The 72,089-nt window shown below is 34.6% G+C and overlaps 3 protein-coding genes across 3 annotated transcripts; 1 reads left to right on the top strand and 2 right to left on the bottom strand.

The window, feature by feature from the left end:
- The first annotated feature begins 42,893 nt into the window (after window positions 1–42,893).
- Window positions 42,894–44,392, top strand: LOC133880108 (uncharacterized). The gene has a single exon (XM_062318988.1). The coding sequence runs from the start codon at window positions 43,136–43,138 to the stop codon at window positions 44,084–44,086; it is 951 nt and encodes a 316-aa protein (XP_062174972.1). The 5' UTR covers window positions 42,894–43,135; the 3' UTR covers window positions 44,087–44,392.
- A 6,790-nt stretch (window positions 44,393–51,182) lies between these two features.
- On the bottom strand, window positions 51,183–54,342 carry LOC133880639 (probable purine permease 11). Its single transcript, XM_062319621.1, has 2 exons — window positions 54,165–54,342; window positions 51,183–52,518 (listed from the first exon to the last, which is right to left on the bottom strand). Exons 1-2 carry the CDS (start codon window positions 54,169–54,171, stop codon window positions 51,428–51,430), a joined length of 1,098 nt encoding a protein of 365 aa, XP_062175605.1. The 5' UTR covers window positions 54,172–54,342; the 3' UTR covers window positions 51,183–51,427.
- A 5,620-nt stretch (window positions 54,343–59,962) lies between these two features.
- On the bottom strand, window positions 59,963–65,775 carry LOC133880101 (ras-related protein RABH1b). Its single transcript, XM_062318983.1, has 6 exons — window positions 65,482–65,775; window positions 64,665–64,735; window positions 63,280–63,368; window positions 62,146–62,257; window positions 60,980–61,070; window positions 59,963–60,351 (listed from the first exon to the last, which is right to left on the bottom strand). Exons 1-6 carry the CDS (start codon window positions 65,596–65,598, stop codon window positions 60,205–60,207), a joined length of 627 nt encoding a protein of 208 aa, XP_062174967.1. The 5' UTR covers window positions 65,599–65,775; the 3' UTR covers window positions 59,963–60,204.
- Between the last annotated feature and the right edge of the window lie 6,314 nt (window positions 65,776–72,089).

The following is a 72,089-nucleotide window of genomic DNA, read 5'->3' as shown; positions in this document are numbered from 1 at the left end:
ATTAATACGACTTGATGCTGGAGCTGCTTCCAATGTCATCAACGGGCAACGGCAACGGGCCCAGTGATCAAAACGGTCCAAATTGTCAATTACCGTCAGAAGATGAAATCATCATCCATGATTGAGATGGTCAGGTTGAAAGTTTCCATTTATGGGAAAATAATAAAATTAAAGAAAAGAAAAAGAAAATAAAAGACAGACAGAGATAAATACAATACTCAATTTTGATAAATATAAATTCATATAAATAAATTTTTATACGCCCGAATGGATTGAAACAGTAACTGTAAAACAAGAAAAAAACAGAGACTCGAAGAACCGGAAGTCCGGAACAGCATCACGACGAAAACACATTAAACATTCATACTAATCAGACGATAGGAGAAAGGAAGTGAAGTATCCGCCGCAGACGGTTGCTTTGCCGGTCAGTTGCCTGCCGGCAAGACGGGCGAAAGCTCCACATGGATCTCTACGAGGTCCGCCGGAGGTGGACGTGGCAGTTGAACAATAGCTGGGGCAGCAGGTTCGGCAGCTACTTGTTGGTTACGCATGAAGTAGCTGACCAGCTTCGTAAGGACTACAGTGATGAACACCCCCAAGATCGTAACCAAAGCAGCCTTCGCGAGGTCGTACTCCAGGGAGCTCTGTGAGCTTATAGGGGCCGGAGGAGATGGAGCACTGTACCCTTCCATTCTTGTCGTTGAACTGGCTGGGCGAGGAGGTGATTTCAGGTTTCACAATATTGAGATTATATGTGATCTTACACACAATATTGAGGCAAGGGATTGTATAGGTGGAGTTGAAATGGCACTTCGTTTACAGGGTTTATATAGGCGTTTCTGTATTTTTATAGAACTGGGCACTTCGTTTGTTTTTATTACACACATTTCGTTTGTTTTTATTACTTCCTTGCCACCACTATCTGTCTTTTCGTTGCGTGATTCTGTATTTTTATAGAACTGGGCACTTCGTTTGTTTTTATTACTTCCTTGCCACCACTATCTGTCTTTTCGTTGCGTGATTCTGTATTTTTATAGAACTGGGCACTTTGTTTGTTTTTATTACTTCCTTGCCACCCGTTTCTGTATTTTCCTTACCACCACGCGTTTCTTTATTTTTATAGAACTGAGCACTTTGTTTGTTTTTATTACTTCCTTGCCACCCTTCCTTGATGAAAAACTGAATATTTTCTTTAACTGTTCCTCTTCCTTTGGAGTTGGCCCATTGGCTGAGTTTGGCCCACCAAGGGCTTTAATCCTTTTTTTTTTTTTAATATATAGGACGAAGAGAATAATACTTTTATTTGGGGTAAAAAGAAAACTTAAAAAAATTATTAAATTAGTTCATAGAGTTTGATCTTACAATATCAAACCTAGAGATCAATAATTTTTTTTTTTTTTAATACTAAGAATATGTAAGAGTCCTGAACTCTTTTTAGGAAACTAGAGGATTTTGAGATTAATTAAGAAAGAATTGAGAAGAATTAAGGAAGAATTGAGAGAGAATTCAAGAGAAAATCAGAGAGAAATGAAGAACATTCATATAGAAACTCTTGACAATTCGAGGAGCCAAGGAAAACCTCCAGTATCCAATTTGCAATCCACAAACTGAATGAAATGATCGACCCAAAGCCAACCTATTTAAACCGTTCCTATTCCCGCCCAAGCAACAGAATTACAAGAAGGAAAACGACAACTATACATGCAATTCCTTATTAAAACGACAACGTATTTACAATGGAACGCAACATTTAAACCAACTAGACTAGAAGCGTCCAGGTGTCAACAACTTCCAAGTGTCACCCATTCCTACCTCCAGCTCCCTCCAGCTGTCTTCCAGCTGTCCAGCAAGCCGGGTCATGTGACAATACCCTCCCCATTAAAGGACCTTGCCCACAAGGTGCGGGTAGGTGTCCTACAACGCATAAGCTGCCTCCCATGTTGCATCATCAGTAGATTGACCAGCCCAACGAACAAAGAACTCAATAAAGAGCCTATTGTTCCTGGGAGAAGAACGACGGTCTAAGATTTCAACAAGTTTAGGTTGAATAACACCTGCAGCATCAACTGGATGTAGCATTGTGATAGCAGTCACCTTAGAACCAAGCTTCGATTTCAATTGAGAGACATGGAATACTGGATGAATTCTAGAAGTAGGAGGTAAATCTAGCTCATAAGCTACTGAGCCAATTTTCCTCATAATAGTGAAGGGCCCGTAAAAACATGGAGAAAGCTTCAAGCCTTTCTAGGCACCACCGAATTCTGTCTATAAGGTTGGAGTCTCAAGTAAACCTGCTGTCCAACCTCGAGAGTTCTCTCGCTCCGTTTGAGATCAGCAAACCTCTTCATCCTCTGCTGGGCTTGCTGGAGGTTATGCTGCAAGAGAGTGAGTATTTGATCCCTCGTTTTCAACAACTCATCCACTGCATTAACCTGCGTAGTTCCTGGAACATAAGATAGAAGATGAGGAGGAGCCACACCATATATTGCCTCAAAGGGAGTCGTACGGATTGAGGCATGCCAGGTGGTGTTATACCAATACTCCGCCCAGGGGAGCCAATCAGTCTATTGCTTAGGCTTATCCTGAGTGAAGCAACACAGGTAATTCTCCAAACACTTGTTGACAATCTTTGTCTGGCCGTCTGATTGGTGGTGACAACTAGTACTCATGTTTAATTAAGAACCCTGCAGCTTAAAAAGCTCCTTCCAAAGGCACTGGTGAAGGTGGGATCTCTATCAGAGACAATGGAGGTTGGCATGCCATGCAGCTTGAAGACATTTGCAATGAAAACCTTAGCCACCGAAGTTGCTGAATAAGGGTGTGCAAAAGAGGAGAAATGACTATACTTAGATAGTCTATCTACGACCACCAAGATGACCGAGTGCCCATGTGAGCAAGGCAAACCTTCCACAAAATCCAGACTGATGTCAGTCCATACTTTGTTGGGAATGGGAAGCGGTTGAAGGAGGCCAGCAGGAGAGCAATTCTCATGCTTATTCTGCTGACAAGTAGGGCATTCCCGAATGAAAGTCTTTACATCTTTCTTCATACCCTTCAAACAAAAATCTTGGCGAGCTCGCTGCATTGTCCTTTCATAACCAGAATGCCCGGCTAAAGGATCACTGCGCAGATAATGCAGCACCTCCTGCTTGAGCTGCTCATCCGTGCCCAACAATATTCTGCCTTAATTTGTACAGCAACAACCCACTCTGGAAAGAGTACTTTTGAGGATTAAGGCTATTAGAATGTCACTTTGTCAACAAGTCTTGGAACATACTATCTAGCAAGTACTGCTCCTTCACCCTGTCCACCCAAGTAGCCATGGGTATAGACAGAACAGAGAGACTAACTTCTTTATCCCAACCCTCCCTCCTTGACAAGGCATCAGCCACTTTATTATCTACTCCATTTTTATATTCCACCTTGAAACTATAACCCAATAACTTGGTTATCCATTTTTGTTGAAAGGGTGTCCCCACCTTCTGCTCCAAGAGATACTTTAAACTCTGTTGATCAGTTTTAATCACAAAAGTCTGCCTCAATAGGTAAGGTCTCCACCTTTGAATTGCAGTCACCAAAGCCAATAATTCCTTCTCATATGTAGACATATCCAGAGCTCGTCCTTTCAAAGCTTTACTCAAAAAAGGTATTGGCTTGTGATCTTGCATCAACACAGCTCCAATTCCTAGCCCACTAGCATCACACTCAACCACAAAGGGTTGGTTGAAATTGGGAAGAGCTAGCATCGGGGCATGCGTGGCAGCATCCTTCAACTGCTGGAAGGTAGTTTTAGCATCCTCAGTCCACAAAAAAGGCATTCTTTTTCAGCATAGCCGTGAGAAGAGCTCCAATGGAGCCATATCCGCATATAAATTTTCTATAATATCCTGTGAGTCCGAGAAAGCCTCTCAAGGACTTGATATTCATAGGAAAAGGCCAATCTACCATGGCCTTGATTTTCTCTGGGTCAGCCTTAACTTCAAACTCAAAGACAATATGTCCTAAGTAATCAACTTCACTGCACCCAAATCGGCACTTTGACTTCTTAGCAAAGAGCTGATGCTGCTGAAGGATAGATAAAGTGCTCTCAAGGTGGCTTAGATGTGATTGGAAATCCGGACTATATACTAGGATGTCATAAAAAATAAAAAAATAAAACAAGAATGAATTTCTTGAGGTAAGGCCGAAACACGTGATTCAGAAGAGATTGAAAAGTGGATGGTGCATTAATTAAGCCAAAAGGCATCACCAAGAATTCATAGTGACCTTCATGGGTTCAGAAGGCTGTCTTAGGGATGTCTTTTTCCACAGCTCGAATATGGTGATAACCAGATCTAAGATCCAACTTAGAAAACACCCGAGTACCCCATAACTCATTCAACAATTCATCCACAACCGGGATAGGAAATTTGTCCTTGATGGTGACCTTATTCAAGGATCTATAATCCATACACATTCTCCAAGTAGCATCAGCCTTCCTAACCAACAGAACAAGAGAAGAAAAAGGACTATTACTAGGTCGAATGACCCCAGCCTGCAACAACTCCTTAACTATCTTTTCAATCTCCTCTTTTTGGTAGAAAGGATATCTATAAGGTCATACTGAGACCGGCTAAGTCCCTTCCACTAATGGAATGGAATGATCATGCTGCTGTGGAGGAGGCAACTGCTTTGGTTCTTGGAACACCACTGAAAATTTATGCAAAAGGTCAGCTAAAGGACTAGATTCCTCCACAGTAGCAGAAGCCAAGCCAAAGTCTTCTGAAGCACTTAGCAATTGCAGCAACACCCCCTTACTTTTCTGTGATGATAACTTGAAGGTGGAGGGTCTTCCAAACACCAATTTAAGCCCGGTTGAATTCCTTTCAACAAACATTTCTTACCAATATAGGTAAATTCCATACTAAGGGCTGTAAAATCCCACAAGATTGGCCCAAGAAGTCGCAGCCAATGCATCCCTAGCACAAGATCACAGCCAGCTAAGGGAAGCACAAAGAAATCTATGTGGAATTGAGTGCCTTGCAATTTAAGGGGCACATCTTCACTTCTTCCTGAGCTTACAATTTCCTGTCCATCGGCCACTCTAACTCGGATTACTTCCTCATTCTTAGGCATAACACCTAGTAAGGCAGCAAGTCTGGAATCCAGGAAGTTGTGTGTACTTCCTGAATCAATGAGGATAATCACTTGCTGAGTTTTTAACACACCTATCAACCTCATAGTCTTAGGTGTTAGTGTTCCAGTGATTGCATTCAATGAGATTTCCGGCTCTGCCTCCGTTTGATCTGCATTGCTAACAACCTCTTCAACAACTAGAGAAGCAGGATCTGCATCCTCTACCTCTTCTATCTCTTCAATTAAAAAGAGCTTTGGTCCACCCTCACAGACATGCCCCCTAGACCATTTAGCATCACATGAATAGCAAATGCCCTTTCGACGCCTTTCTTCCATTTGAGCTTGGGATATCTTCTGCACTAGCACCAAGGCTCTACTAGCACTTATGGCAGTGCTACTTTCCCCAAAATTCCTACTACCTCCGGTCTAAGGCAATTTAGGACTAAAAGAACTATTAACAATCAGAGAACTCTGTGATTGAACAGAGGTCCAAGAAGGTTTAATAGGCTTCTTATTGGTCCAAAGTAGTTCCTCTTGGATTTTTGCCAAGGAGTAGGCATCAATCATTCTACTAGGATTGAACATCCTCACAGCAAGACGGATTTCATCCTTTAAACCTCCTAAAAAACAACTCAATTTCAAGTGTTCTGCCAAATCATGAACACGATTGGCTAAAGTCTCAAATTTAGACTTGAACTCCTCAACACTACCGGTCTGTTTCAACTTAACCAATGTTTCCATTGGATCATCATATGATCCGGTACCGAACTTAGCTTGGAGAGCCTTAATGAACTCAGTCCAAGTGGTTAATCCATTTCCACTACGTATCTCCTGAAACCATACCAAAGCCCTACCCTCCATATGAAAACTAGCAATAGTAAACCTTTTCGGATCAAGTATGGAATAATATTCAAAAAATTGAGAAGCTCTATAGCACCAACCTTCAAGATCCTCGCCATCAAAGCGTGGAAAATCCAGCCGCAACGTGCAAGTGTGAAACAGATCTGCATGCTCCCTCGTATGGCTATTGCGGAACTGTTTTGCTTGCTCCTCAACATGTCGAATGGGAAATACATCAGGATAAGTTGTTTTTGGAACTTGACGATCAGCAGCACGGCAACTAGTCTCACCACTTCCATTAGACATCTCTGGCTCCTTGCCTTTGAGCATGGCGAAAACTTGCCGGAACTGTTCTTCCTGATTCTTCTGTATCTTCGCCTGATTCCGCTGGAATTCCATCTGAGACCGTTGCATTTCAACTTGATGTTGTCGCATCCTCTCATCTTGAGTCCACAATCCTCTGAAGTCCGAGCTGGTGTTGTCGGACTTCTCTTTGCACATCAATAATCTCGACGTGGAGCCGATTCAAACCTTCCTGTAGAGCACGCATTCCCTCAGCGTTCGTGGAATCTTCAGCTGTGGATCGAGTCTTCGCCATCACAATCAATCACGAACAGAACAAAATATTCTCGTCGATCTAGGGCTCTGATACCGAATGTAAGAGTCCTGAACTCTTTTTAGGAAACTAGAGGATTTTGAGAAGAATTAAGGAAGAATTGAGAAGAATTAAGGAAGAATTGAGAGAGAATTCAAGAGAAAATTAGAGAGTAATGAAGAACATTCATATAGAAACCCTTAACAATTCGAGGAGCCAAGGAAAACCTCCAGTATCCAATCTGCAATCCACAAAATAAATGAAATGATCGACCTAAAGCCGACCTATTTAAACCGTTCCTACTCCCGCCCAAGCAACATAATTACAAGAAGGAAAACGAAAACTATACATGCAATTCCTTATTAAAACAACAACGTATTTACAATGGAACGCAGCACTTAAACCAACTAGACTAGAAGCGTCCAGGTGTCAGCAACTTCCAGGTGTCACCCATTCCTACCTCCAGCTCCCTCCAGCTCCCTCCAGCTGTCTTCCAGCTGTCCAGCAAGCCCAGTCATGTGACGAAACACCGATGCTTAAAGATTTGTTGTTGGTTTGGGCAGTCCAGGGTTCGTGACTTTTATGACCAATAAAAACAAAAACGTATGATCAAATAATATTTGAATATAAAAAGGAGGAGATCACGTGGGTCCCACCATAGAGGGCATAGGGAGGCCACCACTGGCCGCTGCTGCCGACAAGCTGGAGGAGCCTTGCTACCGACATCACCGTTAGCTGGTGCTTTCTGGTGAATTTATGCAAAGAGAGAGTTAGGGGAGAGAGTTTTTGGAGATGGTGTGAAGCGGTGGCTTCGGTTGATGGTTGATTTGGCTTTGAATTTGGATGTTGAGGTGGGTTTTGTGGTTGTTTCGCATGATTTTACAGTCATGGATGGGGTTGACGATATTTTGTGGGTTTATTTTGTGGATGTATGGAGTTTTTGTGTGGTTCTTCGACTAGAAGGGAGAGTGTCGTCAAAAATAAAAAACCAGAGGAGAGAGTTTTTGCGTTGTTGGAGAGAGAGAGATTAGGAGGTGAGAGAAAGGAAAAGATTAAAAAAAAGAGTAAAGAAATAATATTTTAATGATATAGGAAAATATTAAGGAAAGCTATTATGAAGTATATTTGAATAGGGAAGTAAAGAGTAATTTTGTTCCTTAAATTTAAGAAAAATAGTTAGGTATCGGCTGCTAGTACTCTTATACCTCGTATTTCATCTTTACACAGCCCACTCTCACTATATATGGGCATCTTCTCTACCGTTTATAATGTGCTTTTTTTCTTTTTCTTTTTTTCATTTTTTCAATTTTTTTTTTCTTTTTTTTGAGCAATACATGGACAAGGGAGTAGGGGGGAGTTTATGATATGTGCTTAATAGTACAAAATTCCTGATTATGATCCCATTTTTGTTGTTTTTTTTATTTTTTCTTTAACAGTTGATGTTTGTAAAGAGCATAACCAAAGAAGCTTGCCTCAAGTTAAAAAGAGGCCTTCAGGTTCTTCAGGCCACTCCAAGTCCAGCCCACCATAGAACTTGGGTTCAATTTGGTTGGTTTGGGCCTTGAGCTGGGCCTGTGATTCGGGCACTACTAACAAGCATATATAGATGTTACAAACATCTCAAAAATATACATATTTATCAAAATAAAAACAATCAATTTTTCTAATAGGATTGACTTCAGCAAAATACATTATATATATATATATATATATGGAAAAAGTACACATATCCCCCTCAAACTAGTACTCAATTGTCAATGTACCTTCTAAACTACCAATTGTGTCAATGTTCCCTCTCAAACTACCAAAAAATGTCAATGTCCCTATTAAGACTAACAAAAAGACAAAAATGACCATAATTTTTTTTGAATAAGACAAAAATATCCTTATAAATTCGAAAAAAAAAAATTAATAAAAAACGAAAAAAAAAATTAAAAAAAGAACAATTTTTTTTTTTTTAAAAAAAACAAATGAAAAAAATAACTGAAAATTAAAAAAAAAAGGGAAAAAAAGAAAAACCTGTTTTTTTTTTATCTGTTTTTTTATTAAATTAAAAAAAAATAAGATTTTTTTTTAAAAAAAAAACAAACGAAAAAAATAACTGAAAATTATAATTTTTTTTTTAAAAAAATAAAAAATATAAAAAAGAAAAGAAAAACTAGTTTTAAATTTTTATTTTTACTATTATTTTTGTATAAGTTTTTGTTATTTAATATTTTTTTTAAAACTTTTTTAGTTTAGTTTATTTTAATAATTTTATGAAGAGCATTTTTGTCATTAGGAGGACATTGACATTTTTTGGTAGTTTAGAGGGAATATTGATACGATTAGTAGTTTTTTTTTTTAGGGGGGGACATTGACAATGTAGTGGTAGTTTGAGAGGGTTATGTGTACTTTTCCTTATATATATATAGAGAGAGAGAGATGATTTGCTAGATTATGCCACCACCGACCACCCCCATGTGGCCCAAAGCCACCCCTTACAAATTTTTTTTTTTTTAAAATAAAAAAAACTTAAGAATAAAATAAAATTTTTTTAAAAAAATGTAGTCACGCGTCGCAATTTTAATGGTGCTACGTGTTGTTGACATGGGAATCCGTCGAATGGATAGAGGTACCATCTCCATCTTTTCCTATATCACGTACAGGTACCACCTATGAAAAAAATAAAAAACGAGAGAGAAAAAAAAAAGTTTTTAAACCACATGAGTGTAATAAAGTATTTAACCCTTATTTTTAAAACAATACTTGAGTTTAATTTCAAGTAAAATTTACTAGGTAGTGAGTGCACTTGGGGGAGTTCGATCTTTAAGTCTATAAGAGGAAAAATCTATACAAATAAGATTACTAATTAAGCTCATCTAAAAGAAAAGAAAAAAACAACAACAGCAACAAGGATGGAAATGAAGCAGGCTAGGGGTTAGAAAACAACCCTAGGTGCCAATGCCCTTTGTGGGCTCATTATGTATGATGAAAAAAGATTACTAAAGCTCGGCCAGTTTTACTTGTTGATTGCAGATAGGATATTCTTTCGACTTTTTTTTTTTCCATTGAGACTCTAGTTTAATCTATTCTCTTTGTTATTTGGGTGAGATTTTGAATTAGTGTGAAATTTATCTTTTTACTTCATTTTCTGTTGTTCTCTTATCTCGGGCGTCAGTGACAGTGAGAGCCTACAAACTCAGCCACCCATCTCCCACTCTCCGGCCACTTAGAATTTTGTGTTTCTTCACTGCTCAGTATTCACCACCGAAGTATTTGGAGCCCATGTCTATTTACCCGGCCAGAGGGTTCTACATTTGATAGATCTTTTCTTCCAGGATTCGCAGAGAGTATTATACAGAGCTAGGCTATCTAAATATTCGCGTGTGAAAATTGGTTTCTCCATACGACTTCTTGAACAATAATCAAAGACAATAAAATAAACCATATATTGAATCCAATGGTTTATTTGCGGAGGGGAAAAAAAAAATTGTTACACTGAGGCGGGCATATATGTATAAAAAATGCTTTCTTTCCAAGAATAGATAACTGAAAGTCTAAAACATGCATGGTTGTAGACAAACGAATATGTGCTCGATTATGGTGGTGTCACGTAAAGATCGTTGAGTTGAGTTGAAATTTTTTTTTTTTTTTTATAGTAGTAAGAAGTGATTAATGTGATATAAAATAAAAAAAAATTATATTATAGTAAATTTTTTTATTTAAATAATAAAAAAAAATATATTGATATAATATAAAAAGTAAAAAAAAATTATACTGTTTTGAAGTTGATTGATTTTAAAAAAACTGAAAATAAATGAGGGTGATGGGATGTTTGGTACCCAATCCTACATGCTACATAACCCGCATTAAGTTTCTCTCTTTCTTTAGAAAACTAAAACAGGGTATTAGATAAAAGAATACGTAGTCGATCAATCAATCGTTTATATTCTACATCACCCAAGTTACCGTCTTTTTTTCTCTAGATACACACCAAGTCGGATTAGGATCACTATCACTTTTAAAAAAAATTGTAAATTTTTAAATTACGTAATTTAATCCATTTTGAAGTGTTGAAACGCTTGAAAAATATCGCCTACTAAAAAAGTGGCATCTTACGAATTGATCAAGTATATTTTGAATGAAACATATATAGGCCAAAACGAGATGCATGCAAGGCAGTCACATGTATCAATTTATAATGACTTTTTTTTTTCTTTTTTTTTTCAAACATGAGCTTAATCCGCTTAATCTTTCCCTTCAATATACTTGGCCTAAGGAAAAGCGAAGTGAATAATCCAACTTAGAAGCCGCTATAGCCTGGACTATTCAATTCACTGGCCGCCGGAGTGGTCGAAGTGAAAGTTGAAAGCGCCTCCTCATCGATATCCACGGTGTCAGCAGTTGGGAAAGCAGGTTGGTCGGCAGCTGAGGCAGTGAAGACTTGTTTCAACTTGGAAAAGACGTAAATGGCCACTTTCTTGACGATGGCAGTAATGGCCATGGTGAAGATGGTAAGAACCGTGACCATGGCGAGGGTGCGACCGAGGGAGCTAAGAGATGAGTACTTATGTGGGCTTATGGCGGCGGGAGGAGTCGCCGGCGTGGGTGCAGTTTGGAGTCCCATATATATCTTTTGTCGTTGACGTGGAGAAGGTGATGGCTGGGGGTTTGGTGGTCGCCTGGCAGATTACACGATGATATGACTAGTATATATAAAATACATGAAGCAGATGACTGATAGTTTGATAGGCCGTAGGAACCTTCCCCTGGTGTTTCGTACAATGATTAAGAGTTTGCTGACCATTGTAGAAATCTATAATTTATATAAATTAAATGAATAGTTAGAAAGAAAAAATACTAAAAGTCAAACAAGATGCTTTAAAAAAATGGGTAAATAAAATAATAAAAATCAAATGAAAGTAAGATCATCTTACTAAGAGCACTAGCAGCAGACACCCAACAATTTTTTGTAATTTAAGAAAAATTTAGAGAACTAAACCACTTTTTGATTGCCTATAAAAAAAATATCTCTCAATAGATTCTCTTAATTTTTTTTATATCAATTAAATATTCTTTTTTATTCTTTTTTTCTCTTTCTTACTTTTATTTTTTTATTCATCTCTTTTCTTCTCTCTCATGTTCTCTCATCTTCTCCATCGCACCTAAATTTTGACCACCAAAATTTCCTTCCTTTCAATGAAAATCACTCGGAAGAAATGCTTCTTTTGGGTCTAATTTCCAAGCCATCCATAGCAGCATCACGAACCCAAGAATCCACATCACCTATGTTATCAATGGAATAGTCATCAACACCACAACGTTTCTCAAGCTTCACGTGCGCTTTCATCTAGGTTTGCCAAATGAAAATACAATTTCACGAAGGAGCAATAGATGACGACGATGAGCTAGGCATGTTCTCAAAGTCGGGGCATGGGCGTGTTCTTATATATAGTCGCAATTTCAGCAGATGCCCACATCACCTCTATTATCAACGAGGCATGGGCGTGTTCTCATAGTCGATGGGTCTCCAAGTTTTAGTGATTATCGGACGAATTTTCGGCGTAGTCGGGTTCCTCTAGCCCCACAACAATTCTCATCTGTGTGTGAGAGAGAGAATCAGAAAAAGGAAGACAAGGAAGAAGAACGAAAAAGAAAGAGAAATGACGCGTGAAGGAGAGAGAGATCAGAGAGACTTTTTTTTTTATTATTAAAATATTAGATTGGGAAGCTACAGTGTTACCCAAGCATGGAGCCCTAAAATAGAGCAACTGCTGTGGCTTATTTTTTTGAACTTTTTTGAACTTTTCCTTATTTTTGGGAATAAAATTACTTATAGGGCATCTGCTACAAGTGTTCTAAGAGTATTCACAGCAGCTTCCCTATAAGGATCATGTTCTCTAAATTTTTGAAAAAATTTCAAGAAAGTTATAAAAACTATCTCACTACAGCTTCTCTATAATGTTCTATTCCCTAGAAAGTACTATTCACTTTCCATCTTATTTTATATTCTTAAAAAAAAAAAAAAAAAAAAAAAAAGCACTCTCTCTCCTCTCACGACTCTCACATTGCACACAACCCCTTTATCTTTTCCAAAACTCATTGGACGAGTTTTCCACCGTAGCCGTGAGCATGAAGGACAGGGAGGTGACCGAGGTGGCCATGCTCCGAAGCCTCAAAACGAGGTGCACTAAGTCAGCCTTTCGGGGCATCGTTGAGCCCTTCGTTTCAAAGGGCCTCATCGTGCACAGACAACCCACGAGTGGCCCACTCATCGTGCTGCTCTCCGCCTCAACAACTTTTGCCTCCTTTGATGCCTTCTGATCACGAAGATCCCAAACCCACTGGCCTGCCTTGGCCGATGTAGGTGGTGCACAGCCGACTGATTTGGGACCGTGACGAGCACGAGCCCATCATTTGGGTCCGTGACGAGCACCATCCTCACTGCCGAAGACCCCATGCCGAGATAAAGGAGACCCTAGACGGGTAGTTGCTTAATTGCCGAAGCCCTTGACAGAAAGCCTGCCGATAATAGTGGTTTTGCTGTGAAGTTTTTTTTTATTGGAAAGCAAAAAGTGTTTTTGTTCCCTATACTTATGGTAGGAATGATGATATCTTGAAGTGTAGCCAAGGGCGGACCCGCATGCATGGGTGGGAGGATGAAGGACTTCAAAAGTTTTGAAATTTATCTTAAAATATGTAGACTTATAAATTTGTCATTCTAAAATAATTTTTTTTGTCCCTACTACAAATTTATCTTTACATTTTGACCCCTCTTTCATCTTAAAAACCAAAAATACCCCTTATTTCTACCATTGAAGTGACTGCACGTTTGCAAGGACAGCTAGATATGGCTATATCATGTCATGATGTCTATTGTGCAAACAATCTTTTCTATCATTCTTTTTTTCCCCTACTTTCTCAATTTTCAACTTTGGTTCGTGCCTTTCCTTCCGTATTGGACATTGACTTAATTTCCTTCTAGATGGAGTTCAAATAATAATAATAAAAAAAAAAAAAAAAAAAAATCCTTATAGATGGCAATCTTATCAGACGCTTACTTTAAAAGCCACCATTTCTAAAGTTACCACTAAACTTGAAAGTACCAAAATACGGACAAAGATCCTCTATATTTCAAATGGAAAGAATTCTCTCTATTTATTTAAGTAGTGAATGTATAGTTGACTTTTTATATTTTTACAGAATGTGAAAAAAGACAACTATATTCTCATTTTCGCACTAAATAGAGAGGATTCCTTCGTTTGGATCCAAATTCCCAAATTACACAAAGGAAGCCCAACCAAGACACAGGAATTAAAAAAAGAGTAAAAAAAGACAATTCAAAGGAGAGCTGAGAAAGGACCAAGGAAGCAATCAATTACACAAAGAATATTGATTTCAGCATAATAAATACCCATTCAAATTTAAAAAAAAAAAAAAAAAAAAAAAAAAAAAAAAAAAAAAACCTAGTCAGAGCAGCTGAAACACAGCTCTCAGAAAGAGCGAACACAGCTAAAAGTGGCAGGAGAGAGATACCCATTTCAGATTATGTGCTACTTTTAGTAGTCCCGCTCTCCACCATTCGAGCTTTAATTTCACTCCCAACTTCTATCGAATTTGCGCTTTTTGTTCAACTCTCCATCTTTTGAGCTCAGAACCTGAAATGAAGGAGTGAAAGAGTACGTAGAAGAACGGTAGAGTACGTAGGAGATGAAGGGAGTGGAAGAGTACGTAGAAGAATGGAAAAGGCCCTGCATTTATACCACGCTTGCATAAAAAAGAGAGGTCTTGATGATTAACCACCGCCACTGCCAGTGAAAAATATGGGAAATGGTAGAAAAACTCCCCATGCACAACATGCTGTCTTGTGGGAGTGCCCATGTTGTGCATGGGAAGTGCAGGAACCACTCCCCGTAAAATATTAGACAGACCTCCCCAAGCTATCTTCCGCACTTTGATTGTTTATCATTCTCGAGAAATTTTTGGACCATCTTTCATTTCTTTATTTAACTTCCTTATCTTTTATCTTTTCTTTTTCAGTGTTTTATTAATCTTTATTTAGTTATGTATTTATATAAGTTCATCTCCCTTATCAAAAATTTTGGTTCCAACCCTGAGTGGGTAAATAAAATAATAAAAACCAAATGAAGGTAAGATCTCTTGGAGTGCAGCTGTATATCATCTATGGTGGGAAATAAATCTTATTCGGCATGGTGATCTCCTCCTAAGGCTGAAGAGAAGATGCTGCAAGATGTTAATTAAACAGAGCCCTGAAAAAGTTGCTCTCTGTCGAAACTGGGATTTAATTAGCCTTGATATGTTGGTTTAACAGTGTGATTTCTTTGTTGTGCTTAAGGAAATATTCATTTATTAAAAAAGAAAGAAAAAAAAAAACACTTTTTGGAACCTACCATTATTCGAGGGACTAGGATCGTCTACAATTATTTGTCCGAATTTGAAAAAATTTGAGTAAGTGATTGTGAGAGACTACTTATGAGACCCACCTGACTAGATAAGTAGTTGGACAACCCAAATTTTATTTGAAATATTAAGCACATATAAGGGTATGTTTGAAATTGTATTAAAAAGCTTAAAAAATACTTTTAAGTAGAGAGAAAGTTGTGCAAAGTAAAAATGGGTATATTTAGTTAAAAAAAAAAACTTTTTTTTTTTTAAACTTTTTTGCTCGAAAAAATGTCAAAACGCTTTTTTGAAAAAACTTTGAAAGTGAAAAACCCATTTTAACTATAAAAGCTCTATTTTTTTTTCAACACAATTCCAAATATGCTTTAAGGGTCCGTTTGGGTTTACGATTCAAAATGTGCGATTTTAAAATGTGCAATTTGAAAAAATAATTTTTTAAAATGCAGTTAAGCATTTGGCAAAATTATAGGTTAGCCTTTAAAATTATGCGTTTTCAAAAAAGCATCCCCTTACCTGCAGTTTTCTGCGTTTTCAAATAGCAATTTTTTAAAAACGCAATTCCTAAACGGTTTATTTTCTACGATTTAGTTTTAAATCGTACTTTTTGCCTACGAAATCACAATCTCAAAAGCACCCTAAGTCGAGCCGTTGCTTTTTATACTTTAGTTGTTGTTGTGTAGGGATGTAAACAAAGCAAAGCTACCTATGAGCTCTCTCGGGCTCAGCTCAATAAAGTTTGGCTCGTGCGCGACTCGGTTATTAAATGAGCTATTTGTTGACACGAAAATATATTCGATTATTAAACGATACAAAGCCGTATAAAACTCGGCTACATCGTTTATATAATACTAAATCTTAGAATTTAGATGATATATATACTGATAGGGCATAGTGTATCTTTATTATATAATGTAAATTATAAAATCAACATATGATTCATCATTTATATCAATAAGACAACAACACTTATTTTGTATGACTAGTAACAAAGTATAATCTAATCATGTAAATTATATAATATAATTTAACAATTCATATGAATATGATATAAAGATTCATATGTGATATATATATAATGTTATAACTATAAATTATAGTAATATAATGTCACATAATTCTTAAATTCTAACTCATAAGTATACAATTCATAGTAATGTAAACTATAAAGATTAGGAACTAGTGGTACCTGGATCACTTTACCACAAAAGATCAGTATTTCTTTTTTTTGAGTCGAGTTGATCTTAATTTTAAATTTTTAAATTTTAAAACTCGCTCGTCATATGAGCTCCAACTCTTGAGATCATGATAAATGAGCTCGAGAGCGGCTCAAGCTTGTGATAAAAAAGCTCGAGCTTGTGATTAAAAATTCGAGCTCGGTTCAAACTCGTGATAAATTTAAATGAGCCAAATTTAGACATGTACTACTCACTCGAGCTCGGCTCGTTTAAATGTTGGGCGTTGCGTTTTCAACAAGCCAACCAAAACGGTAAAGCTAAAAAAAGAATGCTACATATCATCTATTTGTCCCCCCAAAATTGATGTGACTCTTAAAATCACCATTGGATCAAAATCCAATAATGATCTATCATAAATTCAATGGTGATTTTAAGAATCACATCAATTTTGAAAGGATAAAAGGAGGACAAGAAAATGATATGTAGCATTACTCAAGCTAAAAATGACGACCGACATAAAAACCAAAGTTTCAATATAAAGCAAATCTCCGCTGATTTAGGTACTTTTGTCATCTTTGTACAGCCCACTCTCACAATATATGGGCCTCCTCTCTACTGTTTATAATATGTGCTTTTTTTTTTCTTCTTTTTACTTTTTCCTGAGCGCGGGGGGGGGGGGGGGGGGGGGGGGGGGGGGGGGGAGTTTATGTTATGTGCTTAATGGAACAAAATTCCCGATTATGATCCCATTTTTGTCTTCTTCTTCTTCTTCTTCTTCTTCTTCTTCTTCTTTTTTTTTTTTTTTTTTTCTATTTTTTCTTTAATAGTTAATGTTTGAACGAGTATAACCAAAGAAGCTTGCCTCAAGTATAAAAAAGGCCTTAAGGTTCTTTAGGCCACTCCACGTCCAGCCCACCACAGAACTTGGGTTCGATTTGGTTGGTAAGGGCCTTGACTGGGCCTATGGTTCGGGCACTATTAACAAGTATATATATATCTCAAAAATATACATATTATCAAATAGAAACAATCAATTTTTTTTTATTTAAAAAAATAAAGAAAAATTGGAGTATTTTATTAATTAAATATCACGAGCATAAGCTATTACATCACAAAGCAAGTTTTGCAAAATCATAGCCACGTGCTAAGACGTTATATAGTATACAAACAAAATTCTTACAATAAAGTGTTATCTATGCTTTCATCTTCCGCTAACCCATGTACAAAATAGTTAAAGAGCAGATCTGCTCCTAGTAGACTATATCTAAGATAAGGGTAGTCAAATATCTTAAAAATTTATTTAAACCGGCCGTGAGAGATAATCTCTCACACCGAACTTTCCAGACCGTCAGAGATAACCATTTACACTTGACTAACATTCATATTATAGATCGCTCATAAGGGCAGAGTTAAAAAGAAGAAAACTCTTATTCAAAGCAAAAACACAACCAGCAAACAACAGTAGCGGCCACGGAGGAGATGAACGACACATCATAGAGATAGGTGAATTGATACATAGCTGAGAGATCAAAATTGCTGATCTGGTCAGAGAACACCGACAAAAAAAAAAAAAAAAAAAAAAAAATGGTGGGAAGGGTATGAGCGGGAAGTAAAAAAGGGAACCATACACTCATTTCTCACAACAGTCCCACAACAAGCTGACGTGGCTGGTAATATTTTATTATTTTTTTACAAAAAGAAATGAAAACAAAACAAAAAAATAATAAAATATTATCAGCCACGTCAGCTTGTTGTGGGGCTGTTGTGAGAAATGAGTGTAGGGATCATTTCTCTATAGATATATATGTGCACGCCGCACGCATGTAAAGTCTCCCTTTTTAGTGTGTAGATTATTTGCTAGAATATTATTCCGCCATCTGATTTAATTATAGATTAAATATCATCATCAATGATGATTAAGTACTCTATTTCGGACAAATAAGACAACAACAAGTGACAAATTAGCTCCTAATACCGATGGAAATCTCTTCTTTATAAATATAATGATTAAAAATGCTTACAATTATGTAAGCTTTTCACTTCCGACTTTCAAGGATTCAATTTAGAAAGATAATGTTAAAAATGTGTTTAAGCTTTTCCATCTCTTACCTTTCAAGGATTTTCTAGCTGCGGGACCATCGCTGCAGCAGAAATCAGCCGCTCTCAAACATTGAGAACTCATAGTTCAATCTTGAAAGAAATCAAAAATTTTAGGGCACTTCACTTAATTCTCTTAAACTTTTATTGTTTTTGTAATCTCATTTTAAAGTTTAAAACCTTTCAATTTAATTTTTTACAATATCACCCGTTCGTTAGGATTTTCTGTTAAATTATAACGGAAGTGTGAGAAATTCACAAAATATCTTTGTATTTTTTTATTTATTTTTTTTGTATACAAAAATTGTAATTACGGGTAATTTTTATTTTTATAAAGTTTACAATGGTATAATGGTCATTTTACCATTTGACGGTTTAATTCAACTCGTTGAGATTATAAATGTTTTAAAGTTCGATACGCTAAATTGAGAGTTTTGAACTTTCGAAGTGAGATGGCGAAAGCGATGAAAGTTATGGAAGGTTAAGTGAAGTTTCCCTAAAAGTTTAATAAATGAGAAACTTAAAAAAATAATAGTTGATTTCTTTTTAATCGTTTGAATTAATATTTTATTACTTTCTATCACACACAATCCAAATTATTCTTAATGAATCCTAAAGGGGCGGAGGTAATTACAGCACTTAATGCGTTGATATTCAACGAGGAGGTAGGTTTTATATATATATATATATATATATATATATAATTTTAGAAGGTGATATTCTTCAGATTGTTAAAGAGGTCAATTCGTTTAGTTCTTCTATGCACAGTTCAGGCCATTTGATAGAAGGTATTAAAAAAGAGTTTGGTACTTTTAGATCCTCTTCGGTTGTCCACATATGAAAAGAAGCAAATTGTGTGGCTCACACTCTGGCAATTAAGGGAAGCAGTCACTAATGGATACGATCTTAGTTGGTTGGAAGAAATTCCCATTTGTATTGGTGGTATTGTAATTAGGGAACAAGTTGTCCCTAGATCTTGATTATTCGGATTATCTCTATTCCTTTGATCATTTATACGATTGATTGAAATGTTTCAAAAAAAAAAAAAAAATCTAAATTATTCTTTAATAGGTAAAGCTCTACAAGTAAAATATTTAATTGAAATAAAGAGTAAATTGTGGAGTCAAAATTTAAATTCATTACTTGCTTTTTTTTAATACAATGTTAAATTATTATTTATCGTAAAAAATTTATACTATTAAAAAAATTAAACTCAATCATTTGAATTAATTATAGAATGATAACTTAAGGTTTTTTTTTTTTTTTTTTTTTTTTTGAGGTAATATAGGAAATCATTTGACTTAACGTGATTTGCGTTTAACACAACATTTGTTTTGGTAATTTATTGGTAAAACCATACATTTTCTGGGTACGTTTCTTGAATCATCAACAGTTTATGCAACATAGATGATCAGCTTTGGGTTGAATTATCAACATTTAATTAAGTCATATGTCCTAATCAAAATACCATATCTAATTATTTTGTTATTATCTTATTTATTTATTTATACACAAATTAATGCTACTTGATGCTGGAGAAGCTTCCAATGTTATGTCACCAACGGCAGCATAACGGGCCCAGTGATCAAAACGGTCCAAATTGTCAATTACCATCAGAAGATGAAATCATCATCCGTGATTGAGATGGTCAGATAGAACCATTTATGGGAAAATAATAAAAAGAAAACAACAAGAAAATAAAGAGATTAGCTAGAGAGATAAATACAATACTCAATTTTGGTATAAATAAATTTATATAAATATTTATTTATTTTTATTTGTGTTAATTTAACTTTGTAACAATAATATTTTAAATAACAAGAAAGATAAAGAGGAAATTCTCTTTTCAAATGTAATAAATATAAGTTAAATTATTGTAATAAGTTTTGATATAAATGTATGTGTGTGTGGATATAATGTAAATACATACTACAAAACATACGTATAGACTTCATAATAGATTGTTTAATATTCAAGCTAATTTATCTAATTAACTAAAATTATAAATTTTAAGAATAATTAATTAACTAATAATTAGTATGAATTTACAAAAATAAAAAATAAATATTACAGTATTTATTTTATATAAAGAATGAATAAGTTAATTAATCATTTAATCAGCTTGTGAACAAGCTTACGTTACTCAGCTTGATTCAACACTATTACAAGTTTACAACCCTTAATTAAGTATACACTAAATTTTGAACCATGGGTTGGTGTTATAAAAGGACTGTGGGAGAATAGAAAATCATTTTTTTAACTTCGTGATTTGCACTTAACCCAACATTTGTTTTAGTATTTTATGGCTAAAACCTAATTGGTCTCTTAGACAAGAACACCGTATCTAATCTTTTGTTATTGTTTTTTTTATATATGTATATAAAGATTTCAAAATCAGAAACGGACCCAGTGATCAAAACGGTCCAAATTATCGATTATCATCCAGAAGATAGAATCTACGTCCCATGATTGAGATGGTCAGGTTGAAGGTACCATTTATGGTAAAATAATAAAAAGAAAACAACAAGAAAAGAGAGAGAGAGAGAGAGAGAGAACTCAATTTTGGTAAACTGGGCCATATAAAGATTTTATTTATTTATTTATTTGTTTTTCAGATTTGATGGCGCGCATGATTTGTACGGAGTCTCACAAATTTTAGTAATCCAGCGAGGTAACCCCTAAGAAAGTATGGACAACCACAACCTCTTCTGTTGTAAACATTTTTGTCCATTAGTTTTTACGAGATATAAACCCCTTCCGTACTGACAGAAAGTTGGCTAATTTTTATAGGGATATGATCTTTTTGTCATTTTAAGGCATAATTTTTGACTATCTATTCGATGTGGAAAGGTGGTTCCCTAGCTAGCTTCAGTTATTTATTTATTTTATTTTTTTCTAAAAAAATATAAAAAAGTAAAAATTATTACGTTGATAAAGGTGGTGAGAAGTTGTGTCTTGAGATGGCGATGTATCATATCTCATTTCCAAATATCACTTCATGCTTTTATATAGTAAGGTCATCTCAAGAAACCTCCAAAATATTTGGTAAATGTGTATAAAAGGGTCGCGACGAGGAAAAATCCTTGAAATATTGTAAACCAAAAATGCTGAGTAAGACTAGAAGTCTTCGTTTTATATATATATATATGAATAACTTTTCATTATTAACAATGAATCTAATTACAAAGAAACCTTAGCAGAGTTAAAAGCAAAAGACAACTAAAAAACAACTAGAGAAGTATATAAAAAAAAACACGTAACAAAATCAAACTAAAATTTCATCTAAACCCTAAATCCCGTAAAGAATAACATTTCATAAAGAAAATGTTGACAAAATCCTTAATCCTAACTCTTATCATCTAGTTTAAAAATGTTAAGCAACTCTCCAAAGGAAAGCAATAACATTTCATAAAAAACCCTAGTTGTTTTCTCCTATATAATAATCTGTTAAATAAACGTCTCTTGCTTTCTTTGTCGGAGAGATCGATGTCTAGTGACCGAGTACTATTATTGACAATCAGAGAAAAACTTAAAATCCAAAGATATTGAGTTTTGAAAAGGGCTCGAGACGATGCGACAGGTCCGTTTGAAATTGAGGATTTGGTGCACGCTAATCAACATTTTGTTCTGATTTTTGGTCATTGAATTTAGTGTAATCGGGCATTTTTAGCTTAAAGTATTTTGTTGTTTCAATCTGTTGTGACAAGCTGTTATTGAAAAATACAAAGAAACATATCCATGTAGAAGTTAAGATAAAGATATATCTTTAAGCTTAAATCAAACAATAATGATATAATAATATATTATATAATTAATAATCAATTACAATGGTCCTACATTAACTCAGTCCACAATGTAATGCGTGGCCCCCGCACCCACATTGTGTGGGAGCAGCAATGACTACGATTGACGCCGCCACCACGTGGTGTACTGTGCTTAAGCACGCGTGCCAATAATAATAGGTTGTTCCACTTGGGTGTTTTTATCAATGAAAAAGGGTTGAAATTCACAAATAATTTGCCGAATTCATTCAAGAACCGTCTTGAAAAAGATATTTTATTTGGATATGATGCAGTGGGCTTGAATAATTATGAATTAATGTGTTTCCCTTGTGGGGAATTTATGCATAGAATCCTTGTAGGCTACGAGTTTAGTTCATAATTCTCTTTGGATTAATTACGCAATTATATCATTATATGTAGAGCACTTGTTATAAATTGGAATTTACTCAAGTGGTGAGAAATAAAAAATAATAATATTTAAACCAAACATATAATTATACCCAAGGGTGGAGCCAGTATTTGAGATTTTGGAAGGCAAAACTAAAAATAAAATAAAAAATTTAAGGATAAAATTTTAATTCTCTTTTTTTTGGAAAACCATAAGTCCTAAGGGTGCGTTTGGGATTGCGATTTCGTAAATAATAAGTGCGATTTTAAACCAAATCGCAGAACATAAATCGTTTGGGAACTGCATTTTTAAAAATTGCGATTTGAAAATGCAGAAAATATGCTTTTTCAAATCGCAAGTAAGATTGTGCTTTTTTGAAAACGCAGAATTTTAAAGGCTAATTTGCGATTTTAAATGCTAAACTGCGATTTTGCCAAACGCTTAACTATGTTTTTAAAAATCACTTTTTTCAAATCGCACATTTTAAAATCGTGATTTTAATTTACACTTTTTGAAATCGCAAACCCAAACGGACCCTAAGTTAGCTCCGCCCCTAATTATACTTCACATATTTTCAATTTAAAAAACAAGAAATTTGTCTTCCATTCTTGTTCCAAAAATCTTTTTTTTTTTTTTTTTTTTTTTGGGTCAAGTAAGGCTTTCTATCCATTTGAAAATCTCCAAATAAGAAAGTGTACTTTATAGAAGACATTTTCTTAAATATAAAATCCTAAAAAAATAATTCTCAAAATTGTTTTTTCTTTATAAAAACACATTTTTAAATGAAAAAAAAAAAAAAAAAAATCTTAATCTTAGTTGTGATCTCTATAATTCTTTGCTATTTCCAAAATTGCATGCTTAATCTACGAACTTCATGTTTTAAGAACATTATATTACTATGTAGAGCAAGTTATTTCCAAGGAGTTATCTATTGTTCATTCTATGTATGTAGAGATTTAAGATAATACAATAGGTATTACTCAATCTGACTTATTAACTTAATTAATTAATGATTGATTTGTCAATTATACACTCTTAATTATTTTATCAATTATGAACTGTCGCATTCGTTTGCATGAGAATTATAATCAAAACTGTAGCACGCCAAACATTTTTCCGACCATTAAACAAGTTAGCTACGAGTCAATTAATTTTTTTCAATCCAAACCGAAATTTAACTAATTAACCCAAACCTGAGCATTTGGCAAAGTTGGTACTAATTCTATGTTGTCATTAAGATGTTGAAGGAAGCAAAACAATCTTAATTCCTTGTCTTCCTTTGTCGAGGAGGCTATACTAGCTAGGTGGCCCTCTCATCCTGAATTGGACCTCATCCATACTAATGGAGAGAGATACTATATTTTTTTTTTTCCTTTAAAAAAAAATACTTCACAATAGCTTCTCTTTATTTTTATTTTTTTATATTATTAAAATATTATTATTTTATTATTTTTACTTTAATAAAAAGTAGAAAAAAAGAAAATAAAGTAGGAGTGAGATACTATATTTTTTACCTTTACTTTAATTAAAAGTAGGAAAAAGAAATAAAGTAGGAGATAGATAATATATTTTATAAATAAACAATTGAATGGGAAGCACTATTCACTTTCCAGGAAACGAAAATTTTAGCGAAGCTGCTGTGGAGGAGTTTTTGTAACTTTTTTGAAATTTTTCCTAAAACTTAGGGAACAGACCCCCTTTAAGGAAGTTGCTGTGAATGCTCTAATTTTTTTTTCCTTTTTTTTTTTTTACATTTTCCAATAACAATCAACATCAAAACATTTTCACTTTTTTTATTTTTTATATCACTTCAATTTTTTTTATTACTATTCAAATAAAAAAAAATTTACTACAATACAAAACTTTTTCACTTTTCTATACAAATTCTTTTTACTTTATCTCACATCATCACTTTTTACTAATTCCAAAATCAATAATCCACTACTCTGTTATGTACCAAAATTTGCTTAATATAGCCCAAAACCCAGCAGAATTCCGAAAATATTTTTGAGGGGTCTATATAGAAATAGCACTAAATTCCCCTTTGAAATAATAACTAACAAAAGGTCATATAAAAAATAATAATGACTGATTTTGCTTTTGTTGTGGATTGCTTTGTTTAGTTGGTTAGCTTGTTGTTGTTCTTTTTGGGGGGCTTGTCCCTGATTAGAATCTTGAATCCAGTTTTTTAGTGGAGTATAGATTAGGATCACATCAGTAAATTATGTTGGCAAAGCAAATTTTACAATTAAGAATTTTACAAATTGTGTTTGTTGTGGATTGATTTGTTTAGTTGATTAGCTTGTTGTTGTTCTTTTCCCGGGGAGGGGGGATTAGTTGATTGACTTTTAAAGGGTTTAATTCATCTAAAAAAAAATATAACTTTTACGGATTAGGCCAATAAAAGCGCCGCACAAGTCGTTCTTTAACAAAATATATATATATATATATTTTTTAAAAAAAAGATGGAAGTGATTGCAGGCCACCCTTTTGATGGTGGTGGTGCCTCAACGGCCATCCCCAGATCTGGCTTGGGGTGGCTATTTGGGTCACGCCCAGCCCATGGGGCCACCCCCATATCTGGGGTGGTGCGCAAGCATCCCAGAGGTGGCCGTGGCCACCCTCCTTTTTTTTGTGAATTTTTTCTTCTTTTTTTTAGTTTTATATATTTCTTTATTTTTAATTAAAAAGTGAGACGTTCTCATTTTTATTAGGCCTGACGTGGTAACCAAACAGATTCTATTAAGTTAGTAGACGTAAATTGACTTTGGGGAATAAGTTATTATTTTTGCCTACCACATAGAATTCTGAATTAATTTTTATATCAAAATAAGTGATTTATAAATTAAGTCAACCACATTGACTGATTCTATATTTTTATTTTTTTTAAGTCGAGCCGTTGCATTCCGTTTTATAATTTAGCTGCCGTTGCGAGCTGACCAAACGGCAAAACGATTTAAACTTTATACCAAAACGGCAAAGCTCAAAACGACCGACATAAAAATTATTACATAATTTGAGAGAATATAATTCATGTTTCTTTTATTGTGATATGCACTTGCTCGAGATGATATATGTTACAATACAATCACCAACTACCCAATACCAGGCCCAGGCCCAAAGATGATATATATATATATATATGCGCGCTTTTTTTTTCTTTTTTTTTTTCTTTTTTTTTTTTCTGACCATTACATGGACAAGGGAGGGGGAGCTTATGATTTGTGCTTAATAGTACACAATTCCCGATTATGATATCCCATTTTGTCTTTTTCTGTAATAGTAAATGTTTATAAGAACATCTCCAGCAGTTTTGGTTTAAATAACTATTGAAAAAGTACCAGTATCTATTTTAGCTACTCACTTTCTTAAAAACCCTCCAACAATACTCTTTATCTTACTCTTCATTTTATTTAAATATTATTTTTCAATCTTTTTTTATTGTTTTATTTTCTTTGTCTCTCTCTTCTGTTCCCTTCTGCATCCCCCGGACCACCAGCAATGCTGCTACACCACTAGAGGTTGGGAGAGCAACTCCGACCTGCAACCACCAAGGCCCAGGCTGCCCAACACCGAGGATCGATGGCCTCCACGTCTGCACTTACCGGGCCTTCCTTAAATCCCTCAACTTCTACCTCCACTTGCCCACCCACACCCAATACCCAGAACTGGTGCGATCGATGGTGGCTTCTCGAGCAGCAGGCGTTGCCTCTTCTGAGTGACGAGAATGGCCCAACGTACGTGGAGGTCGGTGGGCAGGGGCACGTAGACGGCGTCGACATTTGGATCGTCAAGGATGGCCTCGTTCGGCGCCGGAGCTTTGGGAGGATCGGTCGGATCTCGGCATCGGCGCAGAGAGAGGAGACCGGTGCCTATTCAGAGGATCAGCGCCGAACCTCGTCTTCTCCGGTGGGCGAGAGAGAGGAGTGAGAGAAAGAGGAAAGAGAAAAAAAAAAAAAAACAAAAACAAAAACAAAAAAACAATAGTAGATATGTGAACAGTGAATAGTCACTAGTGGATATTCACTGTTCATGAAGTTAGGAAAAAAATTAAAATAGCTACTCTATTGGGGGAAGAAAAAAAGACAAAAATAGCCAAATTTAACTTCTTGGTTAAAGTAGCACTCCTGCCGAAGATGCTCTAAAGAGTATAATCCAAGAATTTGGCTTGCTAATCACTGAAGATTTCCTGTGAAAAAATAAATAAATGGTGCAGATTGTAAGACCGAGGGAAAATTCCAATTATTTTTCACTAAAAACAATCTACACCATTTATTTCTGCACAAAAAAATCTCGAGTAATTTTTTCACCGAAGGTAAGCCACACTCATAATCAAATAGAAGTCCAGCCCACTACAGAACCTGGGTTCGATTTGGTTAGTCCGAGCCATGCGCTGGGCCAATGGTTCGGGCACAAGTCACAATTATTTGGTTGCGTTAAGTATATATATAGCTGTTACTGTAACATCTCGTAAATATTAGCCTAGAAAATATACATATTATCAAAATAGAAACAATTTTTTTTTTTTTTTCTAATATAATTGACTTTGGCAAAGACATTATATATTAATATATGTGGAGTCTCCCTTTTTAGTATGCAGATGATTTGCTAGATGATTCCGCCATCTGGTTTAATTATAGATTAATTATCATCACCAATGATGATTAAATACTCTATTTCCGACAAATAAGACAACAAGAAGTGACAAATTAGCTCCTACTACCGATGGAAATCTCTTGTTTATAAATATAATGATTAAAAATGCTTACAATTATTTAAAACATTTTAGGGCATTTCACTTAGATTCTCGTGAACTTTTGTCGTTTTCGTAACTTCATTTTAAAGTTTAAATACTCTCAATTTAGTGTATTAAATTTCTGATTTTTTACAATTTCATTCCCTCGTTACGATTTTCTCTTAATTCTAATGGAAGTGTGAGAAATTCCTAAAATATAATTGTATTTTTTCCAATTTTTTTATATATAAAAAAAAAATTGTAATTTAAGGGTAATTTTTATTTTTATAAAGTTTACAAGGGTATAATGGTAATTTACCATTAATATTTTAATACTTTCCATCACACATATAAATCCAAATTATTCTTTAATAAGTAAAGCCAAACAAGCAATTGAAATAAAGAGTAAACTTAAGGGTTTTTTTTTTTTTTTTTCTCTTTTATTATAGTTTAAGTTGGAGACTTTCTGGGAGTACAGAATTTATATAGAAAATCATTTGACTTAACGTGATTTGCGCCCTAACACAACATTTGTTTTGGTAAATTATTGGTAAAACCATACATTTTATGGGCACGTTTCTTGAATCATCAACAGTTTATGCAGCATATAGATGATTAGCTTTGGGTTGAATTATAAACATTTAATTAAGTTATATGTCCTAATCAAAAAACAAAAATAAGTTATCCTGTCTATTTATTATACACAAAACGGTCCTCCTCATTGGTCTCTTATGCTTCGTTTGTTTCGACGTAAAATGGTTTCCGTCGTAAAATATTTTCGACGAAATCAATTTCAAAAGAAATTATTTTCTCGAAAATATTTTTCGGCGTTTGGTTCGCACGAAAAAATTACGAAAATTGAAAATGCAAATGTCGCCGGAATCCGGCGACGACCGGTCGCCTTCGCCGGAATCCTGCGAGCATGTTTGGCCGGATTCCGGCAGGACACCTCCGGACCCAGTTAGATCCGGCCGGATCAGTGGCCGGATCCGGTCAGATCAGGCCGGATTCCAGCCATATTGGCCAGATCCGGGCGGATGAGTGTCCGGATCCGGTCAAATCAGGCCGGATTCCGGCCGGTTTCTGTCCATGACCAGATTCCGCCGGCATTCGGCGCAGTTGCCGGATGTCGCCGAATTCCGACAATCGGCAGTATTCCGGTGGTCGGATTCCAACGCCGACATTATTCCAGTGACTTGATAATGCCGGATTTCGGTGCTGCCTATTTTCAAACGACCAACTATTGCCGAATTCGACCAGTTAGATATCAAACGTACGTGTAAAGACGAAGAATATAATTTTGGAAAACGATTTACAGTTTTTAAAACCGTAAATCGTTTTCCAAAAATTAAAGAAGGTTTTACGGTCAAACCGAAAATGGTTTTCGTTGACCGTTATTTTCGCCCTTACCAAACACCGTAAAATACCGAAATCATTTTTCGAAAATCATTTTACGCCGAAACAAACGGAGCATTAGACAAAATTAAAATACCATATCTAATTATTTTGTTATTATCTTAATTATTTATTTATACACAAATTAATACTACTTGATGGTGGAGAAGCTTCCAATGTTATGTCACCAACGGCAACTTAACGGGCCCCAGTGATCAAAACGGTCCAAATTGTCAATTACCATCAGAAGATGAAATCATCATCCGTGATTGAGATGGTCAGGTTGAAAGTCGTTCCATTTATGGGAAAATAATAAAAAGAAAACAACAAGAAAATAAAGAGATAGAGATAGAGCTAGAGAGATAAATACAATACTCAATTTTGGTATAAATAAATTTATATAAATTTTTATTTGTGTTAATTTAACTTTGTAACAATAATATTTTAAATAACTAGAAAGATAAAAAGGAAATTCCCTTTTCAAATGTAATAAATATAAGTTAAATTATTGTAATAAGTTTTTATATAAATATATGTGTGTGGATATAATGTAAATACATACTACAAAACATACATACAGACGTCATAATAGATTGTTTAATATTCAAGCTAATTTATCTAATTAAATGAAATGATAAATTTTAACAATAATTAATTAACTAATAATTAGTATGAATTTATGAAAAAAAAATATCACGGTATTTATTTTATATAAAAAATAAATAAGTTAATTAATCAGCTTGTAAGCAAGCTTAAGTTTGTTTGAAAAATAAATAAACTAAGTTTGACCAGATTATTTAGCAGAGTAAACTCGACTCGTACTCGACACCATTACAAGTTTACAACCCTTAATTGAGTTATTATGATAATAAAGTGCAAGAGATTAGCATGCCATAGTATATACTTTTGTTGTGAAGTTAGTGTTGCACTAGAAGTACTAAGTTAGTATCTATTCTTATATTTTATTATAAGTTAGTGTTGCAGTTGGATTATACATGGTAGTCATGTAGTTGATTACATATTGTAGTCTTATAGTTTGCTTTATCTTTATTATTAGTGTCAATATAGTATTAGAATTAAATGTTAAGAGTCAGTTGGGTTGTAGCATTAGAATTAAAGATATATATTGTGTAAAATTCTGGGTTTGTAAGTAATTTATGATGTAACCCAGAGTGTGATTTCTTAGAACATGCAGGAAAAGCAGAGGGGAAAATAACATATCTCTATTGATCAATAATTTTATATAATTTCTTAAAATAAAATCAAGTGAAACGAAAAAAAAAAAAAAAAAAAAAACCTGAAAGATTGTGTTCACCTTTTGCATGGTTGTATATCTGAACACAAGCAAAAGACGCTTCAGAACACAAGCAAGTGGGGGTGACCAGAATTGCAGTGTAAAATTGAGACATTTCAGTACTTTGTTTGGCAATTTTTGTTTGGTTTCCCGCGGTAGCTGAATGAAAGAAAGTGAGAGAAAAAGAAAAAAAAAACCCAAAGGCTGCGTTTGTGATTGCGATTTCAAAAAGAAAAAATATGATTTTAAATCAAATCGCAGAAAATGAACCGTTTGGAAACTACGTTTTTAAAAAATTGCGATTTGAAAACGTAAAAAAATATTTATTCAAATCGCAGACAATGGGGTGCTTTTTTGAAAACGCAGTATTTTAAAAGGCTAGTCTGCGATTTTAAAGGCCAAACTGTAATTTTGCCAAACGCTTAACTTCGTTTTTAAAAATCATTTTTTAAAATCGCACATTTTTAAATCGCACTTTTTAAAATCGCAATCCCAAACAAACCCTAAAAGAAGCTGGCTAATGGAGGTGAGGTCACAGAGTTAAAGCAAAAGACAAAAAAAACCTCAAAGTGGCTGTAAGTTTCCCACAAAAATACAGGCAATGTGTGGCATGTAAACCTATACGTTTCTTGTCTGGCAATTTTTTTGAAAGGCTGTATCCCAGCCGTTCTCAAAACTACCACAGATTGTACAGTACTTTTTAGTATCATACAGTAGTCGGATTCATCTTCAAGTAGGTGTCATTAAGGAGCTTTACTCCAAATTTAAGTCTTGTATTCCTTCTATTTAAATAATGTCATTGAATGAATAAAGAAGTAGAAAATTAATGTCGCTTGGTGTTTGAAAACGTCTAGATTCCCTAAGAATTCAAAATTTAAATTCCTTCAAAACTTAACAATTTATCTCGTTATATGTTTTGAGAAATCATTCACTTAAGATAAATATATACTAAATTTTGAACCATGGGTTGGTGATATAAAATGACTCTGGGAGAATAGAAAATCATTTTTTTAACTTCGTGATTTGCACTTAACCCTACATTTGTTTTAGTATTTTATCGCTAAAACCTAATTGGTCTCTTAGACAAGAACACCGTATCTAATCTTTTGTTATTGTTTTTTATATATATATATATATATTTAAGTTTATATATGTATATATAATTTAAAAATCAGAAACGGACCCAGTGATCAAAACGGTCCAAATTGTCAATTATCATCCAGAAGATAGAATTAACGTCCCATGATTGAGATGGTCAGGATGAAAGTACCATTTATGGTAAAATAATAAAAAGAAAACAAGAAAAGAGAGAGAGAGAACTCAATTTTGGTAAACTGGGCCATATAAAGATTTTATTTATTTATTTATTTGTTTTTCAGATTTGATGGCCCGCATGATTTGTACGGAGTCTCACAAATTTAGTTGTCCATAGTACGAATCCAGCGAGGATACCCCTGGGAAAGTATGGACAACCACAACCTACCTCTTCTGTTTTAAATACTTTAAGACATAACACTTGATTCAACCAATATCTAGGTTTAGAGTTTTTTTTTTTTTTTTTTACTCTCTCTAAAAAACAAAAAAAAAGTAAAAGTAAAAATTGATGTGTAGACAAAGATTGTGAGAAATTATTATGTCTTGGGGTGACAATATATCACTTCTCATTTTCAAATATCATTTCATGCTTCTATCTAATAAGGTCATCTCAAGAAACCTCCAAAATATTTGGTAAATGTGCATAAAAGGGTCGCGACAAGGAAGAATCCTTGAGATATTGTAAACCAAAAATGCTGAGTAAGGCTAGAAGTCTTCGTTTTATATATATATATATATATATATATATATATATATATATATATATATATATATGAATAACTTTTTATTATTAACAATGAATATAATTACAAAGAAACCTTAGTAGAGTTAAAGCAAAAAAAACTAAAAAATCAACCAGAGAAGTACATATGAAAAAACACGTAATTAAAAAAAACTAAAATTTCATCTAAACCCTAAATCCTGTAAAGATTATTAACAATGAATATAATTACAAAGAAACCTTAGTAGAGTTAAAGCAAAAAAAACTAAAAAATCAACCAGAGAAGTACATATGAAAAAACACGTAATTAAAAAAAACTAAAATTTCATCTAAACCCTAAATCCTGTAAAGAAAAACATTTCATAAAGAATATGTTGACAAAATCCTTAATTCTAACTCTCATAATCTAGTTTAAAAATGTTAAGCAACTGTCCAAAGGAAAGGGATTTGAATAAATTATCTAAAAAACCTTAGTTATTTTCTCCTATATAATAGTATGTTAAATAAGCGTATTCACTTGCTCTCTTTGTCGGAGAGATCGACATCTAGCGACCGAGTATTATTGTTGGCAATCGGAGGAAAAACCTAAAACCCAACGATATTAAGTCTTGAAAAGGGTCCGAGACAATGCGACAGCTCCGGTTAGAATTGAGGATTTAGTGCACGTTAATCAACATTTCGTTCTGATTTTTGGTCATTGAATTTAGTATAATCGGGTATTTTTAACATAAAATATTTTGATGTTTCAATTTGTTGTGACAAGCTGTTATCGAAGAACACAAAGAAACATATCCATGTAGAAATTAACATAAAGATATGTCTTTAAGCTTAAATTAAACAATAATGATATAATAATATAATAATCAATTACAATGGTCCTTCATTAACTCAGTCCACATGTAATGCGTGGGCCCCCGCACCCACATTGTGTGGCAGAAGCAATGGCTACGATTGACGCCGCCACCACGTGGTGTACTGTGCTTAAGCACGCGTGCCAATAATAATAGGTTGTTCCACTTGGGTGTTTTTATCAATGAAAAAGGGTTGAAATTCACAAATAATTTGCCAAATTCATTCAAGAACCGTCTTGAAAAATATATTTTATTTGGACGTGATTTAGTGGGCTTGAATAATTATGAATGTGTTTCCCTTGTGGGGAATTTATGCATAGAATCCTTGTAGGCTACGAGTTTAGTTCACAATTCTCTTTGGATTACGCAATTATATGTAGAGTACTTGTTATAAATTGGAAATTACTCAAGTGGTGGGAAATAAAAAATAATAATATTCAAACCAAACATATAATTATACTCGGGGCCGAAGCCAACATTTGAGATTTGATGAGGGCAAAACTAAAATAAATAAAAAATTTTAAGGGTTAAATTTTAATTTTTTTAGAAGATTTTAAGACCAAAACTAGCTCCGCCCCTAATTATACCTCACATATTTTCAACTTAAAAAACAAGAAACTTGTCTTCTATTCTTGTTCCAAATTTTTATTTATTTATTTTTTTTGGGGGTCAAATAGGGCTTTCTATCCGTTTGAGGATCTCCAAAAAAGCAATTGTATTCTCTAGAAGACATTGTCTTAAATATAAAATCCTCAAAAAAATACCTCTCAAAATTGTTTTTTCCTTATAAAAACACATTTTCAAACGAAAAAAAAAAACCAACCTTAATCTTAGTTGTGATCTTTATAATTCTTTGCTATTACCAAACTTGCATGTTTAATCTACAAACTTCATGTTTTAAGAACATTATATTAGTATTTAGAGTAAGTTATTTCCAAGGAGTTATCTATTGTTCATTCTATGTATGCAGAAATTTAAGATAATATAATCAGACTTGTCAACTTAATTAATTAATGATTGCTTTGTCAACTTAATTATTTTATCAATTATGAACTGTCGCATTCGTTTGCATGAAAATTATAATAAAAACTGTAGTACACCAAACATTTTCCGACCATTAAACAAGTTAGCTACGGTCAATTTTTTTTCAATCCAAACCCAAATTTAACTAATTAACCCAAACATGACCATTTGGCAAAGTTGGTACTAATTCTATGTTATCATTAAGATTTTGAAGGAAGCAAAACAATCTTAATTCCTTGTCTTCCTTTGTCGAGGAGGCTATTCTAGCTAGGTGGCTCTCTCATCCTCTATTTGACCTAATCCATACTAATGGAGAGGGACATGTCCCTCAGTACACGTGATGCTTGCTACAAAGTTTGACATTTTTGTTAGCAGGAGACCTTTTCACTTTTGTTAGTTTTCTTTGAAGGTGGTAACTGGTAAGATACAATCCAAGAGAAAGCAACCTCCTTAACACCTTTCATTAATTTGCAATCTAGATACTACATTGGATGCCAGTCATTCCTGAATATAGTCAATGCGCACTCCCGAAGGACGTGTGAAATCTTAACAAATAAAATATTTTATTGAAATAAGGTAAATTGTAGTGTCAGAATTCGAACTTATAACACTTTCTTTAATATCATGTTAAACCCGTCACTTATCCAAAAAAAAAATAAGTTTATTAAAAGAGTAATGTTGTTTAATAGATAGTTATATAGTTGGGATGATGTGGCAGTGAAAATTAATCTTTTTCTTTATTAGGATTCTCTACAATTTTAAAGAAATTTCAGATTCTCAAATTATGTGAATTCATGCCATTTTTTACATCCAACAACGTGAAAAATTGTTACATGTTAAAGATATGGCATGTTACTTAGGCAAAAAAAAAAAAAAAATCATTCCGAAAAGCTTTTTTTCCACTTTTTAAAACATGCTTCTTCTATACTAAACCAAACGACAGTTTTTTTGCTCAAAGCTTTTATACAATATAAAGTGTAAGAACCTGATAAAAATATACTAAATTCTCATTGTTAACATGTCACATTTTTAATAGGTAGTATTTTTCATGCCGTTCGATGTATGAAACGACCTAAATACTAAATTAACTTAATTTGAGAATCTACAATTTAAAAAAAATTATAAGAGATCCTTATCTGTTTACTAAATAACATTTCTCTTATAAAAAAAGATAAATTTAATCATTAAATTGATATTTTAACAGAAGCTAGCAAGATACCATTATGATCGATATGATTTTTGCGTGTGAATCTCCTGCCATTTACTTAACACTTGATCATGACATGTTAATGGCTTTGCTGGTTACCACAACAATGGGGCCAAGTCCTAATTCCAAACATATGCACTAAGGGAACAGAACAACATGGGGTTGAAAATGTGTAATTATAGGAAACAAAAGACTTATGACCACTAAGGATAGGTGGTCCTTAATGGTTGGGCTTGGCCCTTCTTGCCATTATATTTGACTTAACTAACTTCTATTAATGATTATTTCAAAAAGCTTTTCCCCAATGAATTTGGCTTAAGTGGCATACGTGTCGTAATTTTTTCAACGATTCGGATTTAATTTTAATTTTTGTTACAAGAAAGAGAGTCATGCATGAGTAAAATTAAATTTGAACTATTTACAGAATCTAAGCCAAAATCATTTCCCCATTAGCCAATTAGGAAGGAGAACGTGCTAGAAAGATGCCGAGTTTTTTCCGTGTCCTCTTATCTTTTTATGTATTAGTGGCGCATTTGGAATATATATTTGACCGTTAGATGTAATAAAACAAAATTTTTGACCCCAAAATGAATTTGCTTAATCTTTTTTTTTTTTTTTTTACAAAGAAATGGAGAGAATCATATTTCCTTGAGTATATGCAGCATCCAAAAACTCAAATTCAATATTTTCTATATATGGTGCTAATATTGTTATTATTGAGATAACCGCCTTTAAAAATGTGTATTTGGTTTAGCTAATGATGCCGTTAAAGATATAATAGATCAGGTTTTGATGAAAAAAATTTCAAATTTCAGATTGTATTCATAATAATGTTTTGTTGAAACAATCTGCTCTATTTTATTGATTCAGTAATAAAAGTGTTACAACTTTATTAAAAAAAAAAAAAAAAAAAAAGAGAGAAAGAATTGAGTGTATTTGGACATTTACAAGTATCCATGTCAATTGGTCTAACAATCTGTTTTATGTAGCTATAATACTATAATATTTTATATAAAAATAGGTATTTAAATTGTAAATAGGATAATTATCTTCTCTTTGACCATAAAGATGGGTTCCCAAAGGATCTATTTTGACTTTTTTCATTTTATTAATCGTTCAAATAATAAAAAATGTATTTTTTATTTTTTATTTTTTTTTAGCATTAGAAGGGAGATTTCAAAGGTATGCATATCAAAATGTCTGTATTCAAAGTACCCCAACCAAATTCACTTTAATGATTGACTCAAAAGCATCGACGTCGTTTTGTGAGGGTACAATATTTAGTAGTATGAGAAGATATGGGTCAAATTTGGTGGTTTGTGGGATATAGATAGCACATTTCAACCGTTCAAGATTTTATAATAAGGATGGTTAGAACCGGATTTGGCTTAGGTGCTATAAAAAGAATTCACCAATATCTAAGTTTTTTTAAATCATATTTTTTTTAATTTATGAAAAAGAGAGATATTAAATTGAGAAAATTCAAAAAAAAAAAAACAAAAAAAAACATTTAAGCCAAATCCGAGTAATATCACTCTTCATACCCATTTAATACTGGCTGACAGCCCACTACGGCGTGTTTTAAGCGACTTTTTTTTTTTTATTTTTTGTTTTAAGTGGCTAACGTGAGAAACTATTTAAAACACGACACGTTAACTAAGGTAAAATGAGTGTGATTATTGGGTGTGAATAGTAGCATTGGTCTTGCAAGATAGCCAATTTGATAAAGGATCATACCATACTTAGAATGACAAGAAAATTTAAATTTCTTAATCAATTGTAGACTCTTTTTTTTTTTTTTTTTCGATTGTAATTATGGAGAAAAATTAATACAAAGACACAGAACAACTCTGTAAAGAGCATTTTCATCCAATTCTTTTACCTTAACCAAATTAATTAGACAGGAAGAATACCAGAAATCTTAAGAAATTAACTAAAGTCCATTGTTTAATAGTAATTATGATGAGCTTCCCAAGTCAACGAAGACAACCAAAGTATTTGGCACTTAAGGGGCTTGACAAGACTAAATTAGTTGTTTGCTTTAAATATTTCATCCTCTTGTTTTGTCTTTATTATCATACTTAATAAGCCCTACCTCCAACCTTAAAGGGAGACTAATTCTTTCCTTTGCCTGCAACCGATTGGCTGTAGGTGTTTTTTCATATGATCAAGATATTTAGACAGCATTTACTTTTTAAAAAAAAAGATATTTAGACAGCATTCTATTTATGGCAATGTTCTTCTACTGTTTTAAATTTAATTCTTCATTTAAAAAAGAAAAAAGAGAAATGCTATTTTTTCAACTCCAATCTCATTTCAATAACTTCTTTTAAGATCAATCGTTAGATATACAGGACCACATGTAGAAAAATAAATCAAATGATTGGTTTGGAAAAAAAAAAAAATGTATGAGAGTTGGACAAGAGTTACAGAAGTAATAAGTTTCTAAAAAAAAATGACAAGAAATATGACACAAGAAAATTCCTAACCCCGGATATAGAGGATTGGCCGAGGCTAAAATAGGTCAAATATTTTTTCGGATACAGATTTCTAGTACTATGGGGTCCACTTACTCACCTGTTTGGGCATGTGGGCTTCATTAGAACTCTTTCACATTAGTAATCCGGATAGCAAATTACCAAAACCCGGATCCATATTTTTCTTGTATTGGCCCATTGTCGGCTATACCATATAAAAATTTAGTCGGTCACTTAAGGTTCCCAATTTAACAAGGGCCCCAATTAAGAACATAAATTTCTTTCAAATTGGTTTGTAAGAAATTTCATATAACTCACATATAAATTTGACATGTGTCCCTTGACATGTAAGAAGCACATGTTATTTTAATAGCATGTGTTTCTCACATGCTTTTTTAATAGCATTAATAAAAAAACATGTGCTTCTTACATGTTTAAAGGACACATGTCACTATTTTATGTGAGTTATATGAAATTTCATACAGACCGGTTTGTAAAAAATTTCTGTCCTCCAATTAATGAATATTAATAAGAATTTTTCTTTTTTTAGGAAAAAATATTTAAAGGCTTAATTATAGTTAAAGTTCTTTAATTAAAGCCCCTAAATATAGTAATAAACAACTAAAAAGGAATTAATATAATCCAATTCTTGAACATTTCCTTCTAGAAAAAAGTCTTAAAAATTGATAGTACTAAATAAGATAATCAAATAATATTAAGACATTCTTAAATAAAATTCATTTTCCAACTTTAAATGTTCTAGTCTTGTAAATAATATAAATTTTTTGGAAAATGCTAGTTTTACAACACCCACACAACATGAGCACAACACCCTCTCACATCAGGGTGAGCCCTAGTGTGTGGGTCCCACCCTCATGTGAGGGGCTGTTGTGCCCATGTTGTGTGAGTGTTGTGCAGCAATCAAACCCCAAATTTTTTTGGGCCTTATGATGAGCATTGAGTTGCCAAAATTCCAATCAGAATTTAAATTAACAACAATTTTGCATTTCAAAAAGCAAGAAAAATAATTTTTAAATAAATTTATAATATTAATAGTAAAGTTATTATTATTTAATTATTATGTGGAGCATTATCTATAGTTTTTTTCAATCTTTTTTTTTTTAATTTATGAAAAAGAGTAATATTACTCTTCATACCCATTTAACACTGGTTGACAATCTAACACAGCGTGTTTTAAGTGACTTTCCTTTTCTTTCTTTTTTTAATTTTTTATTTTAAGTGACTAACGTGAGAAACTATTTAAAACATGACACGTTAACCAGGGTAAAATGAGTGTGATTATTGGGTGTGAAGAGTAGCATTAGTCTTACAAGTATTTGATAACCGGTTTGATAAAGGATCATACCATAGTTAGAATGTCAAGGAAATTTAAATTTCTTAATCAATTGTAGACATTTTTTTTTCGATTGTAATTATGGAGAAAAATTAATACAAAGGCACCGAACAACTCTGTAAAGAGCATTTTCATCCAATTCTTTTGCCTTAACCCAATTAATTAGACTGCAAGAATACCATAAATCTTAAGAAGTAAATTAAAATCCATTGACTAAGAGTAATTATGATGGAAGAATGCTAAAGCTTCTTCTAGTGTTCTTCTCCATCTAGAAGGATATAAATGTAATAATAAAATTAAAAATTTGCATCCACATCATCCAAAAAGATATAAATATAATTTTTTTTATTAAATTTATGTCAATTCCAGATGGATACCAAACAAGTGAAACAACATTAAAAGGGGATTTGATTCTTACACTACACCATCACAACAACTGCACAACAACCCCTTATATGAGGGTGAGCCCTAGTGTGTGGGACCCACCTTCATGTGAGGGGTTGTTGTGCAGTTGTTATATTGGTGTTGTAAATCTAACATTTTCCCATTAAAAGGGACCGTAACCTTCCTCTCAATTATGAAGAGCTTCCCAAGTCAATGAAGACAACCAAAGTATTTGGCACTTAAGGGGCTTGACAAAAGACTAAATTAGTTGTTTGCCTTAAATATTTCATTGTCTTGTTTTGTCTTTATTATCACACTTAATAAGCCCTACCTACAACCTTGAACCTTAAACAGAGACTAATTCTTTTCATATAATAAAGATAGTTAGACAGCATTCTATTTACGACAATGTTCTTCTACTGTTTTAAATATAATTCTTCATTTAAAAAAGAAAAAAGAGAAATGCTATTTTTCCAACTCCTATCCGACTTCAACAACTTTTTTTAAGATTAACCATTGGATATGTAGAACCCATATGTAACAAAACAAATCTAATGATTGGTTTGAAAAAAATGTTGTATGAGAGTTGGACAAGAGTTGGAGAAGAAATAGGTTTCTAAAAAAAAATGGATAAGAAATATGACACAAGAAAATTCCTAAACCCGGATACAGAGGATTAGCTGAGGCTATAATAGGTCAAATATTTTTTCGGATACAAATTTCTAGTAATATGGGGTCCACTTGCTCACTTGTTTGGGCAAGTGGGCTCTATTAGAACTCTTTCATATTAGTAATCCGAATAGTAAATTATTAGGATCCAGATCCATATTTTTTTGGTATTGTCCGAGTGTCGGCTCTACCATATAAAAATTTAGGCTGTCGCTTAAGGTTCCCAATTTAACAAGGGCCCCAATTAATGAATGTTAATAAGATCTTTTGTTTTATTTTTTAGAAAAAAAAAATATTTGAAGGCTTAATTATAGGAGTAATGCTACATATCATCCCCTTATCCTCCTTTTGTCCTCCCAAATTTGATGTGGCTCTTAAAATCACCATTAAATTTATGATAAATCATTATTGAATTTTGATCCAATGGTGATTTTAAGAGCCACATCAATTTTGAGAGGATAAAAGGTGGACAAAAGGATGATGTGTAGCATTACTCTAATTATAGTCAAAATTCTTTAATTAAAGCCCCTAAATATAGTAATAAGCAATTAACAAGGCATTAATATAATCTAATTCTCGAACATTTCATTATAGAAATAAGATAATCAGATAATATTAAGACATTCTTAAATAAAACTCATTTTTCAACTTTAAATGTTATAGTCTTGTAAATAAAGAGATTTTTTGGGCTTTGTAATGAGCATTGAGCAACCAAAATTCCATTCATAATTTAAATGGATAAAAATTTTGCATCTTAAAAAGCGAGAAAAATATTTCTTAAATAAATTTATAATATTAATATTTAAGTAATTATTATTATTATTATTTTCTTTTTTTTAAAAAAAAAAAAAAAACTTAAACTTGTCACCTTTAACCTTAAAATATAACGAGTGAGCCCTATCTTTTTTTGATGAATTAGTCGGCCCTATCTTGCTCTAAAGCATTAATTGGAACATGTATTGAAACAATGAAACATGTCATGTAACGTGTAAGAAAAACACAAAAGATCGAAGAGGAAATTTCCTAGATTTGACGAGGCATGCAAATGAGATTGTTATATTTATTGTGTTGGTTGCTCAAAGGATATATATTAGGTGGTGGAAATTACTTTACGTAAGACATAAAAGGAGGGGGGGCCAATTCCCTCGCCGACCATTTCAAACGAACCTACCCTAGTACCCTCCGACGGTGGGCTTGAGGGACAATAAACACCAAGTTGAACCTTTGAACAGGTTATTCGCATAGTTTGGTTGCCAAAAATACCCTAATTCCCAAGTCCCCAAGGACCCCAAGTCCCCAAGTCCTTCCCATTTTGTGGGGGCAAAATCAATGCTGTGCCCACTCAAATAGTGAAAAATTGACTATGGTGCCAACTTGTTATATATGGACAGGGAATTTCCTACAATTGAAAATCACCTTCAGTATCTTTATTTTCTCCTATTCGTACAAGGTACATGAGATGAGGTTCTTTATTTTATCTGTGAAAACCGCAGACGCTCTTTTAAATCTGACTGAGCCATAATTTAATCTAGCCCCATCAGGGCATTAGTACGAGTCAATGCGGCTAATACTAATAGGATTAAAGATTTTCATTTTGGGAGTCGAACTCTTACCTAATTACGTGCCCAATTACTTTGGGAATTTACTTGAGACCACTGAACCACTACCACTGATGATTTATCCAATTTTCTTTAAGCAATGAATTGTAGAAAATCTGAATCCGATACGATGTCACACATGATTTATTTACTTTTGGAACCATAAAAGAATTTTAACCCTCATAAACCAAGGAAAAGTCATTGCTGTAGGATGAAAAGCAAGGCCTACCATATCTTATTTGAAGTCAAGGAGTGATGGCTTTGCCCTAATATCACGTTAGTCCATGTTAAAGAAGGGAAAACGAAGAGCTTGACAATTATCTGCTTGAGGTTGACAACTATAAATTTGTAAATGAATCTCTGGAAGAATTATCGTTTGTAACTAGTCAAATTTAAGCATTTCAAATCCTTTTTTCATATCTAATGTTGCATTAGGTATCTATTGGTATTTTTTAAGCCTAAATAAGTTAGAAACATCATTGCCGGTTGATAGAGAGATTTAAAAAGGCATCATTTTTATCATCATCCTCTCTTTCTGCCGATGTATGCAAAGTGCATACGACTACCGGGACATTGACCATAATCTTGTTCAATGGGCATTTTTTTTTTTTGTTAGAATATTAATTAAATAATTAATTTCAATTTTTTTTTTTATTAATTTAAACTTTTGAGATATATGCTAATTTTAACATGGTATTAATGTCGTAGTTATGTCCAATCCTATCCTCCTACGGCTTCATTTATTGAAGAAGAATTTGAACCTACATGTGAGTAAGTATTAGAATATTAATTAAATGAGAAATGATCCCTAAACTCATTTTTCACAACAGCCCCACAACAAGTTGACGTGGCTGGTAATATTTTATTATTTTTTTTGTTTTTTTTTTTTTTTTTGTAAAAAAGTAATAAAATATTACCAGTCACGTCAGCTTGTTGTGGGGCTGTTGTAAGAAATGAGTGTAGGAATCATTTTTCTAATTAAATTTATCATTTACTATAAGTTTAAACTTTTGAAATATGTTTTTACTTTAACAATTTTTGTCTTTATTCCAATTTACGCTCTTCTAGATGACCAAAAAAAAAAAAATTATAAACATGAGTAGATGTTTTAGATTGGGTTTAGATATTATAATCTTGTTTTCGAGTTTTAAAACCAAGTCGTGTCTTCATCTAGATTTGATGATTAAGGATAGGAAAAATAAAAAAGATCACTCATTTGTATCATCAATTATTATAACCTAATTCTCAATTAAAAAAAAAAAAAAAGGGGGGGGGGGGGGGGGGTGGGGGGGAAGAACAAGTCATGCCCCCTAAAACATGTTGGTCATAATAAAGTCCCTATCCGTAGAAAAGTTCAAGTTACGTCTCCGCTCTCCAGGTTAACTGGACAGTTAAAAGTAAAAGTAAATCAAGAGAAGATAAAGAGGTAATTAATTAAAACAAAAGGACTTCTTAATGATACTCTAATATTTTCGCATAAGCTAATCATTACAAATCCTTTGTATAATTATGATATTATCCAACCGAAGTCAATTAACTCAGTTACTAAAAAATAGGTGCCTTTTTATGGTGATATTAACCCAACACCAGTTGTATTTTACGGACTGCCTTTTCTTCCTAAAGTACCCCTAGACACCGTGTCGTTCAATTTAATATTCACTGGCCCCTCCAACCCCCGCACAAGTACTCTCACTTTCTCACATAAAAACTCTCACCCCCTCCCCTTTTCCTTTTCTCTCTCTCAGGAACTACGAAGAAGACAAACCTCCCCCTTTGATTTCCTCTTCAAAAGTCTTTGCTTTCAAGAGCGGTTAACACCCTCCACAACCACCACCACCACTACCACCACCATATGATCAGCTACTGAAAACACTCACACATATTTATATATATATAAATATACGTAAATTTTGTAGGCATAGTGATAGTGTTAAATGAGGTGTAAGAAACATACCGCCGATTTCAGCAGCACCGTCGGCGTCTGCGCCTCCTGTCTCCGGGAGCGCCTCTTTGTACTAATCGCCGCGCAGGCTGAGGCCCATCAGAAGGAGGCTCAGCTCCCGCGAGCGGAATCGCGCGCCGCTTTGTCGGAGGATCCCAGGAAGTCCGACCCGACTCTGCCACCGCCTCCGCTGGTCTTCCCTCGGTCCGTGTCCCCCTACGTCGCTCGCCGCAAATCGGACGAGTCGACGTGGCAACACAACACCTCCCAAGACCGCCGGTTCTACAGCACTCCGCAGGTGGGCCCTACCTACGCGGGGGCTAACACCTTTGCTACCGTGGAAGCTTGTAGGAAGAAGAGCGGAAGGTTCTCGCTGTTGACGAAACTATTCAGGACCAGATCCGAGAAAATCGAGTCGGATCCTAGGGTTTCGTCTCGGGAATCGTGCGCGCCCTCGTCGTCGGCAACGATCTCTTCTTCTTCTTCTTCTTCCCCCTGGTTCACCGCGATCTTCTCCGGCAGCCGGAGAAAGAATTCGCGGCTCTTCGTCCTCGAAGAACCCTCTGCCCCCGAGAACAGAAAGCCTCGCCCGACAGCCGATCGAGGAATGTCTCCTGTAAGGACTGCGGATTCGGACAACGAATGCGATCGATCTCCGTCAGCCAGCGGGTACTCTTCGGAGTCGTGGAGGTCTCCGGCCTTCCCTGTTCGCCGGGGTCGGCAGGGACACACCCGGAACGTGTCCGGAATGGCGTTCTGCCTGAGCCCGCTGGTGAGAGCGAGCCCTAGCCGGCACTGGAACCAGAAGGGCTTGCAGCCGGATATGGCGGTCTCCGGAGAGGCCAGGGATCCAAGGAAGCTGCACCTCTCCACGGCGGGGTCGTTTTGCAAGAACCGTTCCAGGAAGCTCGCGGATTTCGGGAGAGTCCACCACAACCGTTGATTCCATTGACCGTTGACATTTCCCTCGCCGTTGAGAGCGTTGTCACGTAAAATTACTCTTTTGCTTTATATTCCTTTACGTTTTGGTTTTCTTTTTTTTCTTAAATTTTTGTATGGTTTATAATTTCACGTTACAAATTGATAGAGAGAGCGAGAGCGAGAGACAGCGAGAGCGAGAGAGAGAGATTGCGTGTTCCCTTCATACGAATGTTCATTATCACAGACAAATTATTATTATTATTATTTTTTTTTTCAATGTAAATATGGGATTCTTTTCGAAATTACCTATTGCCCTTCTCTTTTCACATTTTTGTACCTTATTGAGAAAGTATTCGGTACGTCTTAGGAAGCATAGTGGCTGATGCAGCGATGCTCCTCTTCGCCTACTTTGAAAATAGGCCAACTCAGAACATTAAGCAAAATGGGGGGAGGTGGGCCCCGTGGTTGAAATTTGATCGAGTGGACGTTGTGGTGGCATCCTGTCCGTCAAATGTGTTTGAAAAATTTTCTGGCGTACGGTGGTGGGGGCGTCCACGTATTTAAGCGTGTCCCTGCACTAAAGGGCATAAGGCCTTTTCCTTTTCACATTTTCTTCTGTGTTCGATCATTAAATGGGGGTTGAGAGGCTGCTGACTGATGGGCAGCGATGCAGTGTTACACAGAATTTAATGCTCCCACTGTGTCCGACTCCGATAGATCAGATCAGATCAGATCCGATGCGATGCTGTTGTTGGTGTTGTGAGCGTGTGGTGCGTGCGTGAATTTGGCCTAAGATGGACCACTGGGCAAACTGCTGGGACCCGATCTAATGGACCTGACAGGATCTTCTTTATCTAACGGTCAGGAAAAGTGGTGTCAAATTGTCTGGGAAAAAAATGTGTTCTGGTTGGGTTTTAGGTCTTCAAATTAAAGGGGTTTTGGTTTACTAGGGAATGGGAATTGGTACGGCCATTGTCCTTTAAAAGTTAAAACCGTTAAATTCTATGACTCTTTTTATTTTTAATTTTTTTCAATTTAAAGGGTGGGTTTTTGAATTTTTGGTCATTAATTTTCTGGGTTTTTTCTCTTGTGGGGCATGGCCAAAGTTCTCGAATGTATGATGGTCTTTCTTCTTTTTCTTTGCAAGAGATGGGAATTTATGGTCCGCCTTGGACTTTGAAATTTCGAACACAAGTGAACTTAAATTTGGCAGCTTCATCTTGTGACCTTTCCATGTGCCATTCAATGCTCTTTTACTACATTACTCCGTGGCCAACTTTCCTGCCAATTTGGTGTCACTTTTATTCCTTTTCCTGTACATTGGATTAATCTTTTCAATATCCCATTTTTATTTTGTAATTATCTTGCATTAATTTTTTAATCGATAATTATTAGAACTGCCATGTTAAAAGTGTGAGATAAAAATGTGATTTATAACAGTATTTATACCGGCTGAAGTCACGTATTTTAAGTAGTTTTCGTTTTATTTTTTTAAATAACTAATGTAAAAAGCCACACTTAAAACACGTCATATCAACTGATGTGAAAAACATGTAAAGAGCAGCATTACTCTCTCTTATCAGGTTGATTTGGAAGACCGAATATGATTAAAAAAATGCTTAGAGGACAACTTTTACTTCAATTCCTTTACAAACTCTCGTGACAGTATTTGTTGATTGACATGGTAAGTATACTGTGTTAATTTATAAAAAATTTATAATAAAAGTTGTACCCGTGGACACACTGGTTAATAATTTTTTCAGGTTATTGTCTGAATTCTTACCACAATTAATGGCTAGGCTAATCAGCAGCTGGCAAGATGTGTGGTGCTAGGCATGCCAGGTCTTATAATTGATAAATAAGTTGGTCAAAATTGAATTATGCTGCATTTAACACACTTTTAATGCTTAAAATCAAAGCTCATTACACTCTGTATCAACCAAATACCAACCCTCGTGAATAATATTTTCCGACAAAGTTCTGCAAGCCGCCACAACCTATGTATATTTTGTATGGGTGCAACTGTTGAAGGTTGGAAATGGCAATAGCATGCCATAGCTATGGGGCATTTGTCTTTCTTCAATTGGTGGCAAAATCTTTTGTCAAACGTTTAGGTGAATGGTTAGTTAGGATTATGTTTGTCATTCTTGGATGTGGGTTAAAATAATTTAACGCACTCAACAATTTTTCTTTTAATCTTTTTTTTTTTTTTTTTCTAAATTTCTAAATTTTGTTCTTTTTTATCATTTAAATTTTCAGGCCATGGTTTTGTCTCTCGATTTGAAGCTTGAAAAATTTAAGAAGGGTCCTTGTCATCGGCGTAATGTTAGAGACAATGTTTAAATTCAATTACTTTTTACTTCTTTTTTTTTTTGAGATTTAATTTATAGGGATAAATAGTGTTTTAACATGGTATAAGAGCAAAAAACATGTGTTCAAACCTTTGTCTTTGTCATTTATCCTACAATTCGATTATTATAGTGCACGTGTGATTTGGTCTCACATGTTCGAGAAATTGTTAAAATATTAATCAAATGATTAAATCAACTATTTCAGTTTAATTTAAGCATTTGTGATAAGTGGTGACATAACACAACCACTAAACATTAAATTTGAATGTGGCTAATGTGGTAAATGTCACGTTGATGGTTACGCTAATTTGTAAATTTGCGTGACGTTTACCACGAGTAATGTTAGGAATCATTTTTTTGTCATCTTTTCACCTTCCCAAAGTTGACGTGGAAATCCCAATTGGCTTTGGAATTGATCATTATTAAATTTTTATCCAATGATGATTTTAAAAGTCACATCAACTTTGGGAGAATGAAAATATGACAAAAAAAATCGTTTTAGCATTACTCCACTTACCACATAAGGTACTAAACAAATAAATTTGATCGTGATCGATATAATAAATGCGACGTGAACTCTGTCACATGAATTTCTAAATAACTTTAAGTAAAAACTGTAATACCCTAAGACTTTATAGGTAGAATTGTTAAATTTGCAAAGTCAAAGGTCAGATCTAGCTGGGTTTAAAAAGAAAATATAACCCCATATATAATAAGCTCCTTGCATGTATAGATTCAAGGAACTTTTGCCATTCATATAGTTATTTATTTTCCCTCATTCCTTTATTCTTTCATGTTGTGTCTTTCCTAGGAAAATGTTCTAAAACTTTCTTTTGACACAATCACAGATTAACCAGATTGAATATAAATGAGAAATGCTAAAGATGAGTCTTTCATCCTACCTTCATCACCCTCTTTTCCTTAAAAAAATTGATTTTAAAGAAAAAGTTGTCTCTGATGTCACATCAGAGACAACTTTTTAATAAAAATTGATTTTTTTATTAGCAAATGAGGATGAAGGGAGGATGAGAGACTCATGTGTAGAATGACTCAATATAAATTAAGTCTATGTGGGCTAGCTAGCCTTGTTAAACAATCTAGTTAAAGTAGGTGTTGGGTGGTATCGGGTTGGATTTTTAAAATTATAATTGAATGTGTAATAGATTATTATTAGATTTTAATTCAATATTAATTTTAAAATTCACATAAATTTTAGAAAAACTCAAAGAAAATATGGGTCTTTATTTTAACTACTCTAAACTGTGTAATTGAATTAATACATTGCTGTTAACTGTTAAGGTAACAGGATATTTGCCATTTCTTTAATTATATAGTAATTAATGTCTAGAATAAACATTAATTTAACACTTTGATTTATTAATCATATGTTTATCCCAATCTCAAAATTTACGTAATGAGCACTTTGAATTGTATTATCTTTTCAGATCAGATGCATGCAGAAATTATGTAAATCCTTGAAAGATGGAGACATAATAACTATAGAAAACTTTCTCAAAAAAAAAAACCTTTAGAAAACAATGGAAAAGTCAACCCAACTAAAAATAAATTAATTAATTAATTAAATTTAAGGAGAAGTCGTAACGGCTTAAATTTTTAAGTGTTTTTGAATTAATGGTGTTAAAGAATTATATGGCTTTTGTCACCCACGAGGCCCACGACTAATCAATGTTATAAAAAGATATATGAAATTTATTCTAAAAAAATTATATAAATAAATAAATAACAAAAGAAAGAAAAAAAGGGTTTGGACGGGCAGTGAGATGGCCGACTACCCTAATGTTTATGGAAATGGTTCGACCACCCTCATAAATTGAATAAAGAGAGCGGCCGAACCACCCATAGTGGAATGAATATCGATGTGAGTTTCTCTATCATCGGCCTCCTCACGACTATTGCCAACCTGTCTCTTTTCATGCTCCGGCTACCTCAACGCTAGTCCAACCTTTTTTTTTTTTCGTTCTAATTTGTTTTTTATATAATTTTTTGTGGGTAAATTAATAATTTTATAATGATTCTGCTGGGAAAAGAAATGACCGGAATTTGTACGGAGGGAGTTACTTATTACACTGGAATAGCACAAGGAATTATTTGTCTCTTTTGAAACCACATGGACCAATTTAATACATTTTTCCAAAAAATAAAGAGTTGTTAATTAGATTAAATTAGTTTAATTTACAATATATGTCATTCTTTTTGGGAACTTATTAACATTAATTGTTGGCAAATGATGATACATTTCACCTAATAATAATTTTTATTTTTATTTTTTTAAAAAAAAACCAAGAGAAATTAAGGCCGCAACCGTATAAAACAAATAAATTTATTTTCATTGACTTATTTTGTTTTTCCTCTTTTCCTATTTCCTCCCCTTCTTCTTTGCATGGGCTTTTGCATTTCCTTATGATAATGATATTGAGAATCCTTCCTTGAATGGAAATTTCTGGGCTTTTTTTCCCCCCACCATTTAAGAATGAATTAATTGCAATCAGAAAAAAACGTAAGCAGAAATTGTCTGCGTCAAGCATATGGAAGTTTGTATTCATACGCTTTCACATTTAGTACTCTTCGTACGCACACCAATTTAGAATAAAAGTTGTCTGAAATATCTACTCTTCGTTTGTTTCAACGTAATTTGGTTCGACAAAAATTAATGATCAAATCGAAGAATATTTTTTAATATCATAAATTATTTTTTAAGTTTATCTTTTTTCTCTTGCACACATTTTCTCTCGCTGTTTATTCTTTGTCGTCTCTATTTTCCGTATGAATCAAATGCCAAAATATATTTTCAGATAAAATAATTTTTCTGAAAAATGATTTCGTCTGAAAAATACGACAAACGGAATCTTAGTTAAATTATTATTTTGCATTTCAGGTAATATAATATAATTTAAATGAAAATATTTTTGTGACCATGATAGATTTAGATTTTTAAAAGTTGCAATCAATCATCTTTAAATATCTATTATAACCTTTGCATCAGATAAATTTTTCTTTTTAAAAAAAAAAAAAAATGTTGGACGAAAACATTACAAATTGGATGGAAGTTTAATAGAACAAAATATAATTTTCCCCAAAAAGGATTATTTTTTTTTTTTTTTTTATTGTTACCCCATGCACTTGGATATAATAATTAATTGAAATGTCTATTGACTAATTAGTAGGCTTGATAATTTTGACACGACCCACGAATTTGACACGAACACGACACGAATATATAGGGTTTGAATTTAGGCTATAACTCGTTTATGACCCGTCAACCCGTTTATGACCTACCAACATGTTTATGACCCACCAACATGTTTATAACATATTTATGACGTGATAATTATACATTTTTTTATCAAATTAATTAAATGGGTTGACACGTTAACCTGATGGGTTAACACCCCAACCAATTGGGTTGATACGGCAACTCGAGTTGTCAAGCCTAAATTAGAGTTGTAAAATGAATCCATAGTAGAGGACAAAACGTACAATATATTTTTTTTTCGAAATTGGCGTTGAAGTTGTATAGAACAACTTCTTTCCTATATTTTACTTCTCTTTGCTCGAATATTGGATGTCCCAAGGAAAGAAAAGTAAATTATATTGCTTTAGAAAATCAGATTCATTTCTCAAGCATCTTAACAATTCCTTATTCCTTTACTTTGTTCTTTTCAAGATTCAAAACACACAACTTTTTTCAGTTTTCATTTCAAAACTCTCTTTCAAATTCTACAATTTCCCTCTCCCCTCCCCCCCACCCCCCCCCCCCCCCAAAAAAAAATATATAGATATATTAGAAACCAGATTAAAGTAGTATATTATGCTCTAATGCTCTATGGGGCTTGGTCAACTAATCGGACGGTCTAAATTATTTGCAGTTTCATAGGCTGCCCTCCTTGAATCTTCTACGGCAGACCAATCATCAAATGATAGATATCTCAAAGTTGATTTTTGAGGACTCTGATGTTACTTATCATCTTCTTAAATATAATTTATAAACTCTTGTTTTTGTCGGTTGGTGAAAGAGACATGATAGAATACTAGAAAAATTCATCTTTGTTTTAGATGTATACAAATATTGTCTTTAAAACACAAGATTTAGTGGTATGAGGTTGGTCCAACTTGTTTGCGAGGCCGATGTACTAGCTAACCAGGAAATGAGAGAGGGGAGTACGGTTTAAGTAATCCGAGCAAGTAGACCCCACACCTTCGGCTGCTCGAGGCACTTGGATCCCTAAGCCCTCTCTCATTTCCTGGAATTCGAGCAGGAAATTCAAAGGTGGGAGTACGGTTCAAGTAATCCGAGCAAGTAGACCCCACACCTTAGGCTGCTCGAGGCACTTGGATCCCTAAGCCCTCTCTCGTTTCTTGGAATTCGAGCAGGAAATTCAAAGGTATCCCAGATCGGTATAAATTTGGATTCTTTGGAATTCAAGCAAAGAATTCGAGAAAATACTTATTTGATTAACCAATCGCACAAAATATTTGTACCCTCCCTACCCGAGACACTAATTTTCTCATTAATCTTCTTATTCCTCACATTGGCCAATTCATTTTTATTTTTACTTTTTATTGGTAGGCTACACATGCACTAATGGGACATGAACCCGCGACCTCACCCTCCACATTGGCCAATTCCTTAATGACCACTGAGACATCCTCATCCTTGCACACATCTCTACATTTTTAAAACCCAACCCTCTGTAGAAACAATTGACTTCTGCAGCTGAAGAATATGATAGTGGTACGAATTATGAATTAAAACTTAATATCCAATAACTTAATTCATTCCATGGGGTCTTCAAAACAGCAATTTATAGATTATGACATCTATTCAGAAAAAGATAAATAGCAGTTAACTGGATAATTTCCCTAATCCAGCTACAAAGCCATAAACCTGTGAACAATATGCTTCAATGTGAGGCTGGCATCAGTTACACCAGGGGAAAATTAATCAAAGAAAAGCCAAGATATTCAGTTTCTGGGCAGCCTTTCCAAATTCATCAACATGAAGAATTATGCTGAGATTCACTAGCATCATTCTGTGCTCTCCTTGCCTTAGAGTCATCAATATAATTCTGGTAAATATAAGATACAAAACCCCAGATGGCCAAAAGCATAGCAATTACCTTGTCGCCATTCATCTTGTCATGGAAAATTATCACAGAAGCAATAGGAGTAACAGCCAAAGAGAGAGTACTGATAACATTAGAGAAGAGAGATGACACCACAAAAATCAAGCCCACAACACCGACTGAACAAATCTGCCAAGCCACAGCTGTCCAAACCAAAGTCATTACATAAGAAACTCTTCCTGTACCAAAACCTTCCATTTCCCCATGCAAACTCTTCCATTGTCCACTTGCAAAAAGACCCACAATAGAAACACAAGTGGCAACAAGTGATGTAGAGATTTGCATTTCCAAAACCACAGAAAATGTTTCCCTTTTTAGAACCTTTTGGAAGGAAACCTGCATCAGGGAAAGCAAAAGAGAGTAAAGTGCGGAAGCTGCAAGAGTAACAACGAAGCCAACCATATATTTAGACTTGGAAACTCCTGATGGTCCTTCAGAGTCATCATTGACAGCAATCAGAGCAGCAGATAATGAGAGGACAAGCACAGAGTTAAGAATTAACATAGTGAACTTCTGGGAATTGATGAAGTAAGAGAAAACCGCATTAAAAGCTAATTGGCTTGCACATGTGAGGGAGTAGGTAGAGGCAGAGAGGTAAAAGAGTCCAACAGAATACAGCATGTTATCACCAGCTATGAGCACTCCAAGAGAAAAGTAGATCATGGCAAGAACTTTGATAGAGGTTGGGGTCGAAGAAGTTGAAGGCTCCTGAGAGGAAGGAATAAGAAAGAGCGGGACGAAAAGGATTGGGAAGGCAGCAGTTTGGACAAGAGTAGCCATCCAATTACTATTTCCACCCTGGTCATAATAAAATCTCCCAAGAAGAACAGCAGCAGATTGGCCCACAATGAGGAAGAAAATGTTTATTGCAACCAAAAACCACCAGTGCCACCACTTGAGTTTTCTCAATGGCAACTGGTTAGTCAAGTGTCCATCTTTGAGCATCGGCTCCTGATTATCTGTAGTTGGATATTAAACACAATATATACAAGTTTAATACCTTTGTAAAAAGATGGGTTTCATCAATCCACTACAAAAATTTTAAACTGGGAGAAACTACTCAAACTTAAAGGGATCAATCATAGAATATATTGAATCAAGTATAGAAAAATTTAGACTCTTTCTCGACAAACTTGAGGTTTCTAATACACCAGGTACATAGCTAAAACCACCATATATAAACTATTGGTTACTTATCAAAATGGTTTGACATGAAGAAGACCTGCATCAAGATCTAGTAAGAATATTACGTGGCAATATGAGATCAAACACATGGTTCTCCAGTGGAGAAAGGATCTCTCATACATAAGATGCTCCTTTACTTAAAATTGTGGAGAGTATTTTCTTCCAATAATCTTTAGAAAACATTGCATAAACATTTCTAATGGTAAACATTGTCAGATTTTATTTTTATTTTATATATAAATATACAAGATGTCTTCTTAACAAAACGATACTAAAAGATGGCCTAGAGTGACATGATGATTTATCCTCCAGAGTAAGCACTACAAAAGGAAAGCAGAGAACCTTTCTTTAATCTTTATAATCCCAGGAAACTAGATGGGAGTACTTGCTTCGTACACACACATTTAAGTCTCCAAAAGGCATGGATAAAAGGTGAAAAGTAAACAGTGGTATCATTCTAAATAACCTAGTAAAAACTGGCACTTTCAACTCTTAGCCGTTTTTGTGCTCATCCTTGTATCATTGACAACTTGCAAAGTCAGGGTCGTTCAAGGAATAACCAAAGAGCATGCAAAGAACCTCATATGCCTTAATTTGCTAGGATAGACATCACATACGCACACATGCTCTCTATTAGTTCAAAAAACACAAAAACTATTGGTATATGACAATAATTTAGAATTAACTACCCTATCATGTTTGACAAATTCATTTTGCATCCTTCAATTTAAAACAGGTAAGACTATACAAGCATGTATCAATTTTATTTCTATTTCTAAAAAAAAAAAAAATCCTAGGAGTTTAAGCTTAGTTAAAAGCGTGCAAAACAACCCTTAAAATCAATCAATTCAAGAGAGGAGTAACAAAAGAGAATATCAAATCTTACAAATACATAAGGTTGTTATCATTGTCATGAAACTAAAGATTTATAACTTGCAAATCATAAAAGTTAAGCCTTCTCTCCGCTTAAAGATGAGAACAAGGTAGAAAAATGAGCACCAGACACAGGACATTCTGATTTTCTGCGGTGCCAAGGAAATAAAATTTCATTTTCTTCGCTTCTCACATTCTCTCAGCAACCAAACAGAGCATTGAATATGATTCGATGACAACCCAGAAACAGATAGAATTGAAAAAAAAAAAAAAAAACGAAACCCATCTCTACTTTCTGTTCCAAACATTGAAATCTGACTACAGACTACTTACTTCAAATTAATTGATGCTACAACAACAAATAAAACGAGAGATAATTGGCTTGGTGCTTGGTGCTTGGAGCATCACATATTGATTTGGTGACGACCCAGAAACATATAGATTTAAACAAACGAAACCCATCTCTAAATTCTCTTTCAATCACTGAAATTTCATAAATTAGTTAAAAATAATAGATACAACAAAAAATAAAACAAGAGAAACAGACCTGTCATGGTGTTTTGAGTCACTGGGATTGAAGGAATACTTTAGCCCTCCAAAGATAACAATTAAGATCAAATTAGATAATAACAGAGTTTTTAAGAGGGTTTATGCGATTCCCACTTCTTTTCTTCGTTTGGGTTTCTGGAGAATAACAGAGTTGTGGGCCTTGTGGCAGCTCATGGTCTCCCCCAGTGATCAAGCTGAGAAATTGGGAGCCACCCACCTCCGCCAATTAGAGTGTGCCACGTTTAGTGACGTTCGAAGCCGGAAGTGGGGAAAGAGAAACTGAAAAGATTTGATGGTAAAGTACCCAAAAAGTGCATCAAGGACAAACATAAAGTGCATCAATGGCAAACAGAATTTAACATTATATTTGTGAGATTTATATTGGGTTTACAAATCAATTGATAACTACTTTGGTTTTGACTTTTGACAGAAAATATTTTCGTATTTTTTTGGTATTTGGTACAGTAAAAAATAATAATTAACCTAAAAAAGTTTTTTTAATTTTAAAAAATAATTTTTATTTTTAAATTTCGTAAATCATTTTATCAGTTTGAGTTTGAGTTTCTCCTTCTCAAACCGTCGAACCACCACCAAGTCATCACTGGGTCACCGCTGGACTACCATCAAGCCACTGTCACACTATCGAACTACCGACGAGCCTTCTCCAGATTATTGCCGAAACTCAAATTATTTTTTTAATTTTTTATGTTGTGAATAAATATTAATTTTTATAGGTTAATATGATTGAATGAAAATATAAAAAGTATTTGTAGTTTTCCGTACGCTTCTAACACCAAAAATTGTTTTCAGCAAAAAATATTTTTTTGAAGAATAATTTCATTGAAAATATTTTGACACAAAATATTTTACACCGATACAAACAAATCCTAAAATTTGAATGTATAGAATATGAGCTCATTTTTAAATTCATAGTTAGATTTGTGAAATTTACATTGAATCTAATAAATCAAATTATAAATTTAAAACTTAAATGTATGAAAATTGATAAGAAATTATTAGGGAATTGATAAAGGTGGTACCGTGGTAGTAGTGGGGTAGTAGACACCAAAATGATAGGAGAGTAAATTTTGGCTGCTAAAGAAGCAGTTGCTTTTTCTTTTTCTTTTTTTTTCTTTTTTTTTTTCAATATTTCTAAACCTAGCATTAGGGGGCATAATGATTCATGAATCAATGATTAGACTGAGTCGTGACTCATGAGTCAGCGTCCGTTCAAGCAAGGGTCCAGGGAAATGATTTTTATATTGGTGACGTGGAAATAATTTGATTATTGGTCAATTATTGTTAGAAAAGACGATAACAAAAAATTAGGGTAAATCGCCTCATTTTAATTTACTTGATGTGTTTCTAAATACTACTTTTAACTCTTTAAGGGCATGTTTGGGTAGCATATTTTTTTTTAATTATATTTTATTATTTTGAAAATTCATATTTGTATTGTTTTGTTAAATTTGAATTCCACTTGAGTTTTATTTATTATTTTTCAATTTTATCTTAGATTTTTTAAATCATTGAAACATAATTTCAAAAGATAAATTTCATCAATATTCGTAATTTTGTATATTATAAAGAATAGTAAAATATAATAAATAAATAAATTGCACACCCAATGTGCTTTTAAGTTTTTAGAATTTTTTTTTTATCACTCACATAGTCCAAAATTGTCTAAAATTGTTGATGTGACATCTTCCATTAGTGTCGTGTCAATATTTTTGGTATTTTAGTTCAAAAAGATATTTTATTATTAAAAATTAAATTCTAAAAAGACAACTAAAAAAGGGAACGGTGGTCAAAATCTAAAAAAACTAAACTAAAAAATTGAAAGGATGGTGGACCCGCCACCCCTCCATTAAGGGTGGCCCGTGTTGACAACCCCAAACAAAGGGTGATTCGTGCAACACCCCCCTTCCCCTTTAGGGGGTGCACGGGTGGTTTAGATGATTTGAAACAAAATGAATAAAATAAAATAAAATATTTTAAAAAGAGTTAAAAGTCGGATTTAGTAACCTAGAGAGTTGATTGAAATAATACAATTACTAAAAAAACTATAACTTCATAAATATTTATATGCATATTGTTGGATGCAGATAATTTTTTTGGGTTTTGACCATTTCTTGACCATAATATCTCACACTATCAACATGCAAAATGATTCTGGCTAACTTTTGATTCATTACATATTTAAATTAAAACAAGTCCCAACTTCGTTTTCTTTATAACAATTACAAAAAATTTCAATTGTTATAATTTTTTTTTTTTCATAATTAAAAAGGCAAAACGGGACGATTAGAATGACTATTCTACTTGAGCGTGACCATAGTAATACCTGTCCGTTGAAAACCACGCAAGAAGGGCCTAGACGGTATAAACTCCACGCGTTCCCTCAAGTCCGGAACGTAGGGGCGCCCTCAGCTGTTATAATTGAAGTCATATGGCTCTCTGTATATTCCAATCAGTATCACGCCAAAGATCATACCTATTATCCTAAATCCATGGCAAAATCACTTACAGGAAGCGTGTATGGAGCTTAGGTTTGATAATTAACTTTTGACTAGCAAATGAATAACAAGAAGTTCCTTTTTCTTTGACCAAATGATAGAGAAAATCAAATCAAGTAATGTAATACATCACCCCATCATCTTTTTTTTTTTTTTTTTTTTTTTTGAACAGGGATATTCATTCAATAAAAGCCTGAAGGCAAATACAAGAGCCCGAAGGCAAATAACCCAGTCCCAACATCTACAGTACAAACCCAAAGGTTGAAGGTAAGGAATAGAGATAAAGAATCTCTAAACCCCAAGTTAGGATCAAACTTAACTTAAAGCAGTTACCAAAGCAACAAGCTAAAATTACACGAACAAAAATATAGCCCTCTCTAAACAATAAAGCACCACCCATCTAAAAATGAGAAAGCCTGGTCTAGCTTTCAAGCCACCTAAATGCTCAAGTAATTTTCAGCCCATTACAATAGTAAACTGTGAAAGAAAGTAAGAATATACAAAACAGACAGACAACAAAACGCTAAGCCGACAGTGAAGAGCAACCCCGACACCGGCGCGTGTAAAACACGCACCGCACACCGGGCCACCCCTGCTGCAGCCAATCAGCATTCCTTCCCGAAAACACCATCCCGCCAGCCAGAGAGGTGATCGTGGCCCTCACGCGCAAACCAAACCCTCAACGCGTGCAGACCACGCTCCGAGCGTAGAAGTTCAACGTCGCCGGAGAATGAGGTAGTAGGAACAGAGGCTGACGGCGAATAAAGTCTGAGTGGTTGTGTCGAAAGATCTCCGGCGTAACACCATAGATCTAAGAAAAAAGAAAGCCGGAAGAACACGAACCGAGGTTACACCCAAAGGCGACTTCAAACGAAATGAATCTGTCAAAAACAAAAGGAAAACAACAACAAAAAACACAAATAACCAAACTCCATAGCCCCAACAGCTAGGAGGACAAACATCACCACCGGAAACAAGCCGGGGGGAACAAAACACCACTGGAACAAACCAGGGGAACAAAAAACACCCTAGCCCAGAAAGACTAGAGGGATAAGCACTACCGGGAGGAGGGAGGCGCCCGGAGAAGACAAGCTCTCAGAAACTCTCTCTCACTAAAAGGTGGAAAACGAGACTCTCTCTCACTAAACGAGTCTCTCTCGACTTTTTCAAAGCTGATGTGGCATAGTTTCTCGTAACATTTTGTGCATGAGAATTGATTTTTTAGTTGGAATGACCATACTACATTAGCTTTGGGGAATGAGAGGGGATAATTGTGACGTCCCACATCGCCTGGAAATGGAGATGTACTTATATGTATAAATACACCATTTATGACATAACGCGTTTTAAAGTCGTGATGGCCATGAACCTATCAGAACTCCGCAGTTAAGCGTGTTTCTGCGAGAGCAATCCCAGGTTGGGTGACCTCCTGAAAAGTCTAGTTTGGGGGAGCCAAAAGCGAATAATATTGTGTCGTTTGTGGTGAGTCGTTACAATAATGAAGTGATTTATAGAGGGAAAAACACTCATACGCCTCTTAAACTCCTACCCAATTGTTAATATGCCCCTCTCGAACTACCAATTGTATCAATGCCCCCCTTAAACTATCAAACAATGTCAATGTTTTCTACAATGACAAAAATATTCTTAATAAAACTATAAAAATTGTTAAAAACAAAAATTATTTTTTTAAAAATAAAATAAATAAAAACCAAGGTTTTTCTTTTTTCTTATTTCATTTTTTTTGTTTTTTAGTATGATTTCAGTGCGGCAACTTTTTTAGGGTTACTTTTGTCTTTTTGTTGGCTTTAGAGAGATATTGACATTTTTTGGTAGTTTAGGAGGAAACATTAACACAATTAGTAGTTTATGGGGCACATTGACAATAGAGTAGTAGTTTGAGCCAGGATATTTTTCTCTTAATATAATTACTCAAATCATTAACACCACAAATCCAACACACATATCAAGTAACCCATGAAATAAATAAATAAATAAAACAGGTAACCCTCAAACCCATCTTTTGCAATGTCATCCTTCTATTTATAATTTTTATTTATTTATTGATTATTATTATTTTTTAAAAAAAAAATCACAATTGAGTCTGTAGGACTAACATAGTCTCAAGATCCAATAATATATTTGAAAAGAGAGCAGCTTCTGTTCGGTAAAGGCAGAAAAGAAGGGCTTTATGCTTACCAATAAACAGTTGACACATCAACATATCACACTAAATGAAAATAAGACCAAAACACAGGATTATGATCTTCTCAACAAATGAAAATAAGACCAAAACACCCGAATTCTACTGATGGTTCCTCCACAACCACTGACCTCTCTTCCAGCTTTGGCCTTGCCCTTCTTGCCAACCGGAACCCACTCACCAGAGGACACTGGTTGTTTTAATTTGCAGCAACACACGAAACAGTGGAATGCCCAAAGACTCACATTGGAGATAAAAATCCTTGACCAATTCCTCTGATACTTCCACCTCCACACACATTCTCACATAACTAATTCCCTTCTTAATCGCTGTGAGCTTGTCCCCACAGCACTTGCTACATAGCTCAACCCCGTTTGGATGCTTTAAATCTGCTATATTTGACACTTTTTCTTGTCTGGATTGTTGATGGATGGTTTTTTTTTTTTTTTGTTTCTTGGGTTAGTAAGTTTTGCTGGACTCTGATGTTATTTTTTGGATGACCAAATTGATGTGTGTTCTTCAGAACTATAAGTGTGAATCGGAGATCTACATCACTCAGCGGCGCTCGACGGAGTAGAGGGCGGTGGTGGTGTGGGCAGCACCTTGGTGCGGTGGGCAGTGGCTAGGGGGTGGCTTTTCTCTTCAAGGAGGAAAGCGGTCGATCGATTGATACATTGAGTTCAGATATCAAAATCTTGTGTTTTTGCTTTATTCTCATTTGCTGTGATTTAGTGTGATATACTGATGCGTCTCTTTTTTATTGGTTGGCAGAAAAGACTTGGTTTATGCCATATCCTTATTGAAGTTATTCCCATTTGAAAAAAAGATAACTAAAAAATGAATGGGGGAGATGGGAAGAATAGTGGGTCTTTTGGGGAAAAAAGGTGTTTCCCATCATTTCACATGACCCAAAAATAAGGTGGGACCCAATGTTTGGACTTCACTCCAATATGTCTTGGTGTTGTGTCATTGTTGTGCATTGTAAATGTTTTGATCATTTTTCAAATAACAAAAGTACCTTTCGTAAGATTTTTTTACTTTTTGAGAAGGGGGGGCGTCGTACCAAAAGCTGAGATATTTTTCCAAAACTGGACCCAAACAACTAGGGCACACAATCGCTTTTCATTTAAGAGTTCCAAAGTACTTCCAATTTTCGTAAAACATAGCCAAATGAGGCCTAAATCCTTAAACAATCAACCAAACAAAAAAGCCCGACGCTACAAAAAGTGGACACAACTTTACAGACACCTGATATGATTAGAAAAGCATTACGGAAGTCCGGCAACATAGTTGGAGCTTACATAGATCCATGCTGTGTATCAACAAGCACATCCTCCCGACGTCGGTTGTGACTGCGTTGCTGCTGCATTGTTTGACTTAAGATTGACATCAACCATGTCTTCTTGCTTGGTCGAAGAAAGTGTTTCCATTCCAGGTAGGGCTGCTGCAATCTTCCGAAACAGTGCCTGCCAAGGGATTGATGAGGACAACTCAATAGGTTGCACAGCAATGAGATTTGTAGCAAAACAATCAGAAGCCAATTTGGATCCTAATTTGTTTTTGTTTTTGGATCCTAAAGTTCAAAAATCAATGTAGTCATGGATGTTTTGAGTGCTTGGAATTTGTACCGAGTTTGGATTTTATGTAAAAAAAACCCGGTAAAACTTTGAATTTTTTCGAATAACTTAGTCCTAAATTTGCATAGAAATTTGTACCAAAAACAAATAATTTTCCAAACAAGGCCTAACATAATCTAATTTGCCCGAAGAGGGTGTTAATTACATTAAGCCAGCTTAAATGTTTGGCAGAAACCAAACCACCTTCATAAAATAATTTCAGAGACCTGAAATTCTTTTAAGCATAAACTACTTTGTGACCACCACAAACTAGTTTAACCCTCTGAAGAAAACAAAATCTTCTGGACCTTTGCCAATCAGATCATCAGCATAATTCAATTAAACCCATTTCTTTGCCAAAAAGGAAGTCAGTAGTATTTGGGGTGCACCCAACAAGAATCATGTGGATCTACATTCCATTATCAAGCCGTAACATTTGTATAAACAGCCATCCAACTAGAGAAAATTAATAGCTTACCTTTATATTGAAGCCAGCCTTGGCACTAGTTTCAATAAACATAACATTGAGCTCACGGGCTTTGGCTTCTCCTTCCTCTATAGAAACTTGCCTGTCCAACCATTCACATGAAGCCCATGTCATAAGCGCAAAAGATGGCAACAGATATTTAACACAATAAACTAGCATAATTAACATTGAGACACGATCTATTGGGAAACTTTGAGCAGAAAGTGATCTCTGTAGCTTCCGTGTAGGTGAACAAAATATTCTCCATTACCTAATTTGTACAGTTGTGTAAGTTTTCAATTTGCCAATAGTAGTTCAGAGTTAGCCATTTAGTCAGGCATACAGATATAAAGACGTTCTAAAGTAGAGTTGCAGAGAATGTAGAGCTCAAGATTAGCATGAAGACCAGTAACAAACTTTTGGCAACCTTACTTTTTGGCACTGACAAAACGTTTCTCATTTTCTCTCTCTAGCTGGTTTCTATAGAGTCTGTAGAGAACAATGTTACACCATCCGCATCTTGATAAAAATAATAAGTAATAGTAAATACCATTATGATTAGGAAGCAACAGTCGTTATGGAAAAGGGGTTGTTTTTGAACAATTTTCAATGTATGCTTGTTATTTTCTCTAAAACCACTGGAGAACCCATTTTTGAATTAAAATAATAGAACTTTTCCAATTACTTTTTCAAGTTCCCATAATCCATGACATTTCACGAGCATCTTCTTAGATGTATAAATAGGCTGTTAAAAATATGTACTGGATATCATACTCTTCAAAAGCATGAAACTATTATTTCGTGTTATCCCACCTCTATCATAAATTGTTAACTACTTTTAGTTATGGGATTCAATAAAAACAGAAGAGGTCTGTTCATATAATTCAAAACTATGTACTATACATGCAAACACCTAGCATCTTTCACCACTTTATGAAAATTTCTCACTTCTTTCTGCTAACTAAAACTGCCATTTATAACAGAATAACTAATTTTCATGCAGCAGCTTACTCTAGATGTGAAGGAGGTATATTACAATGGTTAATGTGAAAAACAGTACTGCAATCCTCTAGAGTCAAATTTTGATTTTTGCAGTCTGAGCAACTGAAAAATGAGATAGAAAACAGGGCGACTAACTTCATCCATAACATACTCTGGACAGGGCAGTTAATCATTACCTTTTTTCCACAAGATCTGTTTTGTTGCCAACAATTACAATGATAACATCACTTCCTCTCTCTGTGCGAACCTCTTCAATCCATTTGGAAGTGTTTAAGAATGACTGTCTGCCTAAGAAAAAGATATGCCTAAACTGTTAGAAATTGATTAAGCAAGCATATAAAGCCCAATTAATCAATTTAAACATAGTGGGTGCAAAATTATTTAGGGCATAATTGGTAAACTCTTTCATAACTCTTTTTGAATTGGTAAGTTACACACGCACCCGGTGGGCTTGAACCCACAACCTCACCCTCCACCTTGCTACAAAGGGAGGACGTACCTTCACTTTTCAACACTGAAAAACACTTTTCAAGTAATATTTACCAAACAATTTTCATATGGGGCCTTCGATACAAACACACTTTTCAAAACAAACCACAAAACACTTTTTAAAAAACAAAACATATACTTATTTTTCAAATATGAACTTGTTACTTACAAAAATTAAAAAAAATTAAAAAAAAAATAAAATAAAAAAGAGGTGGCCATCCGGTCACCTCTAATGGAAGAGAGGAGGTGATCTTACAACCACCCCCAACAAGACAGAGGCATCCGCGCAAGCAATCCCGATTGGATAGATGTGGCCATGCCGCCACCCCCCAACGGAACAACGGGGTTGGCGCGACCACCTTCAACCAGGGAGAGAAGGGGTGGCCAGTCACCCTTGAATTTTTGCTTTTTTGGTTTTGTTTCTTTCAATTTTTTCAAAACATTCATATTTTGCTTTTCAAAAATACTTTTCGGTTTACCAAAAGAATTTTCTTTTGTTGACCCCCACCGAAAGCATTTCTCAATTTTCACCTTTTCAAAACGCGGAACTCCAACACTTTTCAAAAACTTCAAATATACCTTAAGTTTCTGAACGAGCATCCTGCTAAGTCAATACATTTTAGGCTCATAAGTTTGACATATTAGCTCAATAATTGTATTTGTTCAAGAAGCTACAATAAATTATTCTTCAGGATGCATGAACAAAACATGGACATGCAAATGAATAACTGACACAAAATTTACCACAAGAACAAAACAAAAAAAAAAAAAAAAAAAAAAAAAAAAAAAAAAGAAGAAAAAAAGAGAGTAAAAGAACGTACTTGCAACGTCGAATACAATGACTGCCACAGAGGAATCCCTAATATAGCTTGGAATGAGACTCCTGAACCTTTCCTGTCCAGCAGTATCCCTGTGGTAGATTTCAATATTAGACATGCTTTTCAGTAAAAAAGGCAAAGAATATATAAGTTCACAAAGAATAGCAATTAAACACTCTTCTGCTCTTACAGGAGGCATTTTAGGACTACAGGTTCGTTTAGTGGAGGCTTTTAAATCTTCACAAAGTTTCTACATTGTGTGTGTGCGGGTGGGTGGGTGGGTGGGGGGTAAAGAAAGAGCAAATTTCTAAAAACAAGTGCGCCTACTATATAACATTTCAACAATGCAATGACTACTAACCAAACACTGTAATTAGAAGAAGCAACAATCCCATGCTTCCCATCGAAAAAATAAACATAACCAAGTTTCCACTCACCACTTCCTAACCCTTGACATACGCACTCTATAAGATCATGATCTCACAACTTTAAAAAAGGGGGGATGGGGAAGAAACACAATACAAAGCTTCAGAATCCTGAATTTCTAACTCAGATAAACCATAAGGTCACTCCCTATTTTCAGTTAATTCTTCTACTTGAGTTAACCAAAATATTATTTCTATAAGAAAACCTAGTATTTTGGAAAGGTTCTACAAATAAAAAAAAATAAAAAAAATAAACTATTTTGATTAACTCAGAATATTTACACATTGCAAAACTGATCATAGATACATTTTATTATGCTAACAGGCCTGCAGTATTATACTTGAAAATGAATGGTACAAATAATAGAAACAAAAATATATGGGAAACATCAAACATGGGCAACAGAATCATACAACCTGAAAACAAAATACTAGAAACATTGAAGAATTATTTCTAAACTCAAAATTCATCATGTAGAGTTATTTTTCGGAATTTTTTTTTTCCCGGGGGGGGGGGGGGGGGGGGGGGCAGCCCCTAGAGAATTTAGGCTTTGGACGTAAAAGTTTTTAACATTTTTTGTTCCAAGAATTATGGGGGGCACCCCTTCCATCCATCGAGATTACATAATAATAAAGGATATGAAAATGCCATGTATTTGCAAGAGAAAAATTTGTAGGCTTTGTTAAGGATAAACCCAAACCCTTAGTGTAACAAATCTCAAACCAGATGTCTCTAACACAAAGTAGTCCTTAAGCACAAGAATAGTACAGCTGGATATATAGATATGCATGCATTATGCATATACAACCCCTTTTGTTTGTTCACTATATTTTCCCCTAAAAAAATTGGTCAACATTAACCAATGAACACAAGACTTTCATGGAAGGAGATTGAAAACAGAAATATAAATAAACTTTTAGTAGTACTATTCGGGTATAAAACGTCAATCACTAGAATCTCACCAGAGCTGCAACCGGACTGTTCGATCTTCAAGGTACATAGTCTTTGACAGGAAGTCGATACCAATTGTAGCCTGGTCATCAGTAAATGACAAATATAAGCTAATAAAGAGAAAAATAGTCTAACTGATGAAACTTATAGTAGTTGTTCAAGTAAGAAGGAAAATCAACACACACGCAGACGAAGAGAGAGAGAGAGAGAGAGAGAGATCAAATGAAGCAAATGAAAAACGGTATTATCTCTCAAATAAAATAAAAGGTAAGTTTGAAATCTTCATAATATTTAACTTAAATGAGAAGTATAGTGGTGGATTTAGAGTTTGATATTAAGATTATCTGTTTTGATACCATATTAAATTACTAATTGTCCTAAAAGTTTAAGGAAATAGTAAATAGTAACCTGGTAGAATAATGATTAAACGATTAATTCACCATTTCTCATCATACAGAGTGGCGTCGTTAAGCATCATGATTTGTTATTCTGAGAAATTTCCTTTTAATTGCTTGTTAACTAAAAGATTCGGACTATTGAATTATGATTCCAATTCATTTCCTTCAATCTCTCAATAAATAAAATCTACACATAAAAATATAACAGGGAAAAAAAAAGAAGCCTCTACAAGAAATTCAGCTAACGGCTAGATCAACTATAACACAAAAAGGTATACATCACACAAATCTAAATTGAATCACAATTAACCTAAGAATCAACCAAAGCCAGGGAGATCCAACGACTTAAGCAAATCTTCCAATCCGATCCCAACAAAATAAACAAAAACGTGATAATTGATTCAAATTTTCGGGTTCAGAAAAATTTTACTTGATAGGTGTTGTCGAACTTGTCGTACATGAAGCGCGTGATGATGCTGGTCTTGCCCACGGACTGGTCCCCCAGGAACACGAGCTTGTATTTGGCCAAAGCCGATACGGGAGCCATAATCGGATCGGATCGGGTTCAAGGTCGAGATCTCTCAGGGGAATTGTCGGGGGATTTCGGCCGGAGGTCCCGGTGCCTCAGGCTTGGTGTTTTTGGTTTATATTAATGTCTTTTGGTACGTTTTTAATTTTTGTCTTAAAAGAGATTGTGTGTGTTTTGCGCGTTGCAGAGATTTCTGCGCAACGACGTTCTGTGTGTTCCCGGGTTTATTTTATTTTCTTTTTCTTTTTCTTTTTCTCTTTATTTTTTTTTTTTAAAAAAAATAATAATAATATTTCTTTTTTAAAAAAAAAAAAAAAAAAAAAGAGTACAAGAATTTCTTCGAATTTATTCTATTAAACTCGTATCTATTCTTATAATAACTCATAGAGATTTTCAGCAATTTTTATGCCTTCATTGTTAGCAATTCACACAAAAAATACGATAGTTTTTATGAGATTTACCTGTACGAACAAGCCTCAGACAGCTCGCCCACCTATAAACTCATAAAGGCTCTCTCACATTTAGAGCCCGCTCCGATCAATAAATTGTTGAGAATCCTAATCCTAATATGCATTTTAAATAAAAGCACGTGATTCTCACATTTTAAATAAAACATACTTGTGAAAATCATATGCTCTAGGACCAAAAGTCAGTTTAACAAATTGAGTTGAAATTTTTTTATCCTGCTAAATTTGAAGTAAAACTTTATCCATTAAAAATAGCTCACCATGAATTCAAAGTCTCCCATTGATCCTTTTTGAGATGATTAAAGGTGCGTTTGGCATTGCGATTTCTTAAAAAAAAAAAAAACAAAAATAAATAAATAAATAAAATTGTGATTTTAAACAAATCGCGTAAAATAAATGTTTGAAATTGTGTTTTAAAAAAATTACAATTTGAAAATGCAGTCGCAGGCAAGGGATGTCATTAACGACACATAATTTTAAAAGTTAAACTGTAATTTTAAAGGCTAAATTAGAATTTTATCAAATACTTCACTGCATTTTTAAAAATCACGTTTTTAAATCGCTCATTTTTAAATTGCAAACCCCAACATATCTTAAATCAATAAATAGTGATTCAAGCAACTAAATTTTCAAATTGAGGAAAATATTTGTAACTCCACTCTCCAAACCTCCATAGTACATGCTGTGCTTTTCCATAAATCTCAATATCTTGATCCTCATTCTATTTTTTTATTTATTTTTTAATATTTAAACGTTCAATTTTTAATGCAGACATTCCTAAAACATTTAACGAATATCTAAATCAAATAAGCAATAGTTATGGCTTGTAACTTATGATATCATGTCATTAACGTTTTAATAGTAATTAGAAATTTATATCCGTTAGCACCAAGAGCCCCCAATGATCCATGGCTATTAAAAGGTCTAGTTTTTTAATCAAACCTTTGATTCCAATTGCAATCATGCATTGAATTTTCTAGAATAATAATTTTTTTTTTCTACCAAAGGTAACCTACAACACAATGTCTTTTTTTTTTTTTTGTTTTTTTGAAAGAGATAATTCCATTAATTAAATAGAAAACCCGAGATCAGCAATTACAAGGTATTGAATTGTAGAAGGGTATTCTTCAATCCACACATAGTCCATAGACTGACGAGCAGCCATTTGTGCCAAAGCATGAGCCACCTTGTTCGACTCTCTACTAACATACTGGACTGTATGGAACAACAGGCCCTGTAGAAGGGTGCGGATATCGTCAATCAGTTGGTCATATCTGTTCCACGTTTGACCATTACACAAAGTTTGTACCATGCCAATTCCCCCCTCAAACACCCCCCGGGTATAGCCCAAATCCAAGCACAGTTGCACCGCCTTCCACAGTGCCGTTGCTTCCGCTACCGTTGGGTCAATGACGTATTGTCGCTCGTACTATCCCCAAATCATCCCGCACCACCGCCCCAACTCCCATTGTTTTAGTCGAAGCACATATGGCAGCATCCCAGTTCAGCTTGAGACAGCCCTGCTCCGGGGTCTGCCACTTTATTGAATTTCTGATGTAGAGAATGTTTGATGAACAGAAAGAATAAGAACAGAGGCTATGAATTGCGAGAGATAAAATTGAGAGAAAAGAAAAACTCTGGATTATATTGATTAAGATAATCTGTACAACTAATCAAATCAGTATTTATACTGAGTTTCATGAGAACCGACTAAGCAACTGTCTAAGCTGAAAGCTAACTATCTGACTAAGCAACTGTCTAAGCTAAAAGCTAACTAACTAACAAAACTTGACATAAACAACTTGATACAAATAGCTCACGTGTAAAATACAATTTAATACTTGATACAAATAGCTCACGTGTAAAATACAATTTAATACTCCCCCTCAAGATGGACAGTGGAGATCCACAATGTTCATCTTGGATAGAAGAGAATGAAAAGGGACAGAACCAAGTGACTTTGTAAATATATCAGCAAGCTGATTTGCAGAGGAAACATGCAGAGTCCGGATCAGTCCCATTTGGATCTTTTCACGCACAATGTGACAATCAATCTCTATGTGCTTTGTGCGTTCATGGTATACAGGGATGGCAGCAATATGAATTGCAACCTTGCTGTCACAAAAGAGAAGAGCAGCGGAAGAATGATTGACCTGAAGATCCTTGAGTAAACTGTATAACCAAGTGATTTCACAAGAAACAGCAACCATCGAACGGTATTCAGCTTCAGCCGAAGATCTTGATACCGTGTGTTGCTTTTTAGACTTCCATGAGATCAAAGAAGAACCAAGGAAGACACAAAAGCCAGTAACCGACCGTCTTGTGTCAGGACATGCAGCCCAGTCGGAGTCACAAAATGCCTTAAGATGACAAGCAGAGGAAGAAGGAAAGAAGAGCCCTTGACCAGGAGCAGATTTAATGTATCTAAGAACTCGAAGGGCTGCTGCCATGTGAGGCTGTCTAGGAGACTGCATGAACTGACTGAGTGTATGAACAAAATATGTTAAATCCGGCCGAGTAGTAGTAAGATATAGAAGTCTACCAATTAATCTTCTGTAGACGGTTGGATCTTCAAGTAAGGCACCTTCAGTAGCATGAAATTTAACATTAGGCTCCATAGGAAATTTGGCTGGTTTGGCAGCCAAGTGACCTGCATCATTGAGAATATCAAGAGCAAATTTGCGCTGACAAAGTGCAATTCCTTTGCTGCTGCGGGCAACCTCGAGACCAAGGAAAAATTTTAGAGGACCTAAATCCTTGAGCTTGAACCGAGTGTTTAAAAACACAACAAATTCATCAATAATCTTGGAGTCATTGCTGGCCAAAACAATATCGTCAACATAGACCAATAAAGCAATGAATGAAGAATCAACGGTTTTAGTAAATAAGGAATAGTCGGCCTTGGACTGAATAAAACCATGTTGAATCAAAGTGTTTGAAAACTTAGAGAACCATTGTCTTGAGGCTTGTTTTAAGCCATAAAGGGACTTGTTAAGTTTGCATACCCGGGTCTCCCCCTTACTAGCAAAACCAAGTGGCAATTGCATAAAGACTTCTTCATCCAAATCTCCATGCAAGAACGCGTTATTCACATCAAGTTGATGGAGCCTCCAATTGTGAATTGCAGCCAAGGCAAGGAGACAACGAACAGTGGTCATTTTGGCAACCGGGGAGAAAGTCTCAAAGTAATCCAATCCTTCACATTGAGTGAAGCCTTTGGCCACTAAACGGGCTTTGTGCCTTTCAATAGAACCGTCAGCTCGATGTTTGATTTTATACACCCATTTGCAACCAATGGGTGTTTTTCCAGGAGGTAAATGTGTGAGAGTCCAAGTATTATTGGATTCTAAAGCATCTATCTCAGATTGCATGGCTTCACGCCAACAAGCATGTTTGACAGCTTAGTGAAAAAATTGAGGCTCAACAGAAGCAGAAATAAAAAGAGCAAAGTGTTTATGAGAAGGAGAAAACCGGTCATATGACAAAACAGAAGAAAGGGCATGAGGAATACCTGTGATAAACTGATCCGCAACATAAGAAGAAGACTGCAGTGGGGTAATAGAGGAATCCACCAGTTGACAATGATACTCATGTAAATAATTCGGTTTCTATCGAATTCTTGAAGATTTTCGAGAAGGAACATTAGGAACATTATTAGAAACATTATCACAATGAGGATGTTCAACATGAGAATCAATATCAGAATTAGAGTGAACCACATCAGTAACAGAATCATGATTAAAAATGGGTTCAGATGCTGAAATAGGTTGAGAAATAGCAACAGGAGTAATATCATTATGAGAAACTGTGGAAGAAGGAAAAACAAGAGAATCACAACTGGATTGAGGAACAGGAATAGGCAAAACTGGAGAAGAAACAATATCATCGGTAGAAGGGAAAGAAGATGTTTGAAAAGGAAAAATGTTCTCATGAAAAACAACATCTCGGGAAATAAGAATTGATTTTGAATGAATATCAAAAACATTATAACCTTTGATGCCAAAAGGGTAACCAATGAATATGCAAGGTTTGGCACGAGGAGCAAATTTAGTGCGATTATGAGACAAAGTAGAAACAAAACAAAGACAACCAAAAACCCGAAAATGAGAGAAAGAAGGAGGCTTATGAAAAAGTTTTTCAAAAGGAGAAAGGTTTGATAAAAGAGGAGTGGGAATGCGATTAATGATGTATGTTGCAGAAAGAACACACTCTCCCCAAAATGACACAGGTAAGTGTGCTTGAAAACGTAAAGATCTAGCGACGTTCAAAAGATGTTGATGTTTCCTTTCAACGACAGAATTTTGTTGAGGTGTGGCAACACAACTCAACTGATGGATAACTCCCTGAGATTGAAAAAATTCTGTCATTTGAAATTTTACACCATTATCACTACGAATGCATTTGATCTTATGTTGAAACTGAGTAGTAACTAAGTGAAAGAAAGAACGTAAAAGAGAACGAGTTTGAGCTTTATTATTCATCAAATGTACCCAAGTAAATCGAGTACAATCATCTACAATTGTAAGAAAATACTTTGCACCTGTAAGAGATGCAGTAGAGTAAGGACCCCAAATATCATAATGCACTAAGTCAAAAGGACTAGTAGAAACAGAATGACTAACAGGAAAAACTAATCGATGCTGTTTTGCCAAGGGGCAAACAGTACAACATTTATTGGACTGAAATGAAATCTGGGAATATTGTGAACTAAGAAGCTTCATACGAGTATCCGAAAGATGTCCCAAGCGGCAATGCCATGTGCTTGAAGATACTGAAGCAGTAGCTGAAAAACTCTGAATGGGAGTTGGAAGATTTGGAAAGGAAGAAACTGGTTTGCACTGTAAGTGGAAGAGACCTCCAGATTCTTTACCCACTCCAATCGTCTTCCAAGTCTGCAGATGCTGTATATAACAAGTATTAGCAAAAAATAGTAAACAACAAGAAATGGTTTTGGTAAGTCTGCTAACCGAGATGAGATTAAAGGAGAATGATGGCACACAAAGAACATTTGTCAATGTAAGAGTAGAAGACAGTTTCACGGTTCCAATATGAGTAACAGGAGCAAAGTTTCCATTTGGTAATTTAACTAGCTTGGAAACAGAGGCAATAACAGTAGTAAAAAGAGAGAAGGAACATATCATATGATCCGTAGCTCCTGTATCTAGGATCCAGGAGCAAGAATATGATTTTGAAGCCTCTTGAAAAGTAGACATGGAAGAGAAAACTGAATGAATAAAAGTAGGAACTGAATTAGGCATAAAAGGACTACCTGACATGTTTGCAACAAGATGATTCTTGGAATGACCTACTTGATTGACCAAACTGACATCAGAAGTAGGTGCAATGAGAGCCATGAGCTTTTGGCATTGCTCTTGGGTAAATGGTAATGAAGGCACATCTTGATTCCCAGAAGATTGATCAAAGTACTCTGAGACTTGATTGGCAGAAGACTCTGCAACATTCTTGCCTTTAGTAAATTTGAAGCCGGGAGGAAAACCATGCAAGCGGTAACATTTCTCCATGGTATGACTTGAAATCCCGCAATGGCTACAAATAGGACGATCTTTGCGAGTAGAGTTGTTCTTGGTAAAACGAACTCGTGATGAAGCGGGTGAAGTAGAAGAAACAGATTTTGTGAGTAGAGCAGCAGAATTCTGAATATTTGAACCAATAGCATTAGAAATTTCTTTCTGTCTCTCTTCCTGAGTAACAAGAGAGAACACAACATTGATTGGTGGAAGAGGATTGATCATCAGAATTTGACCTCGAGCATGTGCATAAGAATCATTCAAACCCATCAAAAACTGCATCACATGCTCCTGCTGTTGATATTCAGTATGAGCCTTTGTAGTACCACACGTACACGGTGGCAAGGGTTTGTAGTGAGTCAATTCATCCCACAACCCTTTGAGAATGGTGAAATAACTACTCACCGAAAGATTTTCTTGCCTTAAATCTGAGATAGACTTCTGAATTTGAAAAATTCGAGGGCCATTTTGTTGTGAAAAACGATCTTTAAGATCATTCCACATTGCCTCAGCG

This window comes from Alnus glutinosa, chromosome 10 (genome assembly GCF_958979055.1).
Source record: "Alnus glutinosa chromosome 10, dhAlnGlut1.1, whole genome shotgun sequence".
NCBI classification, from domain to species: Eukaryota; Viridiplantae; Streptophyta; class Magnoliopsida; order Fagales; family Betulaceae; genus Alnus; species Alnus glutinosa.
Note: the sequence above shows the minus strand (reverse complement) of the source record. Positions and strands in the feature narration are given on the sequence as shown.

Coding starts and splice junctions, on each gene's coding strand:
- LOC133880108 (XM_062318988.1), top strand. CDS start 43,136: ATGAGGTGTAAGAAACATACCGCCGATTTCAGCAGCACCGTCGGCGTC.
- LOC133880101 (XM_062318983.1), bottom strand. CDS start 65,598: ATGGCTCCCGTATCGGCTTTGGCCAAATACAAGCTCGTGTTCCTGGGG. Junction 64,736..65,481: donor AGTTCGACAACACCTATCAA/GTAAAATTTTTC, acceptor ACTGATGACCAG/GCTACAATTGGTATCGACTT. Junction 62,258..63,279: donor CATTGTATTCGACGTTGCAA/GTACGTTCTTTT, acceptor TCTTTTTCTTAG/GCAGACAGTCATTCTTAAAC.